Raw genomic sequence first — 72,089 nt, 5'->3', positions numbered from 1 at the left:
TGCATTACTTCATTATGTTTTCAATTATTTTAGCTAGTATTTTTTTTGAACTTAGAAACATTTGTTTCGTATCTTAAAATGACTACATATTTAAAAGAAAATTGATTCACTTGTTATATTTTCGAAATATGAAATGGAAATGATATACGTATGTTGACTAGGATTTTTCCTTTTAGCAAAATATCAAGAAAGTGTGTTTGCATTATTAGTCTAGTAAAATGTGGTTTGATTTAAAAAAAATTGCTATACAAATGATTCTCTCGCTATTAGATTGTCAAAAGGGCGTATCAGCACTATCCTAGAACGGCGTGGTATTTCAAGCTGAAACTTCCAGTGTATCATGAGGGGAATGTTCAACTGACCAAGAGGCAATATGTGCATACTATTACTACTACGACTACTACTCCTCCTTTTACTACTGCTACTACTACTACTACTACTACTACTACTACTACTACTGCTACTACAACTACTAGTACTACTACTAATACTACTACTACTACTACTTTTACTACTATGATACTAGTACTACTAAGGTTTACTTCCAGCATGTGCTGAGAGGTATATTGAAAAACGCAAAAGGTGTTATTTACATGCTGCTACTAATACCACCACTACTACTACTACTACTACCACAATTATTGTTACTAATGAAGCTAAGGGTATTGAGAGGCTAAATTCACGCAGGTTTTGAAAAGGACATATAAGCAATATCTTAGGAAAGGATTAAAGCATTAAGTTGTACCCGGGGGGTATTGAGGGGGATGTTGGACTAACCAGAAGGCACTATGTGCAATCTTGCCACTATTGATATTGTTACTACTGCTACAACTAAAAATTCTACTGCTACAAAGGTTATTAAGGTGGAAATTTTAGGGAATATTCAGGGGGATGTTGAACAAAATCAAAACACTATGTGCATCTAGGTTGCCAAGAAAATGCTTGAGTAATTTCTCAGGAACAGCTTAGAGCATTTTGTTGATATTTTCAGGACGTAAGAGAAGGATTCTGAAATAACCAGAAGGCACTCTGTGCATAAAGCTACTATTACTATTGCTGCTGCTTCTGCTATTACTACTATTACAGTGAATACCACTACTGAGGCTAAGGTTACGAGAAGCAAAACTTTTAGGGAATTTTTTGGGTGATATTGAACTAAATCAAAACACATTCTGTGCATGCAGGTTGTTAAAAGGCCGAACCAGCAACATCCCAGGAATGGTCTAAGGTAATAAGTTGAAACTTTCAGGGCATGTTAAAGGGGAAGGGCAAATTATGTTCTGGTCTTTAGAAAACATAATGGAATCAGTCCTTCTCCTCTTAGTTGCTGCTCGTTTTGAATTTGACTTAGTTATTTGTTGTCCTTTCGGTTCGTTTTTGATCTTATTTATTTATCGATGGTTATTCATGGTAGTTTTGCGCTTGGAAAATTATTTGAATTTATTTCTGATTATCTTTGGTTACTGTAGCTCTTTATTTTTCTTTGAAAAACATATTTTGTATTGAAAGTTTTTGAAAATGAATTATAATAATAGATCATATCAAACGTAAAGATAACAAATAAACAAATAGATCCTAAAAACAGCAAAAATTAAATTGAAAATTCGAATCAATCTTAAAACGAACAAAAATAACTACAAGCAAGAGTTTGGCTACTGCCCCCTTCCCCTTCTCTATCTACAAAAGTTCTAATGCTTATTGCGTAATTTAAACTTTATTAAAAACAAAATATATTATAAACATTTTTTACGTCCATAACATTGACATGTAAAAAAAGCATCGAAATGAAATCTTGAATTGCTGGTATTTCCAGGAATTAATATCATTATGTGTTAAATGTTCATATTATTTTGATCAATTTTCCCAATAATCTTGGTTCTCATAGTGATTTATTTTTTATTTTTCATCACTGTTTTGAAAATTTAAAGCACACTTTTCAAAATACATATAGTTTTCAATAAAACGCTAAGCAAGCGATAGGCATAAGAACTCTTACGGTCGGGGGACGGTGAATGGGCAGTAGCCAAACTTATGTTTGTAGTAACTGTAGCCACTGCGACTGCAACTGCTAGTGACTGCGACTACTTGGCACTACGGATGCGATTACTTGCATAAGCGACTGCAACTACTTGTGACTTTCACTACTTACGACTATAAATACTTGCGACTGTGAATACTAGCTTGTCTGACTACTACTGACTATGAATGTGACTAAAGTCGCTGGTGATTACGACTGTGACTACTTGCAATTATGGTTACTAGCAACTGTGACCACTTTTGACTGCGACAACTTTTAACCATGCCTACTTGCGACTTTGACTACTTGCGATTTTAATTACTTAAAACTGTGAATACTTGCGACTGTGGCAACTTATGATTGCGACTGGAATTACTTACGACTGCGAATAAGAATACAACTCGACTGCTGCTGCGGCTATTTGCAACTGTGACTACTTATATCTGCAACAGTGACTACTTGCAACTATGACTCCGACCACTCGTGACTGCAAGAGTGACGACATGCAGCTACGAATGTGACAACTCGAGACTGTAACTGCTACTACTTACGTTTGTGACTACTGCTAATAGTAACGCCCCTACTACTGCAATTGCGACTGTGAGTACAAAACTACAACAAGCTCTATTATTACAACTAGCACTATTAACCTAAATCAAAAGAATTTATCTGCATCTGCCTTGTCAAAATGGCATAGTGCATCCAGCTTGTCAAAAGGGCTTATTTGCAGAAGTTCACAAATTGCAAAGGTTCTTAAGTTGAAAAGTTCAGGGAATGTTAAGGAGTATATTGCACTAAATCAGAAGACGCTAGGAGCCTCCAAGTTGCCAAAAGGGCCTATCTGGCCTTGTCCATGTTTAGCCCAGGAATTTCTAGGGGTATTAAGTTGAAAATTGCATGGAAAACTAACGAAGATCTCAAACAAAATTAAAAGAGACTCTATGCTTCCAGGTTGTCAAAACAGCATATCTTTAATATTTAAAGAAACAGTTGGGGAAGTGTATCAAGTTGAAATATTCAGAGAATTTTCAAGGAGATGTTTGCATCTCAATTGTCAGTGGACGTGGCTGCAATATCTGAGGCGGCTAAGGTTATAAAGCTGAAACGTTCAAGAAATGTCGATTGGGATGTTAAACTGCATCAAAAGACACCATAGGCATCCTGGTTGTCAAAATGGCATCTCTGCAATATCTCAGGAATAATCAAGAGTAACTAGTTCAAACTGTAAAAAAATAATGAGGGAGATATTGAACTCAATCAAAAGATACTATTTGTATCCCAGTTATCAAAGCGACATATCTGCGGTATCTCAGGAGCAGCTAGTGGTATTAGGTAAAACTTTTAGAGGATGTTGGACTAGTGCCGGTTTCACATTTGCTAAATAGGTTTTTCACACCTGCTCACGTAAGGTCCGTAAGACCCATAAGCTCCGTGGCGTAACCTATTTAAGCTCCACAACATAAGTCAATTACAAAGTTGAAAAAATTTCAACTTAACATGCGTAACGTAACCAATTTAGAGGAACAGTGATTTGAATAGGCCATGGATGAATTAGACTATTTGGTAATAGACTTTGCTAAGGCAGGGCCTTTTTTGTACAATCCAAGGAATAAAAATTATATTTGTTTCCATTTTTTCCTCAGTATCTTCCATGTCTAAGATCTAAATATTGACAATCATGCAAATTGTTTCTTCATCTTCATTTTTGAAAGCTAAATAATGTAGAAACGCTTACGTTATGGAGCTTATGGAAGTGATAGTGTGAAAGGCAAAATTTCAATTGGAAACCAAATTGCTTAAGCTCCGTAGCGTAAGCCACTTAACGTAGGCAGTTTAGTGGTAACTGAAACCGGGGTATATCAAAAGATCGTGTTGTTAAGATAGCTTGTTAAAACGGTTCGTGCAGTATCTCAGAATCAGTTCAAGGTATTAAGTTGAAACTCGCAGAGATTGTTGAGAGGGATGTCGAACTGGACTACAGGACGTTATGTGCGTCCCTGTTGTTAAAAGGGCGTAGCTTCAACATCTCAGGAACAAATTAATGACATTTAGGCACGGGTTAATGAAATGAAATTTTAAAGGGAATATTGAGGGTAATACCAAATAAATCGAAAGACACTGATTAGAACAAAAAAATATAATCGGATATTTTAATTCTGAGACTGAGTACATACAAAAATAAAGAAATATTCTATATATTAAATAATGATGATACTTTGGTAATCTAAAACGAAAAGAAATTAATTTAAAAATACTTTCTTAAAGCGATGTTTTTCAAAAAAAAGTAGAGCCTTTTCAAACTTAACGAAAGTAGAAATAAAGTTTTATAGTAATTCAAACTAAAAAAGACCGGAAATTACAATCAGAGAATGAATGAAACCAAAAACGAACTGAATCTAATAAAAATCATTATACCAAACATAAAGATAACAGGTACCGAACAAACAAATCCTGAAACGATTATAAATTAAGTTGAATATTCAAGTGAAACTTAAAACGAACAAAAATTACTACAAAGAGGTGCTTAAGTTACGCATTCCCTCATTCCATTGTAATTTTAATTTATTTACGAGTGCTTCCCATTTATTTTGCTCGTTTTCGCTTGTCTTTTAACCGCAGAAATTATCGTACATGATTTTTCTTGTGAGTCGCTGTGATTCTAGCTGTCGCTTGTCTTCTAACCGCAGATTTAATTGTGCATCATTTTCATTTGCGATCCGTTGTAATACTCGTTGTCACAAATCTTCTAAGTGTAAATTTTGTTGTTCATCATTTTGTACCCTGGGAGGAGATTGAGAATCAAAGCTTTAATTTTACTTACTTCTTATTTGAGCGGCGCTAAAAAAAAAACGCGTTTTTTCATTCCATTGTAATTTTGATTACTTTGCAAATGCTTCCTATTCGAGTGATCATGCTTGTTGTAACGTGTCTTGTAACCGTAAATTTTCTTACGCTTCATTTTTGTTTGCGATTTGTTTAAATTTTATAGTATTTGTATCCCCTGGGAGACGACCGACAATCCCACCGGTACTTATGTATCATACAGTACCCATAAACAGTAATTAGAACAACAGGGAAATTTTTATACTAGACAGTGGAATGCAACTTTAAATGAATATTTCGACCCTATATCCAAGGGCCGTCCTCATCAAAACAAACGAAGAAAACCCCAATATAAGAGAAACTTAAATTAAAATTCGAACATTAAAACTGAAAAAAGTTTTTTAAAATTTTCAAAACAGCCCTACTATCATTACTTCTAGGAAGTTCAAAACGACATAACTAATGTTATGTCGACATAACCTGGTGACATAACACAAAGACAACATAACTAAAGTTTTAAATTCTAATAGTACAAATATTTCTTTTGATTCTACTTTAAGCAGTCATATCTATGATAACCCTAGCCATAAAATGCTTTTTGAAGAAACTTGCCTTAATAGCAATGATTTAGGCATAAAACAGGTTGTTCGAGATTGGCGAGATTAGCTTTAAGAGCTTGTCTGTAAGTTTTTTTTTATTCAATTTGAATGAATTGTTCTTTTCCCACTTCGCTTGGTGTACCAGTCCTGGTTGAACTTCCTTGAAGTAATGATATTAGGGCTGTTTTGAAATTTTTTTTTACAGTTTTAATGATCGAAATTTGACGAAGTTTCTTTTATATTGGTTTTTCTTCGTTTCTTTTGCTGAGGACGGCCCTTGGATATAGGATCGAAATATTCATTTAAAGTTGCATTCCACTGTCTTGTATAAAAATTTCCCTGTTTTTCTACTTATTGTTTATGATGGAAAGGCGGTGTCGCCTTCGTCGCTAAATACAGCATCCACGAAAGAAGTCAAGTTTGGTTAATGCTAATAAAATAAAATAGGATGAATATATAATAGGTAAGAAATAAATTTGGGCTATATATTTGCGCATTAGGGGTGGGGGGGGCATTTGGTGATAAAGCATAGCATATATTAAATAGGTAACCTAAACTAACCTAGGTTTAAATATTGTAAACGCTATAACCATGAACGCTTTGCGAACCATTTATGAAGCAAATACCCGTTTGTCTGGTTTCCTGTCTGGTTTCCTTATACAGTATATAGCGGTGGGGTACCGCATAAAGCATAATGTGCATCCCATCTTTAATTTACCTTACATCTATTTGAGCGTTGCTAAAATAACAGATTCCTACATTCCATTGTGATTTTGGTTTGTCTTGTAACCGCAGATTTTGCTGTACATCATTTTTGTTTACGACGATCTTTTGAATTTTTGTCGCTAATGAGTTTCGAGTTCGGCCATTCATCTAGGGCCAAACGAAAAGCAGGTGCTCCCCGAATGGTGTGGTAAGGAAGAATTTAAAGGACACTGGGATTTCTTGGGATTGGGTGAAGAGAGAAGCATTGAATATATTGGAATAAAGAGGAGTGTGCACGGCCGTATTGGCATCAGGTGACATGGTGCTGCAGCGAGTTGTTAGTAGTTATAGTAATAGCGGCAAAATGCTGTGTTGCCATGGCATCAGAATAGTCTATTCTGCTCTTCATATGAGTTTGTTTTCATGTTGAATCTCTTCGTCTATAGACAAACAAATCCCAGAGTGTAACTAAACTTGTACAAATAGTGTTTGAGAATGCTTCAGGGAAATTTTCTTTCCAAAGAACGCCACAGAAATCGTTTTAGATCTTAAATATCTGTCTATGTTTGACAAACATTCTGGAAAATTAATTTGTTTGTTACGAAGAGGGATAGATAATTATTTAAAGCTTGTATCTTTTGTCTCATTGAAAAACTGTGGGCGAAAAGTCCCTTATGGTTTGTAAAACATGAGAGGAATCAAACTTTCGGAATTTGGGATAAGTCTACGTTCAAGGTTCAAGGTTTTGTTATTAATACCATATTTAGACAACATATTAAATTCCCGACAGAGAGAAAACCGACTGAGTCGGGAACAAAGAACATTTAACACACAGATTTAAATTAATTGTACCTCTACTCATATTCTAGTTATAGAAATTTAAACCAAACTCATAAATTTTCTATTTCAAACTGCCCTTAAAAAAAAAAAAAATAGATAACTCACCTTTCCAGACTCCTCAACCAAAAAAAAAAAAAAAAAAAAAAAAAAAAAAAAAAAAAAAAAACTAACTTTATTCAACTCATCAACAGGGGAAGAGGGACCAACTCCTCCCCAAACACGCCATGCAAAGGAGGCGTACAGATAAATGTACAAGCGCATACACACACATGTACCAACAGGCCTATATACATACATATATATACACATACATACACACATATTAACAAAGTCTACTTTTGCTTATTTCCAGTATTGCACATAGTCATGCGTAATTAAGAATTATGTTATGAATCGTTACTTTGATGTATATACATTAGTGTGACCACAAAAACCGATATCGGAATTTTGTTTGTCTCAACCCCTCAAAACCATTCACCTTTCCAGATATTGAGATGGCCGAAATTTGAGCTCGATAAAGCGACGTTAACCCATACCACTCGTCGCTCAAAGTTTAAAAAAATCCAAATTTTTGGTCAAAAAGCTGACGTTTGGAGCCCCAACTCCAGAATGGTAAATAATAAAAACGCGCTTAATATCTCAAAGGAAATCCAATGTTGTCCTTGAAACCTTATATTCTGTATATAATTGTTCCCATTTTCAGGAAAACAGAGTTACCATAGTCTTTAGTCCTAATAACGCGACCTGGTACCTCTAGGAGCCACTTTGGGGTATTCTAAGAATTTCACGGGTTTTTGTATAATCTGTCTCGGAATTAACATTTGTTTTTTTTATTAAAAAGCATTTTGAAAGTCAATTTTCAAACATAATGAGCCTTTTGTTCAAATGTAATCTTTTATTCTATAGGGATTACCTGACTAGTTTACCAAAGAAAGTTCCGTTTGACAAGTAAGAAACAGGTTTGAAAAAGGAAACACAGCATAATTATTGAACCTGGTAGAGAGCATCTACCAGAAAATTGGGATCTTGGAAGAAATGAACGTCATTGAAGAAGCTGTAGAAGATCCAGGACCATCTGAAGAAGATGAAAGTTTCATTTGCAAGAGGTTTTAAGGACATTTTGAACATGAAATTGTCCAGTTTGTTAGATCGATCTATGGTACCCGACAGAAATGCCACGAGAATTTTAATAGTTACTCTACAAGCACTAAATCTTAGTAGTATGGGGTCAACACTTTCAAGCGCCCAAGTATCTCACCATACAAACGCCTAGGTATCCCAATGTGTTACGGGAGATATCAAGTCTGTCGATCATCTGGTATTACGGTATCACATCCGGTGCGATAAGGAAAATTCTTGGAAGCGTCATTATCTGAGTTTCGTTTGCCAAGTATGTTGGTCAATGATGAAGTGAGTTTTTAGTGACATTATGTCTAATAAACGAAGTTTTGATGTGGGCTCTAATAAACAATTGGATGAGATATTTTTGTACTCTAATGATATCGACCCAATTATTGATTATTGATAGTTGATTATGACTACAACAGGGCAGGTATCAGTATTGTAATGTAATGGTCCTCTGCATATCGGTTTTCTGTTACCGGGCTTTCGTACGAGTTTGGACCCCTATATTATCATCCAGGGTTCCGAGTCCCCCACCAGGGCCCCAAGCCCCCTTACCAGGCCCCCTCCAAGTTTTGCCCCTCTTTTTTTCGAGAATTTCAAGAATGATGCATTATCTGGTAATGTATAATCATTTGTCTTTTCGCTGAAACAATACATCGGATACAAGTGAGCCCTTATTATGATTTCCGAGAATTTCTTGGCATGTTTCCTATAATTTGAGGAATTATGCATTATCTGGTATTGCTTAATAATTCATGTTCTCGATAAAACAATACAATGCGTTCTGTGACAACCCTTACATCTGGTCATTTGAGATAACAACTGAGCCAACAACTTTTTTAGCTTCTAAGCAGTTTTCCATTGAATTCTCAGTTCCCTGATTCCATATGAGTTTTTCTTTCTTTACTTAGCGTTTATTGAAAACGATGACATTTATTAAATAAATAATTCTTGTACCCTTTAACTTTACGGGGTTCGAGAGACTGTTCCCTGATTCCATGTGCTTTTTTTCTTTGCTTGGTGCTAATTAAAAAACGAAGATTTTTTGCTAAATAAATAATTCTTATATCGTGTAAAAGAACTTTAAGGGGGTTTTGAGAGACTATGTCGTCTTATTCCATGTGATTTTATTTCTTTACTTGGCGTTCATTAAAAAACCAAGAATTTCTTAAGAATTTTCTGTTGGGTATTTATTTTAGATGTCTCAATTGCCATGGGAATCATCATGCTAAAGACATGATGAGAATGTTTAAAGGGAATCAGTAAAGCTGGGAAAGATAAAGTAATGCTGCTGCAAAAAAATATAGAGATATCCTGAAATCATATATACCATTGAAGGGATCAGCTCCAAATATCTGTAATGAAGTCTCCCCTCTCTTTCCAGCCAGTGAAAACTCTGAAACAAGCTCAAATATGGGAGCAATACAGGCAGCCTTAGAGCCCCAGATTGAGAAAAAATTGAAGAAATTTTAACATTTAAAATATCTGAAATCATCAATTCCCTTCTATCCTCCAAATTAAAATCAATCAATCAATCAATCAATTTATTAATACTAAAAAAAACAATACAATTACAAACTTAAAATTAAAATACACCCAAGAAGCTAAGCTTGTAAAGGGCCAACAAAACAAATAAGACACTATTATAAAGCACATAAAAGAAAAAAAATTGGATAAGAGACATTTGTGAAAATAGGAGAATTAAAAGGAGAAAATAGGAGAATTATTTGAAATATATGGAATGAAAAAAAAAGACATATAAATGTGGATGGAATGCAAAAAAAAGAAGAAAAAAGGGGGAAAATACTATACTGGAAATACCTAGCGAGAAACTGCCTTTGCAGAAAGAGATAGAGGGACATCAGGAGGGATAGAGTTCCATAGTAAAATAGATTGATAAACAGGAGACCTCTGACCTGCTGTCGATGATCGCTTTGGTAAAATGAACCTGCGATAAGAGCTACGTAAAAAAGAAGAGTACCTACCTGAGCCTGACAGATGGAAAAACTGCTGCAGAGATGGTGGAAGTGTACCTAGAAAAGCAGAATGTGCTAAATAAAGGTAACTTTTACCCACAATACGATCCAGCGGAGCTATTCCAGTATCATTATAAAGATCAGAGGACAAAAAACGAATTAAAGATTCTATCTAAGGTCGTTTGGAAAAAATATTGTAGGATTTTTGTGCCTCACATGCATCACTAAACAAAATAATTACATATACCACTTGAAATAATTCCATGTCTGAGGATGATTTGTAATCAAATGACTACTTGTCTAACTCATTCAACCTCAAGAAATATTAACCTAACTTCAACCAAAAACCAATTCCTCGAAAGAGTACAAGTTTACTCTCACCTGTTGCAAAACAAAAATCAACTAAAAATAAACGAAAACAACCTTCAGTTTCAAAGATAGAATACAGTACAGAATGAAAATAGTGTCCGTTCCTTAGTGTCAGTCCTCTGGTGCCTCCCAACATGCCTTTAGATTTTCAACTTAAAATTCTTGGTCGTTCCTTAGATATTATTGTTCTGTCCTTTTCAAAAACCCTTCTGCATATAGTGTGCTTTGATTTTGTTTCACATCCTCCTCAACATTTTATAAAGGTTTTACCTTAATATTTTTAGCCTTTTTGGAGATTCAGTGTGAAATATACCACGTTTTCCCAATAACCATCCTTGTGTATGAACAATTGGCAACTTATTTAACTTACATCACTTGCCCCAGCGGCTGGGGGCTAAGTCATTCCCAGAGATACAGTTATTTGACTTAATTGACTAGTTTGAACAAGATGGATATTCAAAATTTTATTATATATCTTTGGAGGGATGACAGCTATAAAAGACATGCGAGGGGGACTGGTTGCTCTCCAACCACTTTAGTAACACCTTTTCCAACATGTTCTGAAAGTTCAAACTTAATACCCTTTGCTGTGTTCGTGATATTGCAGATTCAACAGTATGGATAAACAGGATGCACAAAATATCTTTAGATTTAGCTTAAAACGCCTCTCAACATTCCAAGAAGTTAATATCCATTTCAAACACACCTAGAATCAAAAATTTATTTTTGTTTTCGTAATGATAAATCCTGTATGTGAAAAAGCGCAAATTGTATAATTTACCATCATTTTGGATTTCAGTAGGATATTCAGCCTCGTTGTTTTAGTGATTTACTGTGCAATAGGTTTACTGCTCATGCTGATGATACAAGGGATAGTGTTGATTTCTATATACCAAGAGGTATTTCCTCCCGTCCATTTTTTTTTATATATAAAGGTACACGGAAATGGAATAGTTTAACTAGTGGTGTTAATATTATTGAATGCCTCAATATATTAAGAAAACCATTAAGGAACTGCTTATTGTAGAATATTAGTTTTTATTGATTTATTTATTGTGGTGGCTATGCAGATATGATATTCTTGGAGGAAAAGTAAAGTAATGATGCTTTTATTTTATATTTATTGTTTAGTATGATGGTATTAGTAGTGTCGGTGCCTAAGTGTTCTTTTTGTTTTAAGCATTTTGTTTTTTCTACCTCCCCCACCGATAAGATTTAGTTTTTAAGGACGGTAACAATAATTTTTTGGTTTATTATGTGTTTTGTCAATAGACCCTTCACTCTTACCCTGGCTGCTGTGTGGGGCATTGCATTTCTGGAGGCATAGTTACCAGACCTTTTGACTGTTTTCAAAAAAATTGATTTTTCAAAATTCTGATTAGCAATAAAAGGAGGGAGCATCTAAGAAGTGTATAGGCCGCTGATTACCCTCTAAGATTCGTATAAAAAGTTCAAATGGATTGCGGCAATGAAATTTTTAATGCAGATGTCAAAAAAGAGCAAATGATGTATAAAACATTGCTCTATCATAGTCATAGTCCTAAAAGGCCTGCATTGGCCGAACAATTAATAAGAACTACTCAGATTCTAATTTCAAGTTATTGTAAATTGAAAAATATACCTGCTTTTATTCTTGATTTATATAAAATCTTGTTGATTTATAATCAACGACCCCATCGATCATTGTCCAACTCAACCCCAGAGGGAGATCATCATGCTGATCATAATACATTTTTATACTTTTCTTAAACAATATTCCAATGAAACAATAGTGAAGAAAAAATTCAATGTTGGTGATACTGTTCGAATTAATAGAACAATAACGATTTTGAAAAGGGCAGTTACTTGTGGTCCACTGAGCTTTTTAAAGTGTCAAAAATCCTAGACACCAAACCCATAACTTATCGTCTACGAGACACCAAAGATAAAGAGATTCTCCGTGGTTTCTATGACTATGAACTACAAGAAGTTAAAAATAATAGTGAAATCTATAGAACTAAAAACATTTTAAAGATTCATACTCACAAGGGTATAATAAAGATGCTTTATTGGTTGTTGTAACATAGTCCCGATTTTGATTCTCGAACTTATATTGAAGACTGAAAAATTTTCTGTCAATGCTACGTTATACTCGAGTCTGATGCCTCTAATCCACTCTACAATGACTTGTATAAAATCAGATATTTTAGGACGAAACTCTCGCCCACCATCAAATTGGATGACGGAAATTATTATGTTGCTCTTGCCGATTGTATTCTCAAAAATACATATTATATCATGAGGAAGGATCGTGCGTATGAGATAAAAAATTATACCATTTGATTGGTCACTCTTTGTCGAGTATGAATGGGATGAAACACTTAAATCTAGTGAATATCCATATGCCACATTGAAATATAAAGAATATGGTACTATGACTGAATTGTGTCGTACAATCAATAGAAACATCTCGACAATAGAGCCCGGGGACATCCGATATCGGATCAAAATTTGAGATGTTCATTTTGTTTAAAATTGTCCAAAAATCTCCTGGATTGACAAAACCCCCCAGAGTCCCCAGGGCAAGGGCTGTAAGTTATGCAAGTTGCCAGTTGTTAACATGTAAGGTTCTAATGGAAGGGTTGGTCATATAAAACTTCGGAGGCGAATAATTAGATTTGAAGTTAAAAGCTCCAGTTCCCGTCTCAAGAGTCAAGAGTGATCGGAGGGAAACCAGCCCCTCTTGCCCTTTCTCCCCAAATGCTTTAGATAAACATTTTGAGATTTTCAATTTGTTCAAAATAGTGCGATGGTCAAATAACTATGGTTCTGGGTTTGATAATTCTCCCTTGCACTCGGAGCAAGGGCTTTAAAGTGTGCTAGTTGGTCATTGTTAACATATAAAGTTGTTTTGGAAGGGGTGGTTGTATAAATTTTGGAGGTAAGTCATTCAATCGGAAATCGAAAGTTCTAGTGCCCTTTTAAGAGTCAAAAGTGATTGTAGGACAATTAGACCCTCCCAAACTCTCTTTTCCCCAAACGTATCCGATGGTGGTTGTGTAAACTTTGGAAGGGGCTCATTCGATAGGGAATTGAAAGTTCTATTGCATTTTTTTAAGGTTCAAAAGTGATCGGGGGGTAACCAGCCCCCCCCCCACGCACTTTTTTCTCCCAAATGTATCCGATCACAACTTTGACACAGCAATTTTGTTCAAAGTAGTCCAAATGTCAGTGAACTATGACTCAGGGGTTGAAAAATCCCCCAACCCCTGAGGCAAGGGCTGTAACTTATGGAAGTTGTCTACTGCTATCATATTAGTTTTTGTGGAGGGGCTGGTCGTATGAAATTCGAAGGAGGCTCACTCAATTTGAAATCAAAAGTTTAGTTCCTGTTTTAAGAGTTCAAAGTGATCAAAGGGCATCCAGGCCCCCAATGCCCTTTTTCCCCAAAAGCTTCAGAGAAATATTTTGAGATAGTTTTTTTTTCAAATAGTCCAAAAGCCAAACAACTATGCTTCGGGGTCAACTCTTGCCCCAGCCTCAGGAGCAAGGGCTGTAAGTTATGCAAGTTACTTATTGTTAACATGTAATGGTTTTATTGAAGTGGTGTTTGCATAAACTTTGATTGGAAATTGAAATATTAATGCTTTTGTTAATAGTCAAAAGTGATCAAACTACAACCAGACCCTCTCAACGCCCTTTTCCTCCAAAATACATCAGACCAAAATTTTTAGACAGCTATTTTGTTCAAAATACTTCAAATGTTAAATAGCTATACCCTGGGGCTTACACACCTCCCTCCAGCATACGGGCAAAGGCTATATACTTTGCAATTTGCCAATCACTAACATATAAGGATTTATGTTGGGAAAAAGAGCATTTTTATCCTGGGTCTTCAAAAACGCATAGGGTATTAAGGTAAATCTTCACGGAAGTGTTAAGATGAATGCTTAACAAAATCAAATACCTTTATCTGCTTGCCTGAAATAAAAGGGTAATATCAGCAATATCTAAGGAAGGACTGAGGGTGTTAAGTCCAAATTTCAGGTAAGTTTAGGAGATGTTGAAGAGAGATTTTAGGGTAACAAGCTCCTTCTTTGCTCTTTTTAGGCACCCTCTCTGCTCAAAATTGATAAATAATTTTGAATTGTCATTTTGCTCAAACCAGTCAAAATATCTAATGGCTATACTTCCAGAAATACTGTACCCCCATAGCCCCAGCGGAAGTTTTGTAAATTATGCAATTTTCCCATTGTTTACATGCAGAATTTATCATTAAGAAAAGAGGAAATAAATTATTCTTGGTATATCTGGAAAGGCCAAGGGCATTGAGATGAAATCCCGAAGAATGTTTAGGGGTATGTTATACTAAATCAAAAGGCACTATGCCCATCCAGTTAATCAATAATGAGGATCTAAAATACTTTAAGAACAGTGGAGGTTATTGAGTTGAAAATTTTAGGACACGTTGCGGGGGGAGGGGGTTGAAAACAAGTCAGGACCCTCCCATGCCTTTTTAATTGTAATCACTCCAACCATATTTGATCAAAATTTGAAAAAAAACATTGTTCAAAACAGTCAAAAGCTCAAATAACTGTAAGGGGTTGACATAACCCCCCACAGCTTTGAAGAGGGATGGTGAACACAATAAACACAATGTGTGCGTTATGATTGTCAGATAGACGTATTAACAGGGGCGTTTTTTTGGGGGGGGGGGCAAGGAAGGTTCCTCCTCCTATAATGGGGAGAAAAAAGTTATTATCTATATGCCAGGCCCATTAACTATCCGAAGATGGACCCCTCTTGCCGCCCCCTCCCCCAAAAAAAATACTGGAGATTCACTCCTGTGTATTATCGAATGTAATACACTGACCATAAGAGTCAGAATTTGATTTTAATAAAATAATTTAACTAAGCATTCATTTTAAGCTTCATTATTTTATTGGGAATTAAAATCTATATTAAGATATACTGCTCAAAATTATAAGACTATAACAGTAATAGTTTAATTGTATTTTAGTAAAACGCTTGTTCATCCTTCTAACACAGTCATTTCCTTCTAATAAAGATGTTGAGCAAAAAGACAATCATATAACTGTTAAATACAACAGCAAAAACTTAAATATACAAATGAGAAAATTGAAGTCTTCTTCGATAGTACAAGTAATCAAAAAAAGAACCCTTTCGGTGATGTACTAGAAATGCATTCGACCGACAAGAGAATCGACGAAGAACACATGAATGGAACCTTACAATATAAATAGCTCTGAAACAGTATAGGTATTTGATTTTTGGCCATAGATGCGACTTTTGAAAACATGAAATTCGAAATAATCTATAAGAAACCCAGACACATAATCACTGCAGTTAAGAAGGATGTTCCAAGTGTTTAAAAATTGTCCCTTTTAAGTGAAGTCTAGAGTGTTGGGGACAACTCTTCTTAAGGGAGGGGGAGATAAGCTACTGTAGTAAGCTGACCATAAGAGTCAGAATTTGATTTTAATAAAATAAATTAAAAGACGAAAAATGCAAGTTATTAAGTTTTGAAGTAACTACTTTTACTAAGATATTGAGTTTTTAAATAACCACATTAACCAGAGCTACAGGATGTGTCGGCTGAAATATGGAATTGAGAAATACCATGAATTAAAAGAAATTTCATTAGTACTTTTTCGGCATGTGGATTAACAAATTCACTACCCCGATCGGTTTGCACTTTTTTATACGAATCTTGTTCAAGAATACTTTCTATAGCCTGAGCGACTTAAACACCTCTCTTTGTCAGCAATGGAATGACATACGCATAGCAAATAAGAACACTGATTGCAAGTAGCCTGCACTTGTACGGTGTATTGTGACGCCTTTGAATCTCATCTAGAGTTAAGAGATCTGCTTGCATTATGTGCATTGGGAAAAAAGACTTTAGGTTTTCAATTATGATTAGCACGAAGCCTGTGATTTCGATGTAGAGTGTAACTTGATTCATTTTGTAGTTAGTCTTGTACACTTTTAGTGTAAACACCAGTGACTTTGGAAAGAGTGGTGGGGGAACTTAAACTTCCCACTTCACCAATAATTTCATAAACACGTTTCAGAACTTCAACCATTTTTAACGTAAACACGTAGTGTAACGTCCACTACCCTTTTGTATACTAGTGGGTGGTAATGGTAACGTTGAGTTAATATCAATACGTATTTACTTTTGTCTAGCTATCAGCGGTATCGTCCTCATCATCGTCATTTTAAATCTTCACCTGTTTCTTCTTCTTTTTCTCCTTCTTCTTCTTTTTTTAATTTTGATGATGATGATGACAATGGACTATGTTCATTTAATTTCTTTAGGATTTGCTTATTGCTAATCAGACTTTTGGGGAAGTTTAATGTATTTAGAAAGTTGTATAGATAAGTGTCGAATGATAAAGGTCCTTTGCGATTTGTGACCATATCATAGATTAAATCAAGTAGATTGTAACTCTTCCCTTGACTTATAATTCGTTTCCCATTGTTATCAACTTGAATATGATCTTGACCACTTTCTATGAGATATGTTATGGGTCGTTTACTTTGTTCACGATATGAGTGTAGCATTAGATTGCCAATAATCGACACTATTGAGTTCTATTCCTCCTCCTCCTTCTTTAATTTTGTTCCAGCATCAATAGCAGCAGCAGAAGAATCTTGAAGAGATGTTTCTTTTTTGTGATCAATGACACTCATATTGACTGGTTTCGCACGGTAGGGATTCTATTTGTCCACTGGACGAAGTGCATCTTGAAATAAAAGCAGTTTTTTATCATCGCCAATATTCTCATTATTAATGAATTTACTTAGATTGTCCTTAAAGTGTTCCACTGGTGAAAAAGCGAGTTCTATTGGGGTAAATTTATAGCATTTATTAATCTAGAGAAAACTGTTTACAAATCCTGCAATTATTGGCAGTAAAAGTCTAAAAAAGCTACCACCCGCCTGAAGACATTTCCTTTTAAAATTTTTTCCTTTTTTTTACAAGCCAAGGCACGTACAATGGAACGATGTTGCTTTGCCTGTTGCTTAACTACTTCTGGCAGTTGAACATTGACCTCGGTTAGACTTAAACAAAGTTCAGATATTAGATTTATACCCATGACTTTGTTAGAAGGATGAACAAGCGTTTTACTAAAATACAATTAAACTATTACTGTTGTAGTCTTATAATTTTGAGCAGTATATCTTAATATAGATTTTAATTCCCAATCAAATAATGAAGCTTAAAATGAATGCGTAGTTAAATTATTTTATTAAAATCAAATTCTGACTCTTATGGTCAGTGTATTACATTCTATAATACACAGGAGTGAATCTCCTGTATTTTTTTTGGGGGAGGGGGCGGCAAGAGGGGTCCATATTCGGATAGTTAATTGGCCTGGAATATATATAATAACTTTTTTCTCCCCATTATTGGTGGAGGAACCTTCCTTCGCCCCCCCCCCCAAAAAAAACGCCCCTGTTAATACGTCTATCTGACAATCAGAACGACCACATTGTGTTTATTGTGTTCACCATCCCTCTTCAAAGCTGTGGGGGGTTATGTCAACCCCTTACAGTTATTTGAGCTTTTGACTGTTTTGAACAATGTTTTTTTTCAAATTTTGATCAAATATGGTTGGAGTGATTACAATTAAAAAGGCATGGGAGGGTCCTGACTTGTTTTCAACCCCCTCCCCCCGCAACGTGTCCTAAAATTTTCAACTCAATAACCTCCACTGTTCTTAAAGTATTTTAGATTCTCATTTTTGATTAACTGGATGGGGATAGTGCCTTTTGATTTAGTATAACATACCCCTAAACATTCTCCGGGATTTCACCTCAATGCCCTTGTCCTTTCCAGATATACCAAGAATAATTTATTTCCTCTTTTCTTAATGATAAATTCTGCATGTAAACAATGGGAAAATTGCATAATTTACAAAACTTCCGCTGGGGCTATGGGGGTACAGTATTTCTGGAAGTATAGCCATTAGATATTTTGACTGGTTTGAGCAAAATGACAATTCAAAATTATTTATCAATTTTGAGCAGAGAGGGTGCCTAAAAAGAGCAAAGAAGGAGCTTGTTACTCTAAAATCTCTCTTCAACATCTCCTAAACTTACCTGAAATTTGAAATTTGAACACCCTCAGTCCTTCCTTAGATATTGCTGATATTACCCTTTTATTTCAGGCAAGCAGATAAAGGTATTTGATTTTGTTAAGCATTCATCTTAACACTTCCGTGAAGATTTACCTTAATACCCTATGCGTTTTTGAAGACCCAGGATAAAAAATGCTCTTTTTCCCAACATAAATCCTTATATGTTAGTGATTGGCAAATTGCAAAGTATATAGCCTTTGCCCGTATGCTGGAGGGAGGTGTGTAAGCCCCAGGGTATAGCTATTTAACATTTGAAGTATTTTGAACAAAATAGCTGTCTAAAAATTTTGGTCTGATGTATTTTGGAGGAAAAGGGCGTTGAGAGGGTCTGGTTGTAGTTTGATCACTTTTGACTATTAACAAAAGCATTAATATTTCAATTTCCAATCAAAGTTTATGCAAACACCACTTCAATAAAACCATTACATGTTAACAATAAGTAACTTGCATAACTTACAGCCCTTGCTCCTGAGGCTGGGGCAAGAGTTGAACCCGAAGCATAGTTGTTTGGCTTTTGGACTATTTGAAAAAAAAACTATCTCAAAATTTTTCTCTGAAGCTTTTGGGGAAAAAGGGCATTGGGGGCCTGGATGCCCTTTGATCACTTTGAACTCTTAAAACAGGAACTAAACTTTTGATTTCAAATTGAGTGAGACTTCTTCGAATTTATACGACCAGCCCCTCCACAAAAACTAAGAGTGAAGGGTTTATTGACAAAACACATAATAAACCAAAAAATTATTGTTACCGTCCTTAAAAACTAAATCTTATCGGTGGGGGAGGTAGAAAAAACAAAATGCTTAAAACAAAAAGAACACTTAGGCACCGACACTACTAATACCATCATACTAAACAATAAATATAAAATAAAAGCATCATTACTTTACTTTTCCACCAGGAATATCATATCTGCATAGCCACCACAATAAATAAATCAATAAAAACTAATATTCTACAAAAAGCAGTTCCTTAATGGTTTTCTTAATATATTGAGGCATTCAATAATATTAACACCACTGGTTAAACTATTCCATTTCCGTGTACCTTTATATATAAAAAAAATGGACGGGAGGAAATACCTCTTGGTATATAGAAATCAACACTATCCCTTGTATCATCAGCATGAGCAGTAAACCTATTGCACAGTAAATCACTAAAACAACGAGGCTGAATATCCTACTGAAATCCAAAATGATGGTAAATTATACAATTTGCGCTTTTTCACATACAGGATTTATCATTACGAAAACAAAAATAAATTTTTGATTCTAGGTGTGTTTGAAATGGATATTAACTTCTTGGAATGTTGAGAGGCGTTTTAAGCTAAATCTAAAGATATTTTGTGCATCCTGTTTATCCATACTGTTGAATCTGCAATATCACGAACACAGCAAAGGGTATTAAGTTTGAACTTTCAGAACATGTTGGAAAAGGTGTTACTAAAGTGGTTGGAGGGCAACCAGTCCCCCTCACATGTCTTTTATAGCTGTCATCCCTCCAAAGATATATAATAAAATTTTGGAATATCCATCTTGTTCAAACTAGTCAATTAAGTCAAATAACTGTATCTCTGGGAATGACTTAGCCCCCAGCCGCTGGGGCAAGTGATGTAAGTTAAATAAGTTGCCAATTGTTCATACACAAGGATGGTTATTGGGAAAACGTGGTATATTTCACACTGAATCTCCAATAAGGTTAAATATACTAAGGTAAAACTTTTATAAAATATTGAGAGGATGCCAAATAAAATCAAAGCACACTATATGCAGAAAGGTTTTTGAAAAGGACAGAACAATAATATCTAAGGAACGACCAAGAATTTTAAGTTGAAAATTTAAAGGGGTGTTGGGGTGTCCTCCTCAAAAAGATATTTTCTATATGGAAATTAACTACGCTGAACAAAATGGCTATCTCAAAATTTTGATTGGATTTGTTTGGGGGAATGATGGGCTTGGGGGGCCTAGTTGCCCTCCAATCACTTTCGACTATTAAAAAGGGTACTAGACCTTTGAATTTCCAATCGAATGAGCCTTTTTTGAAGTTTCTACGACAACGCCTTGTATAAAAACCTTATATGCCCCCAGGGAATAACTTAAAACCCTTACCCGAGGGTTTTGGGGGAGTTTCCTCTTCAAAAACAAATTTTCTATCTTGAAATCAACTACGCTGACCAAAATGGCTGTCTCAAAATTTTGATTGGATATATTTGGCGGAATGATGGGCGTGGGGGGACCTAGTTGCCCTCCAATCACTTTCGACTATTAAAAAGGGTACTAGCCCTTTGACTTTCCAATCGAATGAGCCTTTTTTGAAGTTTCTACGACAACACCTTCTATAAAAACCTTATATGCCCTCAGGGCATAACTTAAAACCCTTGTCCCGTGGGTTGTGGGGGAGTGTCCTCCTCAAAAAGATATTTTCTATCTGTAAACTAACTACGCTGAAACAAAATGGCTATCTCAAAATTTTTACTGGACGTATTTGGGGGAATGATGGGCGTGGGGGGCCTAGTTGCCCTCCAATCACTTTCTACTATTAAAAAGGGCACATTACCCCTTTGAATTTCCAATCGAATGAGCCTTTTTTGAAGTTTCTACGACAACGCCTTCTATATAAACCTTATATGCCCTTAGGGCATAACTTAAAACCCTTGCCCCGTGGGTTGTGGGGGAGTGTCCTCCTCAAAAAGATATTTCCTATCTGTAAATCAACTACGCAAAAAATAAATGGCTATCTCAAAATTTTGCTGGACGTATTTGGGGGAATGATGGGCGTGGGGGGGGGGGGGGAGTTGCCAGTAGGGTAAGAAGTTCCATTTCTACGACGCCCCCATACAAACAGTTTTTTTTCTGTTAATTTTACTTCTCCTGGTCATTACACTCTTTGCTAGGAAATGACGCAATTTCAAAAGTTCAGTCTACTGGTAATTACACTCTTTGCCAAGAGGATTTACGCAATTTCAAAGTTCAATGTCTTTTTTTTTTAGTGATAAAGCAAAACCGATGTCTCTTTTTTAGTTGCCAATTATTTTTTTTATATATTCGGGTTTCATATTATATTTTACATCAGTTTTGAATAGTTTATATTCGAGATAACACTACAAGCATTTTTTGTAAAAAACATTTACATAGAAAAATGGATAATTCTAAGCAATTTCTGGTGAGTAAAAAAATATTCTCATTATTATATTAAAAAGAAATTGTCTTGTTATTAAGTTAAGTGTATTAATTGTTACAAAAGCTTCCTTTTTTGAGTTTCAGTTTTTTCTTACTTATAGCTCGTTATCATGTACTGCTGGAAAATGTATTTGAGTGATATTTTAGATCTTAGTAGGCTAATGATGCTTTTAGTCTTTAGAAGAAGAAGAATCAAAAACAATTTAGAATCTATGCTGCATACGGGGATTGACTGAGTCATGTTAATTAACTTTTCCGCTTCTTAAATTTCTATTTATACATTTGATTGAAATCTGATAGTTTAAAGAGAAAAAGGGCAGTTATACCAAAGAGTTTAATAATTTTTGACTAAATTGACTTTGAATTTCACAAAATGTTCATAACCATATGATTAGTAGCAATTTTACGCTTGAGTATACAAAGAGGAAGCTCGCTGAAGGAAGTGTCAGTGACCGGATAATCTTGAATAAGAAAAACAAATCTGTTCTTATTCTAAAAAAATCTAAATTTGAAACAATGAGCATTTTATTTTGATAATAAAGGAAAATATAAATATTTATCTAATTGAAAAAAAAAAATGTTTTACACTACTTTAGACGCCTAACATAAACTGAATTATTTTCCAAACTCAAAATGCATTTTTGCTACATGCTAAATTTTTGTCTTTTTTTTAAAGGAAGAAGGCACGTGCAATATCCTCCCTTCTGAAAAGAGGGCAAGATATAGCGAAGGTATATTAATGCAAGCTGCAAGAGCATCAGTTATCAAATTCGCTGCTAGAAGTACACAAGACCTGGACCAGCCAATGCCTGCGAATCTTTTAATGACAGGGTCCTCTGACCCCAGCGTTAGCTCCATGTCAACTGGAAGGAACTTGAAAAGGGAATGGATTACTTCATATGTCTCAGCTCAGCATACTGACGATTGTGAGCTTAACCCCCTTCAAGTTTTGCCAAGGAGTTCAGATATAGAAGCCCATCCAGAATTTGTAAGTATATATACATAATTTTTTTTTTCTATCCCTATTTTCAAAAATAAGTTAAATTTTCTATGGCGCATAGCTTTTGATGAGTAAAAACTTAAAATTTTTTTCTAAAAACTATTTCATTTTCTTTCATTAACCAAATTAGCGGTATATATAAAGGAATGCTTTTCATGCATTTCTATAACAAAAAAAAACCTTACCTCGTAACTTCTAACCAAGATGCATTCTAATGTAATAATTCCTTTTAAAAACTATCTATTCACTGTTTCTCAAACTATCGTATATTATATACTAAACTGTCACACACATCCGGACTCTTATCAGATCTCCCCATCGCTTTTAATCTGCTTTGAATTCTAAGTGAGCTTCTTAAAACAGGATATGTATTTGCGATAAGAAGAGTCCTTTGAAGAATCTCCGATTATGGGTTTCACATGCAAAGAAAAAACACTATTTTTGAGCCAACTCAGGCAATTATTTTCGTTGAAAAAAAGATTCATTTGAGAAAAAAATTTTAGGCTGTTCTATTTGAACAGTGTTGTGAAGTCTAATACTCCCACCTCGAAAGGGTATCGATCCTCCTACCTCGAAGAACGCTCCTAGGTCCCACTGGAGCCTCCCCGGGAGGGGTTGGGGGGGTGGGGGGGGCTCTAAAAAGGACCATCCAACATTTTAATTGACAAAGTTTATTAACTATAAAAAAAATGATTATTTTACATAAAAAATAAAAAAACTTTTTTTTTTCTACAGATTAAAAATATAGCACCACCAGCGACATCATTGAGTGATGAAGTGAAACACTTAGGTGTTTTCGAGAAAGAATTTGAGACTGTTCTATTTGAACAGTGTTGTGAAGTCTGATATCCCCCAACTCGAAAGGGTATCGATCCTCCTACCTCGAAGGAAGCTCCCGGTTCCCAAGGGTTCTCCCCGGGAGGGGTTGGGGGGGAGGGGGAGGGGAGCTCTAAAAAGGACCTTCCAACATTTTAATTGCAATTTAATTGTTGATGAGGATGGAGAAAAAAGTTCTTCTCTCTTACATGTATTTATTTAGCCCAGGTCAAACACATCCGTTGGCAAAAAAAACAGGAAAATACGGGTTATTGAGAAAGTAGCTACACCACTAACCGTGGACATATGGGGTTCGTTTCCATTAACTGAAGCTGAGGAGCAATTGTTCGTACAGCATACTGCGTCAGTTGAACAATGGTCAAATTTCATTGACAGTTATAATGAAGAGGCTCAAACAATCGAATTGGACTCATATTTTGCATATTTATTTTAAAAAAAAAAATTTTGGAATAAAACCATTAATTTTTTCTAAGAATAAGGCTACATTTTCCCGACTAAAAAAAAAATATATATTTTTTAACATGTTCAGTTGACATTATGAAAGACATAAGTAAATGTAACTTTTTTTTTCTTATTCTTTTAATTTTTCAGGTGGTGGGACAATGACTATGAGAAGTTGACAAAGTTTATTAACTATAAAAAATAATGACTATTTTACATAAAAAATAAAACTTTTTTTTTTCTACAGATTAAAAATATAGCACTCCCAGTGGCACCACTGAGTGATGAAGCAGGTATATTTACAGTACCAACTCTGTCACCACCAGCAGAGTTCAGGGATGAACCTACACTGGTTCTAGATAATATGAAGTGGCATGAGGGATTCCTTAATGATGTTTTTGAGAAAAGGGCCAGCATGGAGGACTTAACGTGCTATATGGACATTCTTGAGGACCCACAGTGGGCAGATAGTTTCATGCTTGAATATTTAGGTGATCCTAAGAGTAAATTTCAACCGGGTCCTCATAACGAAATTCCATCAGAAGACAATACATGCTGGCTCGACCAATTGTCCCCAAACACCCTGGAATATATGCTAGGGGACCTCATTCCACATCCCCTCACTGCTATTGAACAGACTGGGAGTTGTGTTATCGACAAGTCCCTGTCACACTCCTACACCAGTACGACTCAGTTGAGTATTAGTAGTAGTACAACATTATCTCAATTGTCAATTGACATTTGAAATGAGACATTTACAATTAGCTACTTTATTCCTTAACAACAAAGGGCAGTACAGGAACATCGTGCCCCGTCCCCATACTTGCCTGATTTTTATCTGTTATAATATACTCTAAATCATTTGCAAGCGTACAGGGTAGATTTTAGCCTTCCCGAGGAAAACGCGAGCATTATTTTAACTGACCCCGTGAAAAATCTCCATAGTTATATCGACAGAATTCGAGCACTTATTGATATTCAGATCCAGAAATGGGGAGGTCGAGGGGGAATTAAAGCATCGGTGAACCACAAAGTTTATTTACAACAAGGGACATACAGGGAAGTGTTTTATTTTATTTTTTAGAAAGGTAGACACACATTATAAAAAGGTATAAAAGATAGCTAATTACACAATTTAATATTTTTGAAAAAAAAAAATTAAAAACTTTTTAAGATTATCGCTAGGGGGAGTGGGTTAACAATTTTATACATTGAACGCATGGATCTGAATCTCAGTAGATTTAAAAAAAACTTTATTTTAAGGGGTGGGAGGGGTAAAGGAATAAAATGCCACCCAGATTTGTCGGCTACCAAAGGGGTTCAGAGTTTCAGATTTGACACTGGACTGCAATGCTTTAAGTACGCATTTTTAGCAGCAGCCCATAAGACATTATATGATGAGTCAACAATGAAAAATCTTGACAGACTTGCACGTAAAGGTGTAAAAAATTTCCCTAAATTAATTTTTTATTTTTTTGAGGTAAAATAGCCGTGTTCCTTAACATAAATCAGACAAGTCTAACCAGAAAAGTAAATTCGGGGGTGGGGGTGAGGGGGTCTCCAGAATGAAACTGGAGTTTATGCGAGGGGGAAAAAAAAAAATAAAAAAGGGGTTTTGTACTCAGTGAGGATGCCGAGGGTGGAAAATGTTAAAAATTGGGTATGGGTTATTTACGAGCCTCCCAAAGATGTAAATTCTTATGGTCATTTTTTCCCTGTTACGGCGATAAGTCGACTCCTCTGTCAAGGCGTTCAGAAAGGTGAACGTTTCTATTGCCCCATGTGCCTTTCCCCATTTAGATCTGAGCGAACGTTTTCAGATCACATGGGACATTTCAAAATTCACTTAAATACGCTTATAGAAATGTCGGTATGCTGCAAAGATTCTTTGAACTTAACTAAATATCAAAAATATACCTTAAACTTTTAAAAAATTTATCCGTACTATGAATCAATTCCTGTTTATGCCGAGGTAAAAGACCGGTAACATAGATTCCCGTGCAAAAATCTAGTTTCGGTCTCATATGCGCATGCATGTCGCGACGCCAACAATAAAATGCTATTGGAAGAGTTTTTTTTAACAATGGACGAGGAGGTCAGTATGGAAAAGCTATTGTTTTCCGTAATAAGAACGTCAAACAGGGCAATTTCACGATTAGGCCATACCAATAATCCAATGACCTTGTCAGATAAAAAGCAACCTATGCTGGAAAAGGGCCCAAGTTTCTGGGAGTTGAGGAGTACCTTAGCCCCAAAAAACATGGTGTAGGACCACGATCATCTTATTGACACCAAGTCAACGGGACAAAGTAACTTTTGGGGGTGGACTCACAATTCGCGTAATTTATAAATTAAACAACAACTTTTTCTACCGGTTTTTATACAGAACTCTACCTACGATCTGACGTTTGTGTTAACTGCATTGTCATATCTTCATAAAAATTTAACAGGGTATGATGATGATGCATGGGTGATAGACAGCTTTACGTACAAAATCATACCTAAATCCGCAGAAAAGTTGCTTGTTTTGGAATTTATGTGGAAATTTGTTGAAGCCGGTGTTGAGTACACGAATAAAATTCACTTTTTAGATTCCTACAGTTTTTTCCCCAAATCATTGAGCGAATTAATTCAAGTGCAGAAAAACGATGACGGTTGCAATGCTTTCCCCCTTCTCAAGCAACAATTTCCAAATGATTTATATGATTTATTAACGGTCAAGGGCATCTATCCTTATGACTATTATTGTTCCATGTCGAGATTCGCCGAGGAGACTATTCCTCCAATTGAATCGTTTTACGACAGTCTTCATGATCTTAGTTGCACCCCCGAGGAATACAGTTTTGCTAAAAAAGTTTGGGCAGAGGGAGGGTGTAAAAATGGATTTGACTACTGCAAGCTGTATTTGTCGAGTGACGTGTTAACATTGTTAGACATTATGTGTAAAAATACGGATAAAATCTATGAGGAATTTAATCTTGATTTGGGGTATTATTTTTCTTCGCCTCATCTAGTGATGGACCTCATCCTGAAAATTAGTGGGGAAAAAATTGGGTTAATCACTGACATTGATCAGCACCTGTTCATCGAGAGGTAAATGAGGGGGGGTTTTTTTTTAACGGAGACCGTAAATTGGAAAACAAACCAACGGGGGCGAAGACAGGGACAAAATAAAATGCAGTGGTCCGCGATCTGAATTCTATCTACCCCTCGGCCATGTCCCATTATGCACTACCTTGCAGCGACTATAAATGGCTCAATGACCCTCCAGATCCCCATGTTACTGACATTGACAGTGTTGAGGAGACTGAAACGGTCGGATGTTTTTTTGAAATAGATGGAGAGATACCAGTCAAGCTTCGCGATTCAGTAAAGTATTTTTTTTTAACGTGTGTCAATAGACAAGTGACAAAGGAATCTTTGAGTCATCGCAATAGGTGTTAAGTCGAGGTGGACGGATTGCATTGGACACCTTCAAAACAAAAACTTATTGCTGACCTTCTGCCAAAAAAAGACATAGTTGTAAATAATATATCGTTAAAATGGATGTGTAACAAAGGTTTAAAAGTCACAAAGGCTCACCGAGCACTCGAGTTTAGTCAAAAACCTTAGTTGAAAACGTTTGTTGACACTTTCGTCAGCAAACGTTTTGCAGCACAGACGAAAGCCGAAAAAGAATTTTATAAACTCATTTTAAATTCGGCTTTCGGCAAAATGTGTGAGAGTGTTCGTAATAGGAATCGTTGTGACGTTGTGACCGATCCAGAACAATGTGCTCGAATTATTGCCGATCCCAATTATACTTCCTTTACAATCATTGGCCCGGACATGGTACTTTTGAATAGGAACAAAGATGCATTGTCTTGAATAAAAAATAGTGTTGCAGGCAGAACTATCTTGGAAATCAAAAAGAAGCTCAAGTTGGAATTATACTATAATGCGGCTAGTGTACAGTTGCCTGAAAAGGAGCAAGTAGAGGTCTGCTTCAGTGACACGGATTCTCTACTGTTAAAATTAAAAACATCAAATAGAATTGAGGATTCGGTACACGGTTAAATCATCAGTTCATGGATGGACTACCACAATCGCAGTGGTGGTATTTACCCTGAGCTAGTGAAACATCGGTCGCCCAAGAAGCTTTTATTTTTATAATATTACATAAGAAGCGACCTGATTTCTCGTGTTCTGCTTGTCGGTCCGAAGGTGTACATTATACAAACAAACGACGAGGAAATCAAGAAACGTTGCAAAGGAGTACCCACGCGCTATGTGGACAAGAATTTCGACATGAACATTTATAGGAATTGTATTGTTGAAAATACAATTCCACGAGCCAAATTGTTGGCAATTCGTTCCTTGAACTACAGGAACTATACTGTAAATGTAGAGAAAATAGCCATGAGTACCATTTCCGACAAGGTCTATGTTTGTCAAGATGGTGTGACCACCCTCCCCCTTGGACACTATTTAACTTCAGACCGGATCGAATGTATTGCCCACAGGGAAAGTCTCGGTTTAAATAAAGTCCTCTAACTAATTTCCTAAAAAACCTTTGGGGGGGGCCTCGCGGCCTTTGGGGGGGGGGGCCGTCGCGGCGCGGGGGGGGGGGGGGGGCCGGCCGCCACCCGCGCGGGTGGCGCACCGACAAAAAAATTTTTCTTTTTTTGGACTTAGAGCAGATTTTTTTTTTTCAAGTGCCATCTCTAATTTATTGTTTTTTTCTATATAAACAAAAAAAAATGTTTTTCTATATATGTAACTATGTACATGTTGTTGTATTTTTTTTTATTATAAATAAATTTAAAAAAGTGTATTTTTTCAAGTGCCCTATACAATTTAATGTTTTTTTTTGTTTTTTTTCTCTATAAGCAAAAAAAATTGTTTTTTTTCTCTTTTTTTAAAGTTATAAATGTTGTTGTATTTTTTATGTTTAATAAAATTAAAAAAGTGTTGTTTTTTTCATTTTTTTGTTACTTTTTTTTATTGTCATATAATAAAAGAAAAAAAATATGATTATTTTTATTTGTCTTTGTCTTCTTGAAGAACAGAGTCTTAGGAAAAAAAATAATACAGTCATTACAAACTTAGGTTATCCATTCAGTTGGGCAGGGGAACTTTTGAAATGAATATGTATCAATTTAAAACATCATTCAGATCGTTTCTGTGTGGTCCCTCAATGTCAGGGAAAACAACACTCTTAACTAAAATAATTAAAAATTGTGATAAAATGTTTGCGGAAAAGCCGAAAAAAATCTACTATTGCTATAGTATTTGGCAGGAGTCATACAATAAAATAAAAGCAATTGCTGCTGCCATGGGATCGATGCAGATACAGTTCATACAGGGACTTGATGTTTTCAACATTATTGAACCAAACTCTTGGCTGATCATTGACGATCTGGCTGAATCTATTGAACAATGATCTCAGCAAATGCTACAATTGTTCACTGTTCGCTCTCATCATTAACAGATTTCCATTACTCTAGTTCTGCACAATCTATTTTATCAGATAAAATGTATTAAAATTATTGCATTGAACTGCACGCACTATATCATCTACACAGTTTTTCGTGATTCCAGTTCGATAATAACTCTTAATAAACGAATCTATCCCGGTGACCCTAAATTTCTACTATCAGCATACAAACAGGCAACTAATAAACCCCACGGTTATATTCTGCTGGATCTTAATCAAAATACACCCGAGGATCTGCGTGTAGTCACAGATATTTTCGGCAATTAAATTACCGTATATCTCCCGGTGAACACTAAAAAGACCTCTTAGTCACTATCATGACACTGAAGAAACTACATGAAAATAGACATTTGTTTTCAGTTCTAAGCACTTCAAAACCTCAGCTTAGAAAAGCAATACTCAAACACGGTATTGACAATGATTTCATTAATCTAATATCTGAACTTTGATTAATTTTGACCAAGGGCAAAGTTCAACTGCAAGAATTATTTGAGCAGCAGTCACATCAAACTCGGGCATGTTTCCGTTCTATGGCTACTTCACACAAAGGGAATAATTTTAACCAGACACATATTCGTTAGATAGATAGTTGATTTTTCACACTGTTACTACCGATAATTGTAGGACCTGCAAATAATTTTAACTAGAGAATGGCATAACCCTATAATTTACTCCAATTGAACTAACTCTCTCACCCCTGGAACACTTTTAGAAAAATCTGAGTAAATTCCTTGACAATGAAACTATTGATGATGATAAAAAACTGATTTTACTTCAAGATGCACTTCTCCAAGTAGGCAAACACTATCGATCAAAACCCACTGCTGCTGCTGCTGCTGATCTCAAAAAAGAATCATCTCCTCAAGAATCAGCTGCTGCTGGTGCTGTAAAAAAATTAAAGATGGTGTATTTGTATTAATTTTTTTTTAAAATTGTAAATATATGCCCCAAATAATAGGTTGAAAAAATAACACGACTCCTACTCTATCTCTTGGAAAGTGATCAAATTCAAGTTGAGAGCACTGGGGAAAGGATTATAATTCAGGGCCAGAGCTATAATCTACTTGATTTAATGTATGACATGGTTACAAATCGTAAAGGACTATTATCATTTGACACTCGTCTATACAAATTTCTAAATACATTAAACTTCCCCAAAAGTCTTATTGGCAATAGACAAATTCTAAAAAAATAAATGAAAGTGCATCATCATCATCATCATCAACATTAAAAGATGAACTTGAAGAAGAAGAAGATTTTAAATCAATTTTGGAAAATACTAGCACACCACTGTTAGCTAGACAAAAGCGAAGACGTATCACGTCAACGTCCCCACCACCACCACCAGCAGCAGCAGCAGCCAGTATACAAAAGGGTAGCGGACGTTACACAACGTGTTTACGTTCAAAATGGCTGAAGTTCTTAAAGGTCTTTATGAAAATATTGTCGAGATGAGGAGTTTAAGTTCCTCCATAACACTGTCAGAAGTTACAGGTGTTCTCCCTAAAATTTTACAAGACTATCTACAAAATAAACCAAGTTATACTCTGCATAGAAATCAAAGACTTCGTGCCAATCAATATCGAAAAACTAAATCCTTTTACCCATTGGATATAATGCAAGCAGATCTCTTGACTCTAGATGAATTTCAAAGATGTCAAAATATACCGTGAAAGTACATTTTACTTGCAATCAGTGTTTTTAGTCACTATTCATATGCAATTCCATTGCGATCAAAGAGAGGTATTGAAGGTGCTCAGGTCATTGAAAGTATTCTCGAAAATGATTCATATAAAAAAAATTCAAACGGATCGTGGTAGTGAATTTGTTAATCCTAATGTTGCAAAAGTAATAGAGAAATAAAGTACACTGCTCTATCAAAAGCATAGTCCTATAAGGGCAGCACTGGACGAAATATTTATAAGAACTCTTCGACTTTTAATTTTAAGATACTGTACATTGAAAAATACACCAGCTTTTATTAATTATCTATATAAAATCAGGTTAATGTATAAGCAACGACCTCATTGATCGTTGTCCAACTCTACACCAACGGAAGTTAATCATTCGGATCATGATAAAACTGACATCTTTATTAAACAAAATTCCAAGGAATCAAAAGCCAAAAAGAAGAATAAAAATGAATTCACGGTTTGTGATAAGGTTTGAATTAATAGAACAACTAATGTTTTTGAAAAGGGGACTTACTTGTGGTCCACTGAACTTTTTAAAGTGGCAAAAATCCCAGACACTAAACACATAACTTATCGCCTGCGTGATACCAAAGATGAAGAGATTCTCGGCGGCTTTTATGACTATTAATTGCAAAAAGTTAAAAATGCTAGTGAAATCTATAAAATTAAAAAAAATATTGAAGACACATACTAGCAGGGGTAAGAAACAGTTTCTTGTTCGCTGTATAGGATACACCTCTGAGTTTGATTCTTGGATTGGTATTGAAGATATTGACAAGGCCCAGTTATTTATATGTAACTTTCATGTCCAGCGTTTCCGATCCTCTCTACAATGACTTTAATACGACAAGTAATTTTTTGACGAAACGCTCCCTCACCGTCAAAATTGACGATTCATAATAATTTGCTCTTGTCGAATTTATTATCAAAAATAAATACGACATACTGAGAAAGGGTCGTAAATATGAAATAAAAATAAGACCGTTTGAATTCGGTGATGAAGGTGCAATGGCAACTTTTGACTCTAATCAGTACCCTATTGCTAACATCCCCTACAGGGAATACAATAACATGCATGAACTGTGTCGAGATATCAACAAAAAAATTGCAAGTCGAAAAAAAAGCGGTTTCACTTTCAATTACTCAACGGAACAAAGGAGACTTTATATTACCAATCCATTTGAGAATGAAAGAATTTTCCTCAATGAGAATTTACGTGAGTCTCTTGGTTTTGAAAACCGTATTATTAAGACAGAAAATTTCAGTGGTAGTGACCATGTTATCTATGCAGACTATGCACCCAGCTTCTCCACGGACACTTGTATATTTCTCTACGCTTCATTTGTGGAAACATCTCGGGTTGGTAATTCAAATGTTCCCCTCCTACGAGTTCTTCAACGAAAAACCAATCAAGAACATATTCACCACTACAATATACAGCATCTTCAGTATATCCCCGTAAACACTTCATATTTGGAACTCTGTCAGTTAACACTAAGAACTTAATTAGGTGATCCAATAGCAATTTCAAAAGGCTTAACAGTGATTACATGACATTTTCGACCCATTGTCAACGACAACGACGGTACAATAACCTAATAAATGAACAATAGAAGAATTCCATTTGTCTGTCCCGATATTGACTGTTATGTTGGTGCTTTGAGTCCACGTCAAATAGGCAATGGATTGGACTACCACAAGGGGCGTACTAAAATGTCTGGCTATGGTCTTGGTAGCTGGTTTGCTAGGCTTTTTCATTCTGCACTACCTCTTGCCAGAAAATATATTGTACCTGTTGCATCGAATTTTGCTGCCTCTATACTACAGGACTGGGGGTCGGGCAAAAATTTCCAGGAGAGTGTTAAGGAAAATATTAGATCTTCAGCAAGAGCCGTTGGTGAACAATTAAAATCTCGACAAAATGGGGAGGGATTGAAAAGGATGCGTTCGTGTCATTCACTCATCAGTCTCCACCCAGGCAGGAAGCAAAGGACATCAACAAGGACTTTGAGAAATAAAACAACGAAGGGTAATATGCAGCAGCAGCAGAAGAAGAAAAATAAAAAGATTGTTAGATCAAAGATGGATTTATTCGCTTAAGATGACTTATCTCCCCCACAAGGAATCATATCCATCAATCAGTTCCTCATTGAATTTATTCAATGCTGAAAATGTTGATGTCAGTGTTAAGTATGGCTAGTATGAACAATTTCATCCCCAACAAACTTTGTCGGAAAATATACACTTTCAAATATTTTCCAATGAAGACTATTACATTGATTTATCATCAACATTTATTTATTTAAATGTTGTGGTGAAGAAAAAGTCAGATAATACAACTCCAAATGCCGGCGAGGGTCTCTCCTATGAAAACTGTATTCTACATAACCTCTTCCAACAAATTAATGCATTTATTAATGGGACACTGGTGAGCACTAGCAATAATTTATCCAACTATGCAAGCTACATACAATTTATGATGATGACGCCAAAGGCGTACAAGGAGATGAGAGGACAATCATTGGATTATGAATATTGAACAGGTGTTGATACTGACGGTGAGTTGACTACAGCAGTGACCCAGGAGTATCATCTAGTTGGAAAATTAAATCATGAGATATTCAATATATCCCAATGGCTACCCCCCAATGTCAAGATCTAAATAAAGTTGCATATGGCCCCATCGAATTTCATTTTGAGAAAAACACTTCTTGCAGCACCCGATGCAAATATTATTATCACATCGGCAATTCTCCACGTTCGAAAACAACAAGTTATGAGCTCTGTTGCATTGGCAGTGGAAAAGCTAAGAGCCAATGGTAGCAACATTAAACTTCTTGTCCCCCATACAATCACCAATCAACGTCACATTGCCAGCGGTTCTCGTAGCTATAGCTATTCATCATTTATCAATGGAGAAATCCCATCAAAATTCGCTTTGGCCTTTGTGAAGAGTGGCAGTGCCGTTCGATTCGGGATTAACTATCAACTTGATTTTAATTTTTCCGGTCGATGGAGTCTTGTGTGCAAAGTTAATGGTAGTCAAATTTACTCTCTATTATTTGACAAAAAATCATATATAAATCTCTACGAGTTGAGTATGAGATCCAGATTTCACGATTATAAACTTTTTGAAAATTGAATAACAAATTTAATGGGTTCAAAAAAACATTGGGTTATTGTTTTGAACTTGTCAGGCACAAAATATATGAGCATAGTAAGAACTGGGACTGTACGTTTAGAGTGTACATTTGTCAATGCTCTGACTGAGAGTATCACGCTAATATTACTGAGTCAATTTGAAACCTATTGGGAAATCACACCCGACGGCAGTGTTCTACTAGACCTTGCACCATGAACACAAATCAAATAATCAAGGTATTTAGTATGGATCCATACATGTCCCAGTACAAGTCCTATTGCATACTCTCGGACTTCATTGAAAAAATTCCAAGTGTTAACAATAGCCTAATCATTGTTAATAGCAGTCCATCGACTTTGAAGACTGGCCATTGGCTATGAATCTTTCAAACAGCGAAGAATGTTGAATTTTTTGATCCTCTTGGCATATCATATAAATTCTACACTCCATACATCAGCAACTTTATTGAAAGTAGTGAGAAAACTTTTATTAAAAATCAACGAAGAGTACAGGATTTAACGACTAAGACATGTGGCTTTCATGCACTACTCTTTTTCATGTTCAGATGTCGTGGCTTCACCTACAAGCATTTTCTCGACATCTATGTTGACATACCTCAATTGAACGACTTTCTAGTGGATAATATACTTACAAGTTTATTTAATATTGATTTTAGTGCCATAATAATAAAATGTTTTAAAGATGTATGTTAAATTTTTTATTAATAAAAAAAAATTATATACATGATAAAACGACTTTTCTACTCTTTAGATTTCATCCACTACTAGGTATTCGTCGACAACAACTAGTGCAGGTAGATTATCTGAATTCACCGTGTACTGATCCTGATGTAGTGCAATGTCAGGGTCACATTTTCTACAGTAGAGTGTGACTTCACTCTTGTCATATCTGTTTGTACAGTCAATGATACTATTCTCATTCATTCTAAAGAACTCCAAGGTTTCAATTTGCGTATTTGAAGCAATTTCATAAACAGTGTCCTCAAGTGCCGAATGATATTCCGTCACTGCCAAATAAAAGTCAGTGGGATTATAATTAAAACACCCAATGTCATCACAACAATGACGTATAAACCATATTCTCTTGTTGTTCCAACAGTTGAATCGCTGACCTGGTTCCTCCTCCCATAACAATCTAAAACCACGACTATACCAATCTCGTAGCAATAAACTAAAATCACCGTTAGGATTCTTTCCAATCATACCGGTATATGTACTCTCCCACTGATTAAATTTATCATAATGACAATTGGAGCATAGGTGGACTCTAGGATGAGAGTCACACACCTCTTCAAGACAGGAATTACAACCTTTAATTTGTACAGCATATCCTCTATGCAATTTACACGGGTTGCATAATCTACACTTTTCATCATACTCCTCAATCATTGTGCAATTCTCACATGATGACCAGCTGCCCTGTGTGTACATACATAACGGACATGTATGGAACATTTTGTCATGTGTTAACTCTCTCACTGCCACAATGAACCTGAGGTATCAACATCAAAAAAGTGCCTGAGATAGAGAGAGAGAGAGAGAGGAGTAAATCATCCTTGAGCACCATCTTCCTTGTAAAAAAAGAGTCCTAAATTTCTAAAAACTAATGTTTAAAATCATATCCACAATATCATTTTGCTCAGTCGCGATCAATATATCAATAAATTGTGTAAATGCATTTGGACCAAGATGTAGAAGGTTCATAAAATAGTCTAATGACGGAGAATAAGTTTTCATTACATCGACAAGCCTTCTCCGCGAAAATATCTTCCTTTGAATAGACAACTCTAGAAAATCATCGTCTAGAATCAACTGTTTGTCCGAAAGAACTATATTACTCATGATTCGATCTTTCTAAAATCTATCAGTTTTTGAGATACATAACTCTCTCAAGACCAACTTCGAACGGCCAAGACACTAATTTTTTTACTATAGAACAAACAAACGATTCTACTATAGAAAAAGAAAAAAATAACATTGATTTAGAAAAACTTTTATTGAACATAATTAAAATAATAATATTAACTGAAGCAGTTTGTTCTCATCAATATATTTCGATAGGACATCTAATGCTGACCGAAGTTTATTTATATGGAGAATATTTACTTTTCCAGCAAAACACAGTTGCTCCTCCTGCTTAAACTTGCTTAATGATATCGCGTATCTCGCATACATAATGTCCCATTCAAGACATAGTCTACAGCCAGCAGTTATTTCCACAGCCACAGTGGGTCCTCGTATATCGTTGCTGCTGCTGCTGTCGGTTCCATCATTAATCTCCAATAATGTAAATGCACCACTCATTTTTTTTCTCCACCAATATCCTCTCAAATAAAAACTATTCTCTTTGAATTCAATTCTCTTACTAATATGAATTGTAAAGAAAACTATTCCTTTTATTCAAATCCTAATCACCAATCAAGTTATACTCGTTCCTCTTGGCAAAGAGTGTAATGACCTACAGAATTAACTACCAGAAAAAAACCTGTTTGGTACGGGGGCGTCGTAGAAATGGAACTTCTTACCCTACTACTGTTGCCCTCCAATCACTTTCGACTATTGAAAAGGGTACTAGCCCTTTGAATTTCCAATCGAATGAGCCTGTTTTGAAGTTTCTACGACAACGCCTTCTATAAAAACCTTATATGCCCCCAGGGCATAACTTAAAACCCTTACCTTGAGAGTTGTGGGGGAGTGTCCTCTTCAAAAACTAATTTTCTATCTGGAAATCGACTATGCTGAACAAAATGGCAATCTCAAAATTTTGATTGGACGTGTTTGGGGGAATGATGGCCGTGGGGGGGGGGGGGCTCGTGGCCCTCCAATCAATTTAGACTATTAAAAAGGGCACAAGCCCTTTTAATTTTCAATCGAATTAGCCTTTTTTTGAATTTTATACGACAAAACCTTCTATAAAAACCTTATATGTCCTCAGGGCATAACTTAAAACCCTTGCCCCGTGGGTTGTGGGGGAGTGTCCTCCTCAAAATGATATTTTCTATTTGTAAATCACCTGCGCTGAACAAAATAGCTATCTCAAAATTTTGATTCGACGTATTTGGGGCAATGATGGGCGTGGGGGGGGGGGGGGGTAGTTGCCCTCCAAACACTTTCGACAATTGAAAAGGAAAATAGCCGCTCGAATTTCCAAGCAAATGACCCCTTTTCGAAGTTTCTACGACGACTCCTTTGAAATGACGGGCCCGGGTATGGAGAAAAAAAAACAAAAAAAAAACAACACATTGTTCCCACATCGTTCTTTACTTAGGCAGCGCTAGCGCGCTGCCTATGATTGTTTATCTAATTTATGGTCGTTTTGGGTTTCATTTAGTATTAAATAATAAAAGATTTTTGTTCGTTTTAAGCTTGATTTGCATATTCAATTTAAGTTTTACTCGTTTTAAGATTTATTTTTTCATTTATATTATGTTTGCTATGAAACTGTAGTTTGTTTGCTCTGGCTGTTTATCTAATTTTCGCTCGTTTTGGGTTTTATTTATTCTTTAATAGTAATTTTTGGTCGTTTCGACTTTGAATTATTCTAGGTTTTTATTTTTCCTGTTTATAAGTTTAACATGACCTTTTCTTTTCTTCGAAAAACTTCTTTTTTCGGATAGTTTTCTTTTTAATTGATTGAAAAAAAAAATGGCTGTCTCAAAATTTTGACCGGAGGTATTTGAGGAAAAAGGGCATGGGGAGGGGGGGGGGCTTGTTGCCCTTTGATTATTTTGGACTCTTAAAAAAAGGAACTAGTGCTTTCGATTTCCAATTCGAATGACCCCCCTCCAAGATTCATAAAACCAGCCCTCCACAAAAGCCTTATATGTTAACAGTGGGTGACTTTAATAATTAATTGCCCTATGTGCTGGGGGGATTTTTCAACCTTGATTTATAGCTATTTGAATTTCAGATTATTTGAGCCAAATCACTATCTCAAAATTTTGAGCGAATGCTTTTGGGAAAAAAGTCCATGAGGGGGTGGGGGAGGCTGGTCATTCTCCAATCCCTTTTGACTCTTCAGAAAGCCAAAAGAAATTTCCGCTCCCAATCCAATGACCCTTCTCGAAAATTTACACAAACTAGCATAAAATATAGCCCTTGCTCCGAGTGCTGATGGGGAGTTATCAAACCCAAAACTATATTTATTTGACTATTGGACTATTTTGAACAAAATGGCCAACTCTAAGTTTTGTCGGAAAAATTTTGGGGGAAAGGGTGCGGGGGGGGGGGGACTGGTTTTCTTCCGATCACTTTTGACTCTTAAAAAGGGAACTAGAACTTTTAATTTCAAATAAAATTAGTCTCCCCAAAACTTTATACGACCACCCCTTCCATAAAAACCTTATATACTAGCAATGGACAACCTGTTTAACTTACACTCCTTGCCCTGGGGGCTGTGGGGGGTTTGCCAACCCAGGAGGCATTGTTGTTTCACCTTTGGATTATTGTGAACAAAATGCTTATCTCAAAATTTTGATCGAATCCTTTTTGGGAAAAGAGGGCAGGGGCTAGTTTCCCTTCGACGACTTTTGGCTCTTAAAAAGGGCACTACTACTACTACTGCTAACAACTAACCGCAGCACCAAGCGGCCTGAAGCCAACACAGGTACGCACGCTCTTCCTCCATCCCAATCTGTTCAAATCCTCCCTTTTTAAACCCTCCCCGGAAGTTCCCATTTCCTTTAAATATTTCTTTATGACATGCTCCAATCCCAACTGCAGACAACCTGCTTTCTTTTTAGCCCTAGACGGTTGGCCGAAAAGGACAATCTTTGGCAATCTGTCATTCTTCATCGGCAGAACGTGCCCTAGCCATCTCAACCTTTCTTTCATTATAGCCCTAGAAAGCGGGATTGAACCACATTTTTCATATAGCCTAATGTTTGAAATACGGTCAGTCGGCCAGGTACCCAGAACAATCCGTAGGCAATTTCTTTGGAAAACAGCAAGAAAATCTTCACCCACTTGTTGGAGCGCCCATGCTTCAGATCCATATTTGACCACTGTCATCACTTTAGCTTCTAATATTCTAATCTTTGGTTGCAGACTTATATTCCCATTCTTCCGAACTTTTTTTTAATTGTGAAAAAAAAAAAAACCCTGGGCCTAGGCTATTCCACTCTTAATATATACACTGCTCCCACCGTCTTTACTAATAATTAAAAAAAACAAGTTTTTTTAACTGAAAGTAAGGAGCGACATTAAAACTTAAAACGAACAGAAACTATTCAGTATAGGGAAGAGGCTGTCCCCTCCTCAACGCCTCACTCTTTACGCTAAAGTTTGACTCTTTCTCACAACTCTATGTTTTAAAACAATGACAAAACCTTAGCGTAAAGAGCAAGGCGTTGAGGAGGGGACAGCTCCTTCCACATAAGGAATAATTTCTGTATGCTTAGTGACTTAGTCTTCTTGACATTAATTTTAATATCTGTTCTAGCACCCTGAACTCAAAACACCTCAAAAAGTTAATTCATTTTGCTCACACTTTCATTTAGGATGCTTAAATCATCAGCATAATCTAAGCCAAGGAGAGTTTTTCCTCATTTCCAGTCAAATAAGCCACTTTCGAAGCTCACACGACTACCTCTTCCAAAAAACCTTATATACCTCCAGGACAAAACTTAAAACCCTTGCCCATTGGCCTTGAGGGCGTTTGTAAACCCTGGAGGTAATGTTATATGATCTTTTATTCAGGTAATAAGGTACGGGTGTCACCCCTTATTGGTGCAAAAATGGTGCTACCCCACTCACTGGAGGGGAAAGCCTCACTGGCGCCCAATATTATAATGGGATGTCCGCGATTACCACAACGGTTCTGTAAATATAGGGTATGTAAATACTCAATTCACGATATACCCTGCTCCAGGGTATGATAACGTGATCGAACGGTCAAATGGCCAAACTCTAAGGCCAAGGGTACCCAACCTGGGTTACCACTAATATTTCTAACTATCTCCTTGGACTCCACCTAGGCTAAAAAGTCAAAGATTATCTAGAAAGTTTGCTTACTGCATTCACGATCACACATATATCAGAACTCTGAAAAAATAGACTCCATAAACGTGGTCCCAATGTAGACTAAAAAAAATATTTAACACTAAAAGAATCTGGGCACTTGAGGTATGACTCAATGTAACACGGGGCACTCATATGTGTCAGGTCCCTCAATTAAATTGTCCTTACACATACTTGCAGAATCAATGACTTGAATTTTAGAAAGCCCATGCGATGACTCATACTTAATTATAATCAAAGTAATTTACTTTCTCTTTCAAAATGGTTGCCTTGACGACGAGTTTAACATACGATTGAGCATTATCTTATAGGCAACTGTAATTACAGAAAAGAAAACAGGTCATTTATCTGAAAAGAAAAGAAACAAGGGGTGGAACCCCAACACCTCCCCCCGTAAGATAAATGACTACCCATGCGCCTCGCTGGTCCGCCATTACAAACATAACACTGAACTTCAACTTTACAAAATCCATTTGTCTTCTTTCTTCACCAGTGCTTGTGCTTCCACCGCTTGGCTCAGGATCTGTCGTCGTCATCCACACGTCTGTACTGTAGAACCACCATGGTCTCTATTTTATGGCATCCCCATTAGGTTTTGAATATTGAAGTTCCCAAGATTCGCAGAAAATGACCGTGCTCAGCACAATCAAAAATACAACTTTTCTTGCTCTCACAAATCTACATTTGAGAGGAGCAGAGAATCAGTTTCTGTTACATTCGATGATGCCAGCCATCGTGAAAAATTGGCTGCAATAGCCTCGTAAGTTCCATCGGTAGAAGCGACACCACATCTCACTTAAAATGTAAATTGCCCCTTGGCACAATTTGAACTAACCCAAGGCCGAAAATACACAGGCCAGTGAAAACAATAGAGTACAGGGAAATCAGCGAATAGTTTGAGCGAATCATTAATCAGTTCATTCTGGGTTCCCTCCCCTGGGATAATCAGATGAAGAATAGGCATTGATACCAACTGAAGAGGAAATTTAGATACCGAATTAGATTTGCCGGAAATAATTGTCAATTGCCATGAAAAGTAATAACGATGAATAGGGTTACTGGACAAAGGTTTGGGTAAAATATGAAGTAATTGGGAGAGAGTATCCCCCAAGGACTCCAGATTAGGGCGACAAAATTCCGGCAACAGGGTCACAACTGGCCAAACAGCTGTGTGTTGATCGAATCGTCCATCATTCATGGTTTCCCAAAGGGGCTCCCCCCCCCCCGCAAAAGAGACCAAATCTCCCTTATAGTTGATAGGACTAATCTCAGATTCCTTCCTAAGATTTTCCAATCCAACTCGACATTCTCCCAACCTTTCCCCAACCTGTTGTAGGCTGTTCCACTCTATTTTATGATATTTTGTTTTATTCCCTATGAGTCTCGGCCCTCTGTTTCCCCCAAAAAATTTATCTTATTCATGTTAGCTAGGCACAGCCCATCTAATTTTTTATTTTTCGCCACTGCAGGCTGAATCTCCAAATTTTGTCTCTTTTCTGCATTTCTTTTTCTATTTTCACCGTTCTCAATTTTGTCGTTTTTGCAAAATAATAAATCATCGTTAAATCTGATTTGGACTCGTGTCCACCATCTTTGAATGCGTTTCTTTATTGTAGTTCCGCTTTGCATCTTTTTTCTCTCTTTTAGTTTTCTTTGCTTTTACTGCAGAAACAATTATTTCGTTATCAAATGGGAATTGAAATCTGACATTTGGCTTCTCATATTGCACTAAAATTTCTCGAACTTAACGAAGAACAGCGCGTACAATAAATTTCGTCTAATTTTTCTCTGGTACGATCAGTGCTTCATTTTGGCATATATTTGTCGGCATTTCATATTCGTTAATTGTGTTTTAATATTTTCTATTTTCTGAAAAATTTCCCGAAAAATCATTTTCGCCCGTCTTATTTTCAATGATATGGGGGTCAGCCACTTCTGCATCCCATTTTCCTGGATATCAACATATCGAACTGGTATATTAAGCATGTCGTGGCTCAGCCTCCAAACTTGTCTTTAACTCAGTCCACCTCCCCGCCATGTTAACGATGTTGCATACTTTTCTGTTTTAGCATTTAATGTCTGATAATTTTCATTTCCTCGCGATTGATCCTTAGACAAACTATTATGGCTATTTGATAACCTAGAAGTTAGTTGTGATAAAATCTCAGTTTCTGGAATTCCCCAGCGGGCTTCTATTAGGCCTATCATAGTTCTTTTAAACTCTTGGTGTTCTGTCTCTCTTTCTCTTTCTTCGTCCTCCCTACGTTCTCTAGCTATTCTGATTTTCTGTCTTTCTTCTCTATCTGCCTCTTCCTTTTGTTTCTCGCTATACTGTCAACCTCTTTCCTCTGCTCTCTAGCTATTCTCCCTTTCTCTCATTCTTTTCTTTCTGTCTCTCTTTATTTCCTATCTTCCTCCTCTTTTTTTTCTCTGGCTATTCTATCATTCTCTCTCTCTTTCTTTTCTATCTTCTTCCATTAACTTTAATATATATTGTGTCATATCTACATGACTACTTTTTCGCGAGCCTTGGCCGGAAATTGAGCTTCTACTACTCCTGCTACTCGGCCTATTCTGATTCTCTCTGTCACTATATCTTCTTAATTTATTTTCTGAGTCTGTCCGTTCTATCATTATATTTTCTCTTAACCGCAACTCCCCTACATTTTGCACAGCATCTGAAGGGTGAGTTGACTTTGATTTACCATACAATGATTTTTCTTCGTGTATTATCGCCACTGTTATTTTCATACAATGATGTTAACAATGGGCAACTAGTATAACTTATAGCTCCTACCCTAAGGGCTGTGGGGTGATTTGAATTCCCAAAGACATGCATACTGGACCCATCTATGCTGATCAAAATGGCTGTCTCAAAATCTTGGTTAGATGGGTTTGGGAAAATGATGGGTGGGGGTGCTGATTGCCCTGCAATCACTTTTGACTCTTAAAAATAGCACTAGAGCTTTCAATTTCCAACCGATTAAACTTTAGTGACTTGTCACTAGGCTTAGAGATTTTCTTCGCTTACTAGCGATTTTAATCTTAAAATGATTGCTTTTCATTTTTACGCTTGTTTTCTGTTTAGTTTTTTTTCACTGCTCAGATTTGGCTATTGTATTTCTTTTATATTTTAGTATCGCATATACTTTTTAAATTCAGGAGGAAAACAAATATTTCTGAAATATTTCAAAAAGTTCAATGCTTTCACAAGATCCAGCGAAAGAAGCCATTAATTCAGTAGATTTACGTGTCTACTAGGTTTTTCTTAGTCTTGTACATTTATAATTATATATATAACAAAATAAATTCTAGGTTTGCAGCGATTTATTAGCTATATTGTAGTGTAATGTGTTTATAAAAAAAAAAATATACTAAAAATTTCCTTTCGTGACCTTTCTCTAAATGCCTAGCACCTGCTAACTCACCCTCCCCCTACATGCGGCCCTGGTCCTGTATATGAACTAAAACAAAATTTTGTAGTCTTCAGGAGTTTAAGTGCGTTCAGACAGGCCACTAAATACAAATTAATTTTAAAAACCGAGTGTTTCGATTGATGTGGTGTCACTTGGCGATGACAAAAAATAGACACTTAAACATAATTATATATTTTTCAGGTCGTCAAAATATAATCAATTACTACTTTTCATCGCTTTCGACAGCCGACTTCATCTGTGGTGCCTTAGTGCTGCCAGCATCTGCTTCGACTGCATATCTTGGTTTTTGGCCATATGACAGTACAAGCTGCGCGATTATAGGATATATATCAACATCATTGTGGGTTGTTTCAGTATATACTTATATGTGGATCGGTGTTGACAGATATTTAGCAATTAAGAAACAATCCCGTTACGAGGTAGTTCAAACATCAACTAGATGTCAGTGTTGGATTATCTTTAGCTGGATAACAGCCTTCTTAGGATGTTGTCCACCTCTTCTTGGTTTCGGTGAGCCGTATTTTGACAAGAAAGCTAAATTCTGCCATCTTGGGTGGAATAATATGCCTGCCTATTCAATAACATTCGGAATATTAGTGTTGTTTCCTACTATATGCACCGTTATTTTTTGCTATGTTTTTGTATTTGGTAAAATGAGAAAGCTTAAGATTGTAATAACAAAGCAGGGAAAGGGTTATGAAAGTGCTCTTGGAGAGACCTTAACCAACCCTAACCATGTTATGTCCTTCATTGTAATCATTGCGTTCTGGCTAGCCTGGATTCCCTATATTTCCATGAAGTTATACGAAAACATAAGTAATGAATCGATCAGTGCACCTTTAAATTTTATTCTGTTTTGGTTCGCCATTTCAAATAGCTTTTGGAAATTTCCAATATACTTTATGATGCAGCCAACTTTTCGACATGGAATGTCCTTGATCCTAAGGAGTGTTTTTTGTCAAAGAAGTGCAATAAGTGAATTTTTACAAGGCGAAGAACCGTTTTTTGAGAGTGTACCAGTGCCAGTTTAAAATTATTTTTAGATTAAAAGTAAAGTATTAACACTCAAGTTATATCAAACATATAGGTACGCAATAAAAAGTTCTTTACTTTTGAGGGAGATGGTAGTCTCGAAGACCATTCCCCTCGTTAGTAATTGCCCAACTGTTAAGAGGATGGTTTCTATTTTAGGTTTGACTTTTTGTATTCAGCTGTTGATTTACTCCTTCACATTTACGAGGTTGGAATAACTAAACGCACGAAATAACAATACGATTCTATTTCAATACACCGTTTAAAATAGTATCATGAATTAAAACAATTTTTTGATTCAGAAGAAAGCAAAAATAGGTAAATTTCATGAAAACTGAGGTACAATCTTAAAAAATTTGTTTTTCGGGGCTGTGAATAACCCCGAATACCATGTAAGCATGACTTTTTATTTGCAAAGTTAATTTTCGACATTTGCAAGGTCGGAAATCTATGTAAAAAAGAAGAATATATGCATTTTAAATTAGCGAAAAAATATAACGCTTCTTACCCGGCTAAAATACGAATGTGATTTTCATGTGCTTCTGAATCTAATCAGGCCAAAACGAAGGTTTTCTTTTATAATTTGAACTGTATAATAAATATATAAATTGACCTCAATAGTCTTTTAGTAACATGGCAATTACATTGGCAGTATTTTGCTGTTTCAAAAATATAATATTTTTGGTAAATTTAGTGTCAAGAACAGGGATATCTTGACTGACCAATGTCAAAATATTAAATGTTTTTAAAAAAGATTAAAGTACACAGAAAAAAGAAAATTTTTAAAATGTTGATCCTAAATGCTTATGGGAATATATCTCCGTCTGTCATATGATAGTTGATAAAAATTTATATATAAATTGTGTCTTTCAATTCTTAGAAATTTAACCTACTGAAAAAAATTACATATTGTATAGGTTAAAATAATTTTAATTACTATTCGGAATACAATAAACTGGAACCACCCTGGATTATGGAAGATGAAAAGTAAATACTGCTTTGACCGAAATAAAGCAATGTGGCATTTGACAGGATAGGTTTGCCGTTAAAGGCAAGGAATCCAGAAACTTCTTGTCTTCCAAATCCGCACCCGAAGCTAGGTAACTTAATGTGACTGAAAGCTTTTGAATTGCAGGAATCGCCTCACGCATATCTGTCCCTTTTCTCTGTTTTGTGCCGAACTTACTTAGGTAAAAGAGTAAAACTATCTTCTTCCATTCTAACGAAGTAACCGAAATCATCAGGTTCAGTATAACGTAGAACCTCAATTAAATGATAATGAGTGTAGCGGTTTCTCATTTTATACCGCTGCTTAGACCAACGATGTTTCCTGTTAACTTTTTTTTTGCGTTTAAGGACGGCCGAACTTAAGGGAAGAAAGAACAGTCAGTGCAAGAATGCATTTCATATCAGATGCTTCACAACCCGAATCAAAAACTAAATTAAAACAAGTTTTGATCAAGATTGGAGGGTTAGTGGAAGCACGATTGAAACACACGTCAATCGATTGACGGAATCGTATAGGCCTAGTTAAGGATGACCATGCAAATTCTTACAAGAAACATTCTGTCAATCCCCTATTGATTTTTTCTTACAGACACGGTAATAAAATGAGAATTTCCCCTTTCTCCTATTAAGCCATAGGTCAATGTTTTGACACCAAAGCAATTTATTATTTGGATCATTGTAAACGCTACACTTAATTATGATGACTAATTAACAATCTGGATATTTCGTGGGCTGCCTGTAATTAATCAAAAAGGAAATGGCGCTATAACTAATAATCAGGTCTGATCCCTGAAGAAGGGGGTCATAAAAAGATTTTTCAGGGTATTTAAAAGGAGAAAACACATTGATAGGCCCAAAATTATTAATTTTTGTTGGTAGAGGTGGAGGTCCTTTGAATTGTTCTTAGCGGGAAGAAGTTCTCTGTATCCCACCAAACCTATTGCTTGAAGGCACGGCAATAACTTTTATCTTTAAAGGAATGTTTATAAGATATAAGAGAAGAATTGATTGCAGGCAAATCAGTGCAAAATAAGAAAATTTCTAGGACCCTTTACATCAGCGCAGAAAAATGATTTGGATCGTAATTCAGCATAATTGACATTTCAGACAATGTTTATTTCAAACAATCCGAAGAAGGCCCGTAGGAAAAAAAGACAACTAAATTCATCTCTCAGGATTATGAAAGTTCGTAGATGAATTACAAACATATCAGACTTGTCTCTGAAAGGCGTCTAATAGAAACAGTTACTTCCATCACTGTTAATATATATATATATATATATATATATATATATATTATATATATATATATATATATATATATATATATATATATATATATGTATATATATATATATATATATATATATATATATATATATATATATATATATATATATATATATATATATATATATATATATATATATATATATATATATATATATATATATATATATATATATATATATATATATATATATATATATATATATATATATATATATATATATATATATATATATATATATATAATTGCTATTGTACAGTAACTTCAAAACTAGTATGGCATATAATCATTAGATAATAAAAAGCATCCAATATCTCTTTGATTTTCAACTTTTTTTTCCTTGGGCCCAGGAGAAAGATCTTGCATTTTATCATATTGGCTTACTTTATTAGGCACAGAAATAGGGTCAAATTTATGTCTTAAGGTACCAAGGACACTTAAAATGAAATTTGGTTGCTTGAATTGATAAACTGTATAGTAAAGACCATAAGGCTCCAATGTTCTATTGTTATTTTTTTTCCCAGAGGCTCTTCATACGGAAGGGGTGGTTATATAAGCTTCAGAGGGGATTCCTATGATTGGAAATTTGAAGTTTTAGTACCTTTTTTAAGAGTCAAAGTGATCGGAGGGCATGTAGCCCCCCTAAACCCACAAGATAAAAATTTGAGATAGTCATACAATTAAAAATAGTTCAAAGATCAGATACCCAAAACTCCGAAGTCATCACCACCCCCCAGAGCCAAGGGGTAGGGGATGTAAATAATTCCCTTGGGGCATATATGGTTCTTACGGAAGGGGTGCTCGTATAAACTTCAGAGGGGGCTCATTTTACTGGAAATTAAATGTTCGAGCTCAATCTTTAAAATTCAAAAGAAATCGAAGGGCGAATAGCCTGAAACGAACAAAAATCACTACAGACATTGAAGATAAACATAAAAACTATAGAAAAATTAAAGGTACTAGCATGAAACATCCCCTGCCTAATTTTCTTCTAATATGTCTTTCTGTCGCTCAATCATAATGAATATACCTAAGTATGATAAAATATAATACTTTAAAAAAAATTTGGGCTATATATTGGCACATAAGGGGGTAGGGGAGGTAAAGTATTGCGGGCATCCATACCTAATGTGTTAGGTACAATTCTTCTGCGTATTGTGTAGTAAGAATTGTTTTCTTACTTAAGGCTGTCCAAATACTTTACCCCCATCCCCCTAATGTAAAAGTCGACAAACAAGAGTTTTGAAACTTCCCCCTTCCCTAACTGTAAAAGTCTAAAGCCTACTGCGTCATTGACGCTTCAATGAAAACGAATTATATTACAAATATTTCCTTTTCCAGTTATTACAGCACTGAAATTGAAAATTACAGTGCAAATAAAATCTTGAACTGATGATCTTTCAACAATTAACATTATTATGTATCAAATATTCAGTTTGATTTTATTTGTACTCTTCAAAACTGTTCAAGACACTTATAGTTTTTCATATTCAGTTCGTGCTTTACTCATTTTAAGAGCTATTTATTCATTTATATTAGTACCTGTTGTATATTTTTTGCTATGATTATTTATTTTATTTCTGTTTGTGTTGGGTTTCATTTGTTCTTAGTAGTAATTACTGGTCGTTTTGAGTGCGCTACAAAAGTTTGAGTTTATGAGACTTTAAAAAGTTTCTTAGCAGTGTTTTATAATTTTGTTCATTTGTTATTCAGACTTCATCCGAGTAAATAAACAATTTACGGATATTTGCTTTGTTGCGTAGAGTATAATTAAGAATGTAATATAATTCAGTTAGGCCTAATGTGGAGTGTAGAAAACTAAGTTCCATTCTCTATGGAAAAAGTGAGTATAATTTAATATTCCGTCAATTCCTGCTTTCTAGGGCTATTATGAGAGAAATGTTGAGATTGCTAGGGCACGTTCTGTGGATGAAGAATGACAGATTGCCAAAAATTGACCTTTTCGCCAACTGTCTACGGCGAAACGAAATTAAGGTCGTCCTCGATTGGGATGGGAGGATGTAAGGAAAGATTTAGGGGAACTGGGAGCTTCCTGGGAGGGTGTAAGGAGTGAGGCTTTGAGTAGAAGTGGATGGAGGAGTGGCGGGCGTTGCTGTGTTGGTCTCAGGCAGCTTGGTGCTGCGGTGAGTCATTAGCAATAGTAGTAGTAGTTGCAGTAGTAGTAGTCGATCCCTGAATATGAATATCTGTACGATGTTAATCTTAAATTACTTTTTTTTAATCTAGATGATTTCTTAAATAAGGGTTGCCAAGTGCCCATTCCTGTCTAAATGATTGAATTTACTTCTGTTTTTTTTTTATTTATTTTTTTTATAGACAATGAAGGCTAGATTAAAAAATTTAAATAGGTTATAAAAAAGTTTGTACCATTCTCAATTACACAAACGAATTGTTCCTTTTGTTTAGTTGGCTTTGTTTTCACAAAAACTAGGTGGGAAAGTTTCTTATTAACTTTTTGACTGCACTAATTGAAATTTCACCACATTCAAATTTCATGTTCACATATATAAATAAAATATAGGCCACCTGTCCTGAAACTTCAACACATGTCTTTCATCAAGAAAGATTTCAAATCAACAAGCTCTTCTAACTTTTGACCCTGTTGTGGTTGATGTTTTCATAGCCTCCCCTTCAATTTCGTTCAGTTCAAAGAAACACTGTTATTTCTAACTATAAAGGCTTTACACTGGGGGCAAGAGAGACCAAAGAACAAGAAAAACACCTTTGTTTGGATATGACATCAGAGAGAAGGCAAGAATAAGTTATGATGATACCATGCAGTCCAGGAAGTTAACTAATGTTAACATAAGTTGGGCGCAAACCCCCATGCCTTCCCAAGGCCAGAACAAAATTTGTACTTTACTTAAAAAAAATATAAATGTTTTTTCTTTTATAACTTTAATAAATCAAATAATATTAAGATTTTGATTACTAGATATCAGTATATGTATATTAAACTGACAATGCACATTCATTTGTATTTTTTTTTTCAGTAAAGTGCAAATTATGTTCTGGCCATGGTAAGGCATAGGGGTTTTTAGCCCAACTTATGTTAATTTCTGCTCGTTTTGAGTTTGACTCGATTATTTATTGTAATTTCTGTTCGTTTTGGGTTTCATTTATTTATCGATGCTTATTTGTGGTAGTTTCACGCTTGGTAGATTATTTGATTTTGTTTTTGCTAATTTTTAGTTAATGGAGTTCTTTACTTTTCTTTGAAAAACTTAGTTTGTGGAAAAAGTTTTTTTAATTAATTTCTGTTTATTTTATATTGACATAGTCTTTTCAGAGAAGAAGAAATAATATTTTAAATCTTTTCATTTTTTTAAACATTTATAGTTTGGCCTGTTATTTGTATGCTGGAGAAAAATTTTCAGCAATTTTTAACAACATACACCCTTTTAAAAATCTGGACAATAATAGAAGTGTTTAATTTAGTTTCATACCTCGTCTAGTTGACCTGAAATGGAAAACTTGATACCTTTCGCAAAAAAATCTGTTTTATTTATTTATTTTTATTTTTTTTATTTACATTTAGTTTTTAAACAAAAAGTCAATTGGGAGGGTGGGCGTGGGAGGGGGATTAGTTTTCCTCCAATCACTTTCAACTATTAAAAAGGGCATCAGCCCTTTCTATTTTCAATCGAATGAGCCCTTTTCGAAGCTCCTACGACAGCTCCTTCGATAAAAGTGCCCTGGTCTAAACAATAACAACAACAAAAAAAATAATACATTATACCCACATCGATCTTATAAAAATAAAAATGTCAAGCCTTCCAATCACTTTCGACTATTAAAAAGGGCACTAAGCCTTTTGATTTCCAATCGAATGAGCCCTTTTTGAGTTTGTACGACAACACTTCCTATATACACCTTATATACCCCCAGGGCATAACTTACAACTCTTACCCTAAGGGCTGTGAGGGTGGTTGTCATCCTCCAAGACCTAATTTCCAGAACTTTCAATTACGTTAAACAAAACGGCTATCTCAAAATTTTGGTTGAATGTGTCTGGGAAAATGGTGGCCGTGAGAGGGGCGTTAGTCTTTCTCTAATCACTTTCTACTATTAAAAAAGGCACTAGCCCTTTCAATTTTCAATCAAACGAGCCCTTTTGAAGTTTCTACGACAACGCTTTCAATAAAAACCTTATATGCCCCCAGGGGATAACTTACAACCCGATCAAAATTTGTTTTCAGTCAAAATTTGCAGTAGTTCAAATTTTGTTCTGGCCTTGGGAAGGCGTAGGGATTTTGCGCCCAGCTTATGTTAATTTCTGCTCGTTTTGAGTTTACTCGGTTAATTGTTGTAATTTCTGTTTGTTTTGGGTTTTATTTATTTATCGATGCTGATTTGTGGTAGTTTCAGGCCTGGTAGATTATTTGATTTTATTTTTGCTAATTTTTTGTTTAATGGAGTTCTTTTCTTTTCTTTGATAAACTTATTTTGTGGAAAAAGTATTTAAAATTAATTTCTGTTCGTTTTAAATTGACATAGTCTTTTCAGGGAAAAAGAAAATAATACTCTAAATCTTTTTGTTTTTTAAGACTTTATAGTTTGGCCTGCGATTGGTATGCTGGAGAAAAATTTTCAGCAATTTTTAACAACATACACCCTTTTAAAAATCTGGACACAAATAGTACCGTTTAATTTAGTTTCATACCTCCTCTAGTTGACCTGAAATGTAAAACTTGATACTATTCGCAAATGGGTAAGCTGAGGGGGATACTAAAGTAATTAAAAGGCACTATTTGCGTGTTGCCACTATTGCTACTATTACGATTGCTGCAACTAATACTTCTACTGAGGTCTAGGATATTAACGTAAAAATTTCAGGGCGTTTGAACGGGACATTGAACTTACAAAAAGGCAATCTGTACATACTGCTACTACTACCGCTGCTGCCACTTCTACTTCTAGTGTTATTATTACTGTGACTACTACTACTGAGACTAAGGATTGGAAGTTGAAACTTTCAGGAAATGTGTATGGGAATGATGAACTAAATAAAAGCCAATTCTTTTTTTTTTATTAATTGTTAACAAAATCCTTTTTCTTAGAATTTTGCTTACAATCAGGCCGAGTCCCACCTCACTTATGTAAGGAAGCCTTATTTATGTGCAACTTTAGTAACTCAATTTCAGTAAAAGTTGGAATCCCCTTTGCTGCAATAGTTCAGAAATAAACCGACTATTTCTAGTTAGCCTACACTTGAAAATATCTTCGCTTTGTACATTGGTCATGACAAATTACCTAGTCATAAATTTTGAAATAAAATTTCTTTGTTTTAAGTATTAAACAACATGAACCCATAATATATAGTTGAAGACCCAATCCAGACCAGGTTTGTATAAAATAAAGTTGAATATCATAATGTGTTACGACATTTCAAGCTTTTAGAATCAAAGTCCAAAATACTGGAAAAAAAAAGTTTTTAACAGAAACTTGGGGATTGGCTAAAAGGACGGAACGTAAAATTCGCTAAGCGAATCAAAATTAAGTACCAAATTGAGTAAAATGTAGGGATCCGAGAAAAATCGGAGTGGTTTTGTGAAGAGAGGAGATGAGAAAGTAACTTGGTAAGTAGCCTTTTTTACTAATTATGGCAAACATCTGCCTAATCTCTATTTCTTTAAATGTAAAGTTGAAATAATAATATAAAACATTTTAGTCACTTGGTCTAAATCCAAAATGTCCTATGTATGTGTAGAATTAAGTTATCAATTGTATCCTTTGAGCCCTCGTTTTTTACCCTAACTTTAGTTAGAGCTGTATTTTTCCTTTTGGAAACTTGTCCATTTGGTTTATTAGAAGTTCGAGTCTTGAGGTTAATTTAAGGTAGCTCCTTGGATTTATTATTATTAATTAAGAGATACTTGGTCTAATTATAATTAATTAGATTACAGCAGAGGGCTGTTATTACCCTTGTAAATTACTCTAGACTCTTGTTATGTTTTACTTCGTTTGGTTGTGGGTCTTATAGTTTTGTTTTTATACTTCCTTTTAGTTAAGGCCAGGTCTGTCTAAAAGCCAACATTATTAAAGGATAAAACAATCTAAAAGTAATTAAATTTAAGAGCTCCAGTGAGTTTCTTCCCAAAAGCATAAAATTAACGGAAAAAATCTTAGAACAACCTTGGGTTTAAGGTGGCATAGCCCCCAACAAGGAGTGGAACCTTCATTAGCTGTATGCCTTTTCCCATGTTAGTGTTTCGTGGAGCTTGGGGACAGAGTATATAAAATAATTCCACAGGAAAATTGCAATTTAGTGTGAATGGTAACCAATGCACATTAGTAAAATTATAGTAGTAGCACCATCTAAGGAACATTGACGAGAGTAAAAGGCATGGCCCGTAGGATTTAAAATTTTGTTGAAACAAAAAGGCACTGCCCATAGGATTTAGAATATCCGCCAAAAATAGGATACGGATTATGGAAATTATATAAAGGGACCCCTTGTAATGGAGCCACACACCAACTTAAACTAGTAATAGTTTTTTTTATTTTTTTGCCTCCAACAAAAGAGATGAGTTCAGAATGTTCGAAAGGTTCAAAATTCTGTTTCGGGTACTCATTATCTCTTATTTTTTTAATAGAGAACGGGTACAAGTTTTTTTCTCTTATGATATATTTGTTATTTGCCTTTGGTTTTTCAAGTTTTCCTTTGTTACTTGACTTTTTGGCACCTTTAAATATTCTTTCGAGAATTCACTTACAATTTGGAATAATGTCTCTAATATCCTATCCACAGTATAGTCATAACTGTCAATAAAAGGCAAGAGTTTTGACTGAGCCGACATTTTACTTGATTTAATGCCACGCTTGAATTACAGAAGTGAAAAACTGAAACTCTTGATGCATAGTTTGAAAACTTTAAATTAATACCAATTTGTCCTCAAGTGTTTTTTTCTACCTTTACTAGTCCTTCGTAACCTATGCCAGATTCAGCATAAGGTACTAAAACCACTAAGCTTCTATTTCTTCTAATTTCAAAAATATATGCTTTAAACCTTCACTTTGAATGGTCAATCCCCAAAATTGCGAATACAAGTTCAAAATAACCCAAATAATAAAAATAAAAGTCAATCAATAAATCGTACTTTTATTAAAATCAATGCTCAAATTTAACCTTGAAGTAAACGCAGAGTCGATTGATCTCTATCTGGCAACAGAGGAGCAGGGATTTGATTCCAGATGTCGCAAGGCTGACAGGGAAAGAAACCGTAGGTTAAAAAATCCACACAAAATCATAAGGATTTCGGCTGAGAACTTTGCATAAGTTCTATTACATTAGGAAGACGAAGTTGAATAATTACGTTCTACTTACTTTAAGAATAGGTCCGGCTCAACTATTGGCTCAACTCAAGTATAGATCTACACTCTTTAGATCTATAACAGGACTCCTTTCAGTAGAACTGACATTCAAAAATTAAGAAAATTACGGACAGATTATCGAGACCAAAAGTCTCAGGGGTTCCTTACAGAACTAGCACAAGGAGAAATTGAGTTGCAATGATTCTTAGTTAATTTGTGTTTGTTTTCGTTTATCCCTTTTATAACAAAATTATACTAAGAATTTGAGTGGGAAAGATTTTAAGGAGGGCCTACTTTTTTTAACTTTAGTAACTCAATTTCAGTTAAACTTTGAATCCGCTTTCATCAAATAGACCAGAAATAAACCAACTATTTCAAATTAGCCTAAACTTAAAAGTATCTTCGCTTTGTATACTGGCCATGACAAGTTACGTAGTCGTAAATTTTGAAGTGGCATTTCTTTGTTTTAAGTATTAAACAACATGAGCCCATAATAAATAGTTGAAGACCCAATACAGGCCAGTTTTGTATAAAAAAAATTTAATATCGTAAAGTGTTACGACATTTCAAGCTATTAAAATCAAGGCCCAAAATACTGGAGAAGACTACCCTCTAATCGAAGGTAGCCCCTTGGAATTATTCTGATTAATTAAGAGATACATGATCTAATTAAGAATAATTAGAATACAGCAGAGGGTTGTGATCACCCTTATAAATAACTCAAGATTATGGTTAGATTTAATTTCATTCGGTTGTGGGTCTTATAATTTCATCTTTTAACTTCGTTTTAGTTAAGGGTAGGTCTGTCAAAAATCCCACATTATTACAGGATAAAATAATCTAAGGTAAATTAAACTTAAGAACTCAAGTGAGTTCCTTTCCAGAAGCGTAAATATTTGAAATAAGCTTAGAATAGTAGGAATGGGTAATTACATACGAGATACACATAATTAATGCATGAGGGGACTAGATTTCTTGGAAATTGATTGCATAATCGACGGGGAATTCTATATTGATCTACAAAGGGGACTAGATTTCTGGGAAATTAATTACATAATCGACAGGGAATTCTATATTGACTCCGAGATACATGTAATTTATGCATGAGGGGACTAGATTTCTGGGAAATTGATTGCATAATCGACGGGGAATTCTATATTGATCTACGAAGGAGACTAGATTTCATTTTTTGTAGTCTCACTCCAATATATTCAAATTCAGGTATACCCCCCCCCCCCAAAAAAAAAAAAATCTCCACTATGTGATGTTTATAGTCGTTAGAAAGCGTAAAATACTCTCTTTTTTACCACGTAAACCCCCCACCGTTTACGATTTTAATTCTTTCATTGGAAATAATTCCCTTTTTCGACAAATATACACAATTTTTATGCTTTCAATATTCTAGCTAAAAGTTTCAGCTAACATCCGTCAACTCTTTGGTATTAATATGCCGATCCCCATATGAAATTACTCCACTAACCTGACTTTTATCAGTTCGGTAAACAGGCTAAAACTTCATTATTGCATTCCGTCTAATGCACATCCGGAATGCTAAAATCTCATTAATTAAGTATTATAGTGGTTTCACAAAAAAGATGCTTTTTTCCAGTCAAATTGTCTAGAGTAAATCTTATGAATTGTAAGAGGGGCTTATGATAAATAGTTTTCATATAGTTTTTTTTTTTCATTTTGAGTACTCAGTGTTTATATGGGGGGGGGGGTTAAGAAAAAGATACATACATACCATGAGAAGGTTTATTGAAGCGCAGGTCCTTTTAAATTGATACATCCTTTTACCCTTATCCCATAATGTGCAAAAATATGCGTTGCGTCTCTAGGCATGTTTTTAAATTTTTTCTAAGTGGTAAAAATACGGTTTCTGTGCTTTTTGGGTTTATTTCCTGTATGGAATGTCTTTAATTTTTTTTCTAAATGATAAAAATAGGAGCTACTGACTGTTGCAGTATATTTCTCGCAAATTTTACTTTTTGCTTTGCTGAAAAAGGGGGGGGGGGACTTCTTTGGGAAATGGCAGATTCTTTCTAGTCAAAATTATGCCTTACAATAAATTCAGTCTTTCTTATGTGAAAGGGGGTCATTATTTTATACTAAATTTGTTCTTCTTTTTAATGAAAATTATGAGAAATGCCCCCTCCATCAAAGAGGGCTAGGGTTAATGATGCTACTCCCGTGCAGCGGTTGGGGATGCCTGGCCCATCCAGGTCCGCATATTCTGCCCAAGCTCCAACCCATCGAGGTACCACGCTGCCTGCCCAAGTCCCATCCGCGCAAGATCCAATGCAGCGTGGCAGAACATTAAAGAGAGAGTGGATGGCTGCTCATAACGCCATGCTGCACAAGATTGTGAGGTTGCCCCCTATCAAGCATTGCCCGGCCCTTCACGAGCAATGCAAGGCGAGAATGATGTGGCCCCTACAGCACTCAACATGCAAGCTATAAATCTAAATGTAAGTTTCTATATTTTAATTTCTCGCTAAAGATTGTTTCTCCCAAAGGAATATAATATTCTTCTTTTGAACTGTTTAATTATTGCACCATGACAAGTGTATGTATTAAGTATACGGATTTTTTTTGTACAGGGTTAGTAAAGCCAAAAAGATACAATATTCCTATCATGATTTTAATAGGCAAGTTATAAAATATATTGCGATATTGTTTCTTAAGTAAATGCTTATTTGTTAACGAACAGTAAATCTTGCCACCACAGATATCATAAAAACAATTTTCTATCTGAATGAGTTGTGTATCATGGTCGGAGATGGCCTGAAATGGATAGGCTATCCATTTCAAACCAATTAAAGACCCCGTTTTGTTTTCAAAGCAGATAAGAGTATTAATAAGAATTTTTCGGGGGTTGTTTGAACAACATCTAAATCTAATATGTTTTGTTTAGATTGTAAATATCTTATATCACTAATGTATATGGGGTGACTATTAAATTGGAACTTTCAGGATATATAGAGTAGTTAGAGTAGGGAACAGTGAATTAACCAAATGCTACTATGTGCTTACTGCTTCTCCTACTACTACTACTACTAAGCGGGTTTTTAATAATAGGTAATTAATAATCCAATTTTAAAAACAGGGTCATTTAGACACTTTGAAAATATGCTATTTTCTTTTATAGATTGGATTGGTTCCATATTCTCTGTCTCCCCCCTCATCAGTTGAAGAAGAAACAAGTCAAGAACTCATTGACGCGCCTATGGAGTTTCGTGACATTCAGGACAATGAAATATCAGCTATCAACGATAATGAATGGCATGGTATTGTTAACTCTGATGAAATACCTTCGAATATTGATAATTTATTAACTAGTTATTTCAATGTAGATAATAGCACAGTTGAGCAAGGCAATTTAGCTAGTTCAGAGGGGGACTTGCAATTTCTAAGTCCGAATACATTGCAAATTTTATATGGTTTTGCCAATGAGTTAACTGAGAACCCTCCCCCCTCAAATTTAGTAGACATAGTTCCTATTTAATCAAATGAAATGACTTCGATGGATTCTCAAAGCCCTATTATAAGTGGGGGAGGGGGTGATAATATACATGGGGGGGAGGGTAAAAATACACAATTTACAATACTACCAGAATTTCATCAATCAAATTCGATATTAAATACAATAGTCGTTTATAGTGCAACTTTTGGGGATCCGTTTAATTCACTTATGGGGGGGAATTTTATATTTGACCCTATAGATATTGTTCATGAATATATAGAAAAAATTCGTGCACTGTTAGAAAACCAGATTCAGGTGGGGGGGGGGAAGGGGGTTGGGACTCTATTAAGGCTTCAATTGTTTTAAAAATATCTTATTTGAACGAGGGCACAAGTGAGGTGTACGACCATTATGTAAACACCGAAATGTTGGTGGTCTATCCTCATTTAGAAAACTATGAAATAGTCTTTATGCAGTGAATTGACCATATTATCACTCATCTCGAGAATTATAATGAGAACGGGAGTGGGTCTGTGGTTTTATTTATTGAAAATTCAAGTGTAAATATATGTAAATTTAAAAAAGATTTTATTTTGAGAGGGGGGCTTGGGGAGAGGGCTAGAGTTTCAAAATATAATCCAAATTTAGAAGGATGTCAAGGTGTTCAGCGAATCTGTTTTGAAACAGGCCAAAAATGTTTCATGTACGCTTTCCTCATATCAGCTTTCGAACCACTGCGAAATGACGCTACAAAGACAAATTTGGAATACTGGGCTGTACATGGGAAAGAGGGATCTTATTTCCCCCCTGTAGATTTCTCTTGTTTAGAAGGAAAATTTCCAGTAATGCTCAGGTCAATAGATTTTTTTGAAAGGGCTAATGCCCATGTAAACATCAGCGTTACTGTGGTCCAATATGAAACAGAATTTGAAGGGGGTATTCGTTCTAATAAAAATGGGGTGTTGTTCCCAGTAAGGGGTCCGTCAATTGAATTGATGAAGCACTGGGTTTGGTTGTTGTATACACCACCTAGTGAACCCGATGCTATTGGCCATTTCAACCCAATTACAGATATCAGTAGACTTCTGGGGAAGGGTAAAACACATGGGACACTTTCTACTGTCCAAGATGCCTGTCTAGATTTCATAGTGATTTAAAGTTACAGAATCACATGAATCATTGCAGGCGTCATGGCTATCAATCAGTGGAAACAGTTTCAGGCGACATGGCCATTTTAAGATATAAAATTTCCAGAATACGCTCCTGCAAAGCAATAAGATCGCTTTGGATTGTGAAGCTAAGCTAGTGGATATGAATGACCCCCGATTTCCGAATCGAATCAAACCACACCAAGCTATTGCGGTTTTCTATGCCCACGCACAAAGAGAAAGTTCTAACGCAATGCAATTGTTAGAAATAGTCGAAACATTGGATGAGAATGATGCATGATCAAGGCATTAACTAAATTAATTGGCACTGCAAATGGAGATATTTCTAGTTTGAGAAATACTCATTACCCAATGTTGTTGTCTGCAGAGGATTGTCTGGAGATTAAAAATAAAAAAAATGCTGGGTTTTTAAGGGGGAATTTGAAGAGGGGACTAAGGGGAAAGGAACTAGGGGGAAAAGAGGGGGGAAGGGGAAATTCAGGGATCATAATCACTTGTGGCAGGAAATATCGTCAGGGGGTAGTAATTTTCGAGGTATAGCACATCAATCGTGCAGTGTGAATGTAAGCCAGCAGTTTTTAAACCGGTTTTCATTCACAATTCAAATTATGATTTAAAATCTATTTTACCGACTTTGGCACGTATGCACAGGACACGGAGGGGGATTAGATAGTCCATGGGCAAACAATTAATTTACCTACAATATTATCCCCAAATCAGCTGAGAAGCTGGTGCTTTTCGAGTTGAAATGGCAGGTAGTAAATAATGGGCATAAGTGCTGGGATAAAATTTGGCTTTTAGATTCATATAGTTTTTTCCCCAAGGCTTTGTGTCAATTGATTCAAGCGCAGGAAAAGGAAAATTTCGATAGTTTTCCTCTGCTTAAACAGCGCTTTCCAGACAGTGAAATGTATGACCTACTGACCTGTAAAGGCATATATGTATATGACTATTACTGTTCTGGCGCACGGTTAAGTGAGGAGAAACTACCTCCAATTGAAGCTTTCTGTAATTCATTTACCAATAGTGAATGCACTGCCGAGGATTATGAATTTGCCAAGAGGGTATGGGATAAGGGTAATTGTAAAAATGGGTGGGATTATTGTAGAATGTACTTGGCCAGGAATGTACTCACTCTATTAGATATTGTCTGTAAAAATACAGATCAAATTTATTCAGATTTTGGACTAGATATTGGCTACTATTTCTCCACACCTCATTTGGTGATGGACTTGATTCTAAAAATTAGTAGGGAGGAAATAGGGTTGATCACTGATGTGGACGAACATCTTTTTGTTGAAAAATCGATGAGGGGGGGGGGTATGTTTTTCATGGAGATCGCGTTTTAACAACGGATCCAACTGGACAAGACACTGGTGTTAAGTCTAATGCAGTTTTCCTTGACATGAACTCATTGTACCCCTCGGCAATGTCTCACTACTCTTTGCCGTGTGGAAATTATAAATGGTTTGAGAATCCTTGTGAGGTCCCCAATATTCACACCGTCAAGGACAATGGGCCACAAGGATGGTTCTTTGAAATTGACGGGCACATACCATTGGATCTTCACGATTCTGTCAAAGAATTTGCATTTCCTTGTGTCAATAGACCAGTGACCAAGGAATCGCTGAGCCCATACAATCGATCTTTGATCGCTGATATGGGCATGCACTGGACCCCCTCCAAGCAGAAACTGATTGCAGATCTAGGCCCTAAACAGAATATCGTTGTTCACCATGTGCTTTTGCGATGGATGGTGAACAATGGTTTCAAGATCACAAAAATACATAGGGCCCTGTAATTCAATCAGAAACCATACTTAAAGACGTTTATCAACACCTTTGTTGGTAAACGCTCAATGGTAAAGAGTAAAGTTGAAAAGGAAATATACAAACTTATTTTAAATTCAGCCTTTGGTAAAATGTATGAAAGCTTACGAAACAGATCACGTTGTGACGTCATGACATGCCCCAAAGAAGGTGTAACAATTATTGCCGACCCCAAATTTACAATATTAACGAACATAGAGTCGAATATGGTTCTTCTACACAGGAAAAAGAGAAATGTTGTGCTGAACAAGAAAATAGCAGGAGGTAGTTCAGTACTGGAAATTTCCAAAAAGCTCAATTTGTCGTTCTTTTACATTGTGTGCAAGGTACAATGGCCGAGGGAGGAGGAGGTTCAAGTTTATTATGGGGACACAGATTCTCTGCTGTTAAAAGTTAAAACCGGAGATTTATTAAATGATGTGGAAAAAGGGGTGCACATCAGCTCGCGGATGGATTTCACTAACTGGAATGCGTCCCTCTACCCCGAGTTGGTGAAACGTCAAGCTCCCAATCAACTATTAATGTTAAAATCAGAGACGGGGAGTGATTTAATATCCACTGGGGTTTTCCCCGGTCCTAAAGTTTATTGTGTAGAAACACACGACAAAGATGTAAAGCAGGCGTGTAAAGGGGTGCCTACACATTTTGTAAAAAACAATTTCAATCTACCGTCTACAGAAACTTTGTAGATAGCTGTCTAAGCCCGAGAGTACAGGTGCTAGCAATTTGCTTACTGTAATATAGAAACTATACTCTTAGAGTTGAAAAAAATCCCATGTCATGTATATCTGACAAGGTCTTTGTGCTCGCGAATGGTGTAAATGTTTTCCCCCACGGCCACTATCAAATTTCAGACTGGCTTGAATGTGTAGACTATCGCAAACAACTCGGTCTGGATAAATTAACCTAATCTAACCTAACTTAACCTGCAGCAGCGGCTATTGTTTACAGTTTTTCCGCAGCAACCTCGGGTGGGGGATGGGGGGTCCCGCACTTGGCCGGCCTTCGGCCCCGGAGGGGATGGGGGCCCTTGGGGGAGGGGGATTCACATCCTTTAAATTCATAGTCTAGAAATTTTTTCAACTGTCCTGCTATTCGTGTTGTATTTTAAGTTGTTTTTTTATGTCAATAAATGAAAAATAGTGTTGTTGTTGTTGTTGTACAAAAAATGTTGTTTGTTAATAAATGAAAAATGCTATTATTGTTGTACAGATAGTGTGTACTATTTTTGTTGTATTTCAGGTTATTGGTGTTCTTGCTGTACAAAAAAGTATTTTTGTCAATAAATGAAAAATGCTGTTGTACAAATAGTGTTGTTGTTAATCAATGAAAAAATGTGTTGTTGCTATTGTTAAAAAAACGTGTTGTTGTTAATAAAAAAAATGTTATTGTTGTTGAACAAATAGTGTGTGCTATTCGTGCTGCATTTCAAGTTGTTGATGTTAATAAATGAAAAATAGTGTTGTACAAAAAGTGTTGTTGAAGAAAAAGTGTGTACTATTTTAAGTTGTTGTTGAACAAATAGTGCTGCTATTGTTGTTGAACAAACAGTTCGTGCCATTCATGCTGTATTTCAAGTTGTTGATGTTAATAAATGAAAAAAATATTGTTTTTGTTGTTAACCTACTAGAAAGAACTATGGGAAAATTATTATTTATTCATTAGACAAGTATGGTTTACAGTTAGTTGTAGTCCGACTGTTGTCAGCAGCAGTATGTATCAATTTAAAGCACCATTCAGGTCGTTTCTGCTTTGCCTGTCAATGTCAGGGAAAACGACACTTTTAGCTAAAATAATTAAAAATTATAATAAAATGTTTGTGGTAAAATCAAAGAAAATTTACTATTGCTATAGCATTTGGCAGGACTCCTACGATCATATAAAAGCTATTGCCACATCCTTGCCAATACAATTCATACGGGGACTTGATGTTTTCAATAGAATTGAACCAAACTCATTGTTGATTATTGATGATTTGGCTGAATTAATTCAAAAGTTTTCAAAGGATATGCTACAGCTGCTTACCGTTCGCTCTCATCATGAACACATTTCCATAACCCTAGTTCTACACAATCTGTTTCATCAGAGCAAATATATGAGAACCCTTGCTGCGAATTGCACCATCTATATTATCTACCGAGTTGTTCGTGATTCTAGCTCGCTAATAACTCTCAGTAAGCAAATATACCCAGGTGCTCCCAAATTTCTGCTGTCAGTGTACAGTCAGGCGACAAATAAGCCCTACGGATACATTTTGCCAGATCTTAATCAGAATACACCCGTGAATCTACGTGTAGTCACAGATATTTTCAACAAAGAAATTACTGTATATCTTTCGGTGAGCAGCAAAAAAGGTTATTACTTACCATTACGACACTGAAGAAACTACATGAACAACGGCATTTCTTTTCCGTCTTAGACCCTCCGGAACCCCCACTCAGGAAGGCTATACTCAAATATTGCGATGACATTGATTTCATTAATGTAATATCTGAACTTTGTTTAAATTTAACTGGGGGCAATGTACATTTGCCAGAAGGTGTTAGACAACAGACAAAGCAACATCGTTCCACTCTACGTGCCTTCGCTTGCAAAAACAAAGTAAAAAATTTCAAAAGAAAACGTCTCCTTCAAGCAGGCGGTAGCTTTTTTACACTTTTACTACCAATAATCACAGGACTTGTAAACAGTTTTCTCTAGATTGCTAAACCCTATAAATTGACTCCAATAAAACTTGTTCTCTCACCCGTGGAACACTTTGAAGACAATCTAAGCAAATTCATTAATGATGAAAATATTACCAATGATAAAAAGCTAGTTTTACTTCAAAATGCATTGCGACTTGTGGACAAACATAGACCTTATCGTGAGAGACCCGTTGCCGTCACAGATCCCCCTAAACAGGTAACATCTCCTCAAGATTCTGCACAATCAAAGGAGAAGGAATTGAATTCCATAGTGACATAAATTGGAAATCTATTGCCAATGACCTATCGAGAACAGACTAAAAGAGTATTAACATATCTCATGTTGAAAAGTGGTGGTGATGATCATCAAGTTCAAGTTGATAGCACAGGGAAACTAATTATAATTCAGAGAAAAAGTTATAATCTACTTGATTTAATTTGCAATATGGTTACAAATCGTAAAGGACTTTTATCATTTGACAATAATCTATACACCTTTCTAAATGCATCAAACTTCCCCAAATGTCTAATTGGCAATAAGAAAATTCTATAGAGATTAAGAGAATATAGTCCTCTAACAACGCCAACACCATTTATAAAATAATATGAATAATGTATGAATTGAATTTTGTAAAATACCATCCTCATAAATTATTTTATAACACCAACGACGATGGCTGCTAGACAAAAGTGAAGACGTATTGATTCACTCTCCAGTGTGCAAAAGGGGAGTGGACATTACACTACGTGTTTGCGATCAAAATGGATGAAATTTCAAATCATGTCTATGATAATATTGGTGAAGCGAGAAGTCTAATTTCCCCCACAACGCTTTCTCAAGTTGCCCCTGACATAGATGGGAGCCTATTAAAAAAAGCTAAAAAAAGTCTTAAAAATGAACCAATTTACGAACTGCATAGGAATCGTAGGTTTTTGGGTAAACAATATCAACAAACTAGAGCTTTTTTCCCTCGGCATATAATGCAAACTGATCTTTTAACTTTAGACGCGATTCAACGGCATCACAATACACCCTACAAATATATTCTAGTGGCAATTAGTGTCTTTAGTCGCTATGACTTTGCCACTCCATTGCAATCAAAGAGAGGTGTTGAAATTGCTCATGCTTTAGAAATTATTCCTGAACAGGATTGCTATAGAAAAATTCAATAGGATCGCGGTAAAGAATTTGTTAATCCTCATGAGTAAAAGGTTCTATTGAAATATAATACAACGCTCTATCATAGTCACAGCCCGATAAAGGCAGCATTGGCTGAACGATTGATAAGAACAATTCGTCTATTAATTTCAAGATATTGCACACTGAAAAATACTGTTGCTTTTATTCATGATTTAGATAAAAGCATGCAAATATACAACCAACGACTACATCGATCCCTGTCCAATGTTAGCCCTCAGGAAGTTCATTGCAGTGAAAATACATTTGATGCATTTCTAAAGCAATATTCCAGTGAAATAGAAAAAATTGTGAAGAAGAAATTCAATGTTGGTGATACTGTTCAAATTAATAGAACCACCAATATTTTTGAAAAGGGCAATTATTTATGGAGCACTGAACTTTTTAAAGTGTCCAAAATCATAGACACAACACCCACGACATATTGACTGCAAGAAACCAAAGCTGCTGAGATTCTCGGCGGTGTTTAGGAATAAGAACTACAAAAAGTTAGAAACACTAGTGAAATCTATCAAATTGGAAATATATTAAAGAGTCGTACTCGCAGGGGCAAGAGACAGCTGCTTGTTTGATGGCTAGGATACAACTCTGATTTTGATTCTTGGGTTGCAGTTGAAGACATTAACAATGCCCAATGATTTCTATGTCACATTCGTGTGCAATGTTTCCGATTCTCACTACAATGATTTGAAAAGAACAAGTGATTTTTGGACGAAACTCTCCCCCGCTATCAAATTCGACGATGGTAAGTGTGAAGTGGCTCTTGGCGACTGTATTCTCAGAAATACAAATGATATTTTCAGAGAGGATCGCAAATATGATATAAAAATTGGACCCTAGGATTGGCCGCCACCCCGAGGTGATGAAGAACAAATTCAAAAGATCAATTGGATGAATTATCCATATATTGAATTACCCTACGAAAAACTCACCTGTATGAATGATTTATGTCGTTCTATCAATAAAGGAATATCCAATGGCAAAAAAGGAGCCTTTCATTTCAACTATTCAAAGGAGGAGGGCAAGATCTACATTAGTTCACTCATTGCCGATGTAAAGGTTATTCTCAATGATAATCTAAAAGATGTTCTTGGCTTTAAGCTCAATATAATCGATGGTAAAAGTGCTGGGAATCCTAGTTTTATTTTTGCTGACTATCCGCCTGCTTTCTCCTTGGACACTTGTATATTTCTCTGCGCTTAACTCGTTCAAACATCCAGACTAGGCAATAGCAATGTCCCCCTCCTACGAATTTTTGAACGAAAAAACAATCAAGAACATGTTCATCATTACAATAGAAAGCATCTTCAGTACATCCCCGTAAACACTTCCTGTTTGGAACCCTGTCAGTTAACACTAAGAACTCAATCAGTTGATCCTCTAGCAATATCAAAAGGTTTGACTGTGATTACATGCCATTTTCGACCCATTGTTGTCGGTGTTCAAAACAAACAAGATGTCTAATAGAAAAGTGATGTTCATTTGTCCTTATATTGACTGCTATGTTAATGCTCTGGGAAATAAAATGGAACTGGGAAATGGAATGGACTATTACAAAGGTTGTTCATCAATGTCTCGCTATGGTATTGGCAGTTGGTTTGCTAAGATGTTTCGTTCTGCTCTACCTCTGGATAGAATATATATTGTACTGGCTGTAACAGATTTTCCATCCTCTATGCTATGAGATTGTGGGTCTGGCAAGGATTTTAAAAAAGTGCTGCGGAAAATCTTAGGTCCAGTGCTCGAACCCTTGGCGAGCAAATGAAATCGCAACAAAATGTAAAAGCTTTAAAAAGGTTGAGAAACAGTGCATCACTCATCAGTCTCAACTCAGGTCAGAAACGAAAGACATCACTCTTGTCAAAGAAAAGAAGGAAGAAGACGACACGTACAGTAAACAGTAGAAGAAGAAGCCCCAGAAAGAGAAATTTTAGATCGAAATTGGACTTCTTTTCATAGACTGAATAATTGCATATCTACCGCATAAGAATTCCCAACGTTCAATCAATACATCTTTAATTCTATTCAATGCAGACAATGTTGATGCGAGTGTAAAACATGGATACTATGAACAAATTTATACACAACAACCTCTCTACGATAATATACACTTTCAAATTTACTCTAATAAAAACTACTTTATGGACATGTCGTCAACATTTATAAATTTACGGAAAAAAGTTCAGAAATCTGACAATACTCTATCGATTCGTGTTGATAGAATATCCAATGAAAATTGTATATTACATAATTTATTTCGTCAAATGAGTGTCTAGATAAATGGCACACTGGTGAGCACAAGAAACAATCTCTCAAATTATACAAGCTATATGCAATTCATGCTGGTGACACCCAAGTCATATAAGGAATTGAGAGGCACCTCCAATGGATATGAATATGTTACTAATACTGACAGTACGGATGCACTTAAAAATGCTGCAACTAGTGAATTACATCTAGTTGGAAAAATATATCATGAAATATTTAATTTACCCCAATGGCTACCACCCGATATTAAAGTGGATATAAAACTGACGCTTGCTCCGTCCAATTTTATTTTACGAAAAGAACTTGCTGCCAATCCTGATGTAAATCTCTCCCTCACCTCGGCAATACTACATGTACGCAAACAGCAGTTTATGAGTTTTGTTGCTTTGGCAGTGGAAAAGCTGAGAGCCAGTGGAAATAATATTAAACTACTCTTTCCTCATACAGCCACCAATCAACGTTTTATTGCCACAGGCTCACGCACCTTCACGGACTCATCCTTTATCAATGGCGAAATTCCGTCAAAATTAGCATTGGTATTTATAAAAAGCTCAAATGCAAGAGGATCATCGACTGGATGACCATATAAATTTGAGCTGTTTGGACTTTCACCTCTTGTCTGCAAAGTAAAAGGAATCCCACTCTACAATCTATCTTTCGATAAATCCTATTGGACATTGCATGAGTTGACTATGCAAACCCTAGATAATGATTCACAACTATTTGAAAATGGTATAACCGAAAACATGTTCGCTAAAACAAATGATATCAATTGTATTGGATTTGTCTGACACCCAGGATATGAGTATAGTACGAACGGGGAGTGTGCGTTTAGAGTGTACATTTGCCGACCCATTAGCTGAGAGTATTGCACTAATCTCGCTAAATAAATTTGAAACCTATTGGGAAATCACTCCCGAAGGCAGTGTTCTACAAGACCTTGCACCATGAACACCAGTCAAATAATCAATGTATTTAATATGGACCCCTACATTTCCAAATACAGATCCTATTGTCTGCCCTCGGACTTTCTTGGAAAAATTGAAAGTGCCAACACTACCCTAATCATTGTTAATAGTAGTCCGTCGACTGTGAATACTGGCCATTGGTGTTGCATCTTTCAAACAATGAAGACCATTGAAGTTTTTGATCCTCTCGGCCTATCCTATACATTCTACACTCCACAATCAGCAACTATATCAGCAACTATATTCAGAGCAGTAGGAAAACTATTATTCAAAATCGGAAGAGAGTGCAAGATCTGACGACTAAAAGCTGTGGTTTCCGTGCGCTACTATATTTCGTGTTCAAATGTCGCGGCTATTAAGTATTTGTCGTTGCTGGTTTATATATCTAAAATGCCTGTCTTTCTCTGGTTGCATGTCTGATTCTATTTGTTTGCATGTCTGGGTTGGTGTTTGCAAGTCCAAGTACTTGTCTTTGTTGGTTTGTATATCTAAAGTACCTGTATTTCTCTGTTTGCATGTCTGATTCTATTTGTTTGCATGTCTGGGCTGGTGTTTTCAAGTCCAAGTATTTGTCTTTGTTGGTTTGTATATCTAAAGTGCCTGTCTTTCTCTGTTTGCATGTCTGATTCTATTTGTTTGCATGTCTGGGTTGGTGTTTTGCAAGTCCAAGCATTTGTCTTTGTTGGTACGCGCGCGTACGTAGGCTAACCTAACCTAACCTAACCTAATCTAACCTAACTTAATCTAGCCTAACCTAACCTAACCTAACTTAATCTAGCCTAACCTAACCTAACCATACTCGCCGGAAAATCCCCGCAGGTCGACTTTGTATTTCTCTCTCACTATACATGCTTTTGGTTGTAGCAAAACGTACGCGCGCGTATGTAGGCTAACCTAACTTAACCTAACCTAATCTAACCCAACTTAATCTAGCCTTGGACTTGCAAACACCAACCCAGACATGCAAACAAATAGAATCAGAGATGCAAACAGAGAAAGACAGGCACTTTAGATATACAAACCAACAATGAAATATACTTGGACTTGCAAACACCAGCCCAGACATGCAAACAATCAGTGTCCTCACTGAAGTAACTCTATATTAGCATCTTTTCCCTACGTGGATTAGTTTGCGCCGTTTGTACATTTTTGTTTTTTTTGGTGGTGGTTTTATTGGTTTTTAGTTTTATCTGTTTTTTTTTTATCTTGTTCTTCTTTTGTGCTGAAGACGCCTTGTTTGTATACAGGCGAAATATCCGCGTTGTTTTGTTTCTGTTGTTTTCTTTTCTCTCCACTGGCCACAGTCTCGTTTTGTTTGTTTTTTTTAAGAGATGTTTCTCTTTGTTGGTTTCTTGGACTTGCAAACATCAACCCAGACACGCAAACAAATAGAATCAGGTATGCAAACAGAGAAAGACAGGCACTTTAGATATACAAACCAGCAAAGACTAATACTTGGACTTGCAAACACCAACCCAGACATGCAAACAAATAGAATCAGACAGGCAAACAGAGAAAGACAGGCATTTTAGATATATAAACCAACAAAGACAAATACTTGAACTTGCAAACACCAACCCAGACATGCAAACAAATAGAATCAGACATGTAAACAGAAAAAAACAGGCACTTTAGATATACAAACCAACAAAGACAAATGCTTGGACTTGCAAAACACCAACCCAGACATGCAAACAAATAGAATCAGACATGCAAAGAGAGAAAGACAGGCACTTTAGATATACAAACGAACAAAGACAAAAACTTGGACTTGCAAACACCAACCCAGACAGGCAAACAAATAGAATCAGACATGCAACCAGAGAAAGAAAGGCATTTTAGATATACAAACCAGCAATGACAAATACTTGGACTTGCAAACACCAACCCAGACATGCAAACAAATAGAATCAGACATTCAAACAAAGAAAGACAGGCAATTTAGATATACAAAAGAACAAAGACAGATACCTGGACTTGCAAACACCAACCCAGAAATTCAAAAAAATAGAATCAGACATGCAAACACAGAAAGACAGGCACTTTAGATATACAAACCATCAAAGACAAATACTTGGACTTGCAAACACAAACCCAGAAATGCAAACAAATAGGATCAGACATGCAAACAGAGAAAGATAGGCACCTTAGATATACAAACCAACAAACACAAATAGTTGGACTTGCCAACACCAACCCATATATTCAAACAAATAGAATCAGACATGCAAACAGAGAAAGATATGCACTTTAGATATACAAACCAACAAAAGATAGATACTTAGACTTGCAGACACCAACCCAGACATGCAAACAAATAGAATCAGACATGCAAACAGAGAAAGACAGGCACTTTAGATATACAAACCAGCAAAGACTAATACTTGGACTTTCAAACACCAACCCAGACATGCAAACAAATAGAATCAGACAGGCAAACAGAGAAAGACAGGCATTTTAGATATACAAACCAACAAAGAAAAATAATTGGACTTGCAAACACCAACCCAGGAATGCAAACAAATAGAATAAGACATGTAAAAAAAAAAAACAGGCACTTTAAATATACAAACCAACAAAGACAAATGCTTGGACTTGCAAAACACCAACCCAGACATGCAAACAAATAGAATCAGACATGCAAACAGAGAAAGACAGGCACTTTAGATATACAAAGCAACAAAGACAAATACTTGGACTTGCAAACACCAACCCAGACATGCAAACAAATAGAATCAGACATTCAAACAGAAAAAGATAGGCACTTTAGATATACAAACCAACAACGACAAATACTTGGACTTGCAAACACCAACCCAGACATGCAAACAAATAGGATCAGACATTCACAGAGAGACAGATAGGCACATTAGATATACAAACCAACAACCACAAATACTTTGACTTGCCAACACCAACCAAGATATGCAAACAAACAGAATCAGACATGCAAACAGAGAAAAATAGGCACTTTAGATATACACACAAACACAGAAAGAGACTAAGAATTTAAAAAACCAGCCCAGACATGCAAACAAATAGAATTAGACTTGCATACAGAGAAAGAAATTCACTTTAGATATACAAACCAGCAACGACAGATAGTTTGACTTCCAGACACCAACCCAGACATGCAAACAAATAGAATCAGACATTCAAACAGAGAAAGATATGCACTGTAGATATACGAAGCAACAAAGACAAATACTTGGACTTGCATACACCAACCCAGACATGCAAACAAATAGAATCAGACATGCAAACAGAGAAAGATAGGCACTTTAAATATACAAACCACAACGACAAATACTTGGACTTGCAAACACCAACCCAGACATGCAAACAAATAGAATCAGGCAAGCAAACAGAGAAAGATAGGCACATTAGATATACAAACCAACAAAGACAAATAGTTGGACTTGCCAACACCAACCCAGAAATGCCAACAAATAGAATCAGACATGCAAACAGAGAAAGAAATGCAATTTAGATATACAAACCAACAAAAGATAGATACTTAGACTTGCAGACACCAACCCAGACATGCAAACAAATAGAATCAGACATGCAAACAGAGAAAGACAGGCACTTTAGATATACAAACCAGCAAAGACTAATACTTGGACTTGCAAACACCAACCAAGACATGCAAACAAATAGAATCAGACATGCAAACAGAGAAAGAAAGGCACTTTATATATACAAACCAACAAAGACAAATACTTTGACTTGCAAACACCAACCCAGTCATGCAAACAAAAAGAATCAGACATGTAAACAAATAAAAACAGGCACTTTAGATATACAAACCAACAAAGACAAATTCTTTGTCTTGCAAAACACCAACCCAGACATGCAAACAAATAGAATCAGACATGCAAACAGAGAAAGACAGGCATTTTAGATATATAAACCAACAAAGACAAATACTTGGACTTGCAAACACCAACACAGACATGCAAAAAAATAGAATCAGACATGCAAACAGAGAAAGACAGG

At 35.7% G+C, this 72,089-nt stretch overlaps 1 protein-coding gene across 1 annotated transcript; it reads left to right on the top strand.

The window, feature by feature from the left end:
* The first annotated feature begins 24,419 nt into the window (after window positions 1-24,419).
* LOC148941420 (melatonin receptor pdcr-1-like) lies at window positions 24,420-44,900 on the top strand. The gene is made up of 2 exons (XM_089104166.1): window positions 24,420-24,558; window positions 44,023-44,900. Exons 1-2 carry the CDS (start codon window positions 24,420-24,422, stop codon window positions 44,871-44,873), a joined length of 990 nt encoding a protein of 329 aa, XP_088960292.1. The 3' UTR covers window positions 44,874-44,900.
* The last annotated feature ends 27,189 nt before the right edge of the window (window positions 44,901-72,089 follow it).

The sequence above is a fragment of the Artemia sp. Qi Xiang Cuo genome, chromosome 18, assembly GCF_049724085.1.
Source record: "Artemia sp. Qi Xiang Cuo chromosome 18, ASM4972408v1, whole genome shotgun sequence".
In the NCBI taxonomy this organism is placed as follows: domain Eukaryota; kingdom Metazoa; phylum Arthropoda; class Branchiopoda; order Anostraca; family Artemiidae; genus Artemia; species Artemia sp. Qi Xiang Cuo.
This window is presented reverse-complemented; position numbering and strand designations above follow the sequence as displayed.

Excerpts from the sequence above, each read along its gene's own strand:
- LOC148941420 (XM_089104166.1), top strand. The coding sequence starts at position 24,420 with ATGAAGTGGCATGAGGGATTCCTTAATGATGTTTTTGAGAAAAGGGCC. Across the intron at positions 24,559-44,022 it reads ATATTTAGGTGATCCTAAGA|GTCGTCAAAATATAATCAAT; the intron begins GTAAATTTCAAC and ends TATATTTTTCAG.